General features: G+C 39.2%; 3 protein-coding genes across 3 annotated transcripts; 1 reads left to right on the top strand and 2 right to left on the bottom strand.

Annotated features, from left to right (window-relative positions):
- The first annotated feature begins 639 nt into the window (after positions 1–639).
- Positions 640–15614, top strand: LOC139142508 (uncharacterized). Its single transcript, XM_070712462.1, has 7 exons — positions 640–1100; positions 6315–6422; positions 6891–7058; positions 7468–7581; positions 11914–12084; positions 13002–13300; positions 14629–15614. Exons 1-7 carry the CDS (start codon positions 725–727, stop codon positions 14845–14847), a joined length of 1455 nt encoding a protein of 484 aa, XP_070568563.1. The 5' UTR covers positions 640–724; the 3' UTR covers positions 14848–15614.
- Positions 15615–16078: 464 nt separating this feature from the next.
- LOC139142509 (lambda-crystallin-like) lies at positions 16079–27747 on the bottom strand. The gene is made up of 6 exons (XM_070712463.1): positions 27680–27747; positions 26055–26289; positions 23716–23877; positions 20412–20606; positions 17939–18044; positions 16079–16545 (listed from the first exon to the last, which is right to left on the bottom strand). The coding sequence occupies exons 1-6, from the start codon at positions 27736–27738 to the stop codon at positions 16319–16321; spliced, it is 984 nt and encodes a 327-aa protein (XP_070568564.1). The 5' UTR covers positions 27739–27747; the 3' UTR covers positions 16079–16318.
- An 11860-nt stretch (positions 27748–39607) lies between these two features.
- On the bottom strand, positions 39608–59849 carry LOC139141609 (lambda-crystallin-like). Its single transcript, XM_070711203.1, is given in 8 exon segments — positions 39608–40570; positions 41052–41157; positions 44148–44342; positions 45131–45292; positions 46995–47077; positions 47080–47196; positions 47199–47227; positions 59728–59849. Coding segments are annotated over 8 exon segments (1041 nt in total). The 3' UTR covers positions 39608–40343.
- Positions 59850–60114: the final 265 nt, after the last annotated feature.

Below are 60114 nucleotides of genomic sequence, written 5' to 3'. Positions count from 1 at the left end.
AATATTATAGTTTAAAGTTCGCTCAAGGAAAGTTCGAGCAAAAGTCAAGTCCGTCGTTTTCGTGGCTAGAACGATCTTAAAATATAAAGCATTGCCGTTGAAAACGCAACGCTTTGTGTACAATATAGCGCCTACAGGTGTATTGTTATCGACTGAATTAAAGTCCTGACCTAAATTCAGTTGTTGACAATAACTTTTTCAATGATAACTATACAGGCTGATTTTTTGATAGGCTGAACAATAGATATTTGTCACGTTTTGGTATCAGTACAAGATTTGATGAAAGAAAATAAAAACGACGAAAAACACAGCAAAAATTACAGCTGATATAGCTTAGCGAAGCATGGCTTTACGCTATCACTAACTAGATCAAAATCTTTTAATTTTTTTCTTGGGGAAGTTGCTTGCTAATATCCTTACATATTTCTAAGCCTCTTTTCCACGGGCATACAAAAGTTGGCATTAATTACATCGATCTTCTAATTGGACTCCGTGTTTAGACCTATCTATCCCTTTCTACAAAGAGATTGTCAAAATCTTATCAGCGTAATCGTCTATGATGGCATGGGCAAAATCGGTGATAGCAATGTTATTACACCGTAGAGGGCGCTGCACTCCTCAAAGCTTTGAAATAAGCTTGATAAGTTTTGTGGCGGAAGTATGTTTGAGGAAATTCCCGTGTCGTACAGTTACCGCGACCGCAAGTTGTTACTTCGCTGGAATCATGAACGGAGACCTTAAGTTTGGTATCTGGTTTTCTCTCTCACTGTTACATTTCACCGTTCAACAGCCGACCGTCGACAAAACCACTCAGTGCCTCGACAGTAGTTCAAGGTGCGTCGATGATGAGCGACAATGTTCCTACATTTTCGTTTTACCGAAGCCGGACGGAGATACCTGCCCAAGTTTACAAAACACCGTCAGGGATATGTCGCACCTGCAGACCGAAAACGAGGGCTTGAAAGCAGAGACAAACGACTTACAAGACCAGGTATCGGAGCTGCAACGTGAAAACAGTGATATACGGAAGGAACTGGAAGAAATTAGAGGCCAGGCTGGAAATGGTCAAAATGTCGACAACATCGTTGTGTACAGTAGAGGTAGTCATAGACCATGGATGATTAATCGTGTACACCATTTTTGCTGTTCATTTGTCTGTTTCCACTCACCTATTTTCATACCCCTTTTAAATGTTTACCAGTTACAGTGCTGCTGTCATGCGACGGTAAAGAGCATGCCAAAAAACAGTTAGGTCCGACAACTTTCTTTTCAATTTTACAAGGAAGATTTCTCAACCATTCGATATGTTAGCGCCGACAATGTTTTTGTAAAACCCAACTTGGTAACTTTATATGCTTCAGACAATAGGCTATAGAGTTATGCAAAGCAAGCCATTTCTGCAAGAATAAGTGCATGACTCTGGAAACTGAGTATTTTCTATTGTGTTGTTCAACATTCTCTAACAGAAGCTCTGGCACACAAAAAAATAATTTATATATTAAAGTGGCACTCACACTTGGTAACATTTTTAAAGCACATTTTTTAATGCCAACGGTCGATATTTGACGAGGCGACTGCGCGCGGATCGCGAGATATCGATAAAAACATGTCTTCAAAAAAAGTAAAAGTTTGAATTCCGGTGGCCCACCTAAATTCAGCTTCCGAACATCGAACGTTCGGCACTGGGGCCATTGTCAACTAAGCTATGGAGTACGAGTCTACGCTGACGCTGCTGTACGCCACAGTACCACTGGCGTCGGTGATCGGTCATGGCCTGTGGGAGAAAGCTGAGTCTTACTGACTTGGCGTGTAAACGAAAACAATTTTTGCTGATTCCACCAGAATTAGCAAAGGCGACTAGCACAGTTACGTGCGGTTGATACATAGCGGCCGCCGCATGATATGCATAGACTGCAATCTATGGCGCGTAATGCATGCCAAAATTAACATCCGTTTTCTTACACCACTGACCGAATTTTTCCACTAGTCATCCACATTCGGCTTGCCGATTTCTGAACCCACTCACTGAATTATTCAAGTGGTTAGCGATTTCTGAACCCACTTACTGCATCCTTCACGTGGTCAGCGTTTTCTGAACCCACTCACTTACATTCAAGTGGTTAGCGATTTCTGAACCCACTCGCTGAATTCTTCATGTGGTCAGCGATTTCTGAACCCACTCACTGAACCTTCAACAAGACTCCTACGTCACACAGCGTCATGCCTACGTCAAATGTCGTCACAAAAATTGTGGTGTCAATTTTTACTAGAATGCTAAGGGGTCGAAATTAGCTTTGACCTCTGAGTTTTACGTCGACAACAAGTGCGTTTACGCCAACTAACACGCTCCGTCAGTGGATTATTTCTATTTTATTTTTTCTTCCTGGCCTTAGAGCCCCATTATTTTTTAACTTTTAACCTTTTTTGTTCGAAATTACATGTTATTCCCTTTCATCCATCTTGAAATGTTGTTCAGTGAAGAAATAAGCCAAATTTGTGCTTCTGTAGTGACATAAACGCTAAATATTGTCCGATCGAGTTGGATTGCCGCGCGCGTTTGTTGACAACGCACATGTATACGTCTTGCAGCATGCCTCGCACGAGTGATAGCTCGCATAGAAGTACAGCTCTCGTCATCGTACGATTTCAGAAAAACGACAATATGGTAATTGAATATCGTAATTTAACTAAGTTAAAACAAGAAACGGTCCTAGGAAACGATAAAAGGAAATGTTCTTAACGTATTTTAAGACCTTAGAATAGTTCAATGTCGTATAATAAGAGGCTCTCATCAGCCACCCGGATCAGCCAACAGTCCCAAAAATTCCTGGGGCCATGCCACGCCCTGCCCGGGCAAACGTCCACGGTCGCTGGCTGAATGACCTGCGAATGATTTTATTTTGTTCTCTGTTCAAAAACGTACTGTTACTGTGTTTCAGAGGATGCAGAACTTTGGGAAGGAGGCTGACATTCTATTCTGGTACAATGTGTGCGTTATATACGGGTTATTCAAACTGAAGTTGGCAGAGCCCGATGCGCACCCTGCACAAGGTCACACAGGAACTCCCGGTACCGATGTAAAATCAAGACGACACTATATGCACTTGGCTCACTTCTGTAGGCAAATAACTATCAAAATTGAGTAACTTGAAGTAATAAAATTCAGCTGATTGCCGCATTAGCGGCAAGGTGATTGCGAAATCGAAGCAACATATTTTGGCAATGACGGTTTTGATGCTGAAATTTCACAAAACTGTCACTTCTATATCAAAAGATTGTGTAATCACTTTGATTTGAAAGTAATATAAAACACTATGTCAGTTAAGCTTGGTTGCGTTTCGCTGTCTTTTATCTCTGTAAATGGTTGTCGATCTATAAATGTATTATTCTTAGTTTACTCGTTAGAAGGCATGCCGTTCATAAGGATCATGAGAATATTGTTTTTCTGTTTTTCTTTACTCAAGTTACAATTTCTTTGGATGTGTTAGCCGATTTGAAAGTGATAGAAAGTGTTAAAATGTACATGAAAATTAAAATTAAGCGTTCGTGACACATAACATGGGCTTTCTCGAGTTGAAGCCCCCAGTCTTACTGCTTTTGTGTTGCTGAACCGGGCTTATACTCGGACGAGTACAGCATCCCTCAACTAAAATATTCATGGACTACCAGCCATTGTCACTGGACTACCAACTTCAGAAAATGGTAGCCCAAGTAGACTACCAGCGTAAAAAGTTAATTTCGAGCCCTGTATGTGTCATGAATTCTTTAAAAAATAAGTAAACAACAGAATCAAACCAAGAGGTTAGTTTGCTGTTGGGCCGGGTGTGCACGGGGACGACTTTGCAGTGAGGCCGGCCGGGATCTCCCTTGTGTTCGAACTTCTACCATGCCTGGAGCGCCATTAATGTTGTGCTCGCATCTAGCCGGTAATTGTACTACGGTAGTCCTTATGAGGATTAGATACCCGTTACGTTTGATATTATTTGGAAATACTTTTAAATTTACTAAGTAAGACTTTTATACTGTATTCAAGATATAATTTGTTCCTTTCTGAGCATTTTCAATTACGGCAACGATATGCGAAGTTGATGGGCTGTACATGTATTGCCTATCCTGTACATACAGCGTAGCCCGGCCGTACACCAAACTTCGTTTGAGTAGACGGAGCAGAAGCAGTCCCGTCATTTATTTTCAACGAAATTTTCATAATAGCCTACTGCATAATGGAAGAAACGACTAGTTCAATGATTACGTTGGTGAAATATTGAATTTTTATTGATATATGTTTTTCTCTCTCAATTCATTCAGCAAACTTGATCTCCGTACCGTCGGTCACAACGTGCAATGCCTAGCATGAAGCTTACAATCGACTGCCTCCATCGTTAGTTTAGCTGTTCAAGACGTTTGTTTGCACGGCTCATTATAGTCGGAACAATCTGTAAACACTTACATATTTATATCTTTCCAGTATTTCGCCGAACTTTTGCGCGTCTTTGGCTGAGTCTCCAGTTTCGATTGACCAGACCTTTTCGAAGAGCATAGGTTTCTATGGACGCCACAGTAAAACAAAACTTGCGTCACAGTCCCTCTATCCATAGAGCGACTGTGCTTGCGTAGATTGACGGTGGTGTCATTACGTTTCGTCTTGTGTGTCAAGAAAGCCTGACTTCTGGTCCGTAATGGTTCACGTTTTGTGAGGCGGGCTGGGAGTGCGAACCATGCGATTCAGTACCTATTAGGCTACTAACTCAGTAAAGATTCATTTCCGGGTCACATCTTACAAGCTTTGATAAAGACCCCCTAGCGTAATGGTCAGCCACCTTAAGAATCCGTGAGTGAATTTGACGGGTCTCTTTTTGAGTGACCGGATTATGATAGAAAAAAATATCAAGTCTGCTGGGGTGCCTAGCGGAATATAGGCAAGTAGTTAAAGGATTCGGTGAGTTGGTTCAGAAATCGCTGACCACTTGAAGGATTCGGTCAGTGGGTTCAGAAATCGCTAACTAGTTAAAGGATTCAGCGAGTGGGTTCAGAAATCGCTAACCACTTGAATGTAAGTGAGTTGATTCAGAAATCGCTAACCAGTTGAAGGATTCAGCGAGTGGGTTCAGAAATCGCTGACCACATGAAGAATTCAGTGAGTGGGTTCAGAAATCGCTGACCACATGAAGAATTCAGCGAGTGGGTTCAGAAATCGCTAACCGCTTGAATGTAAGTGAGTGGGTTCAGAAAACGCTGACCACGTGAAGGATGCAGATAAAGTGGGTTCAGAAATCGCTAACCACTTGAATAATTCAGTGAGTGGGTTCAGAAATCGGCAAGCCGAATGTGGATGACTAGTGGAAAAATTCGGTCAGTGGTGTAAGAAAACGGATGTTAATTTTGGCATGCATTACGCGCCATACGCATTCCACGCGCGCATACCACGTGCGCGGCGTACTGTGTGGCAGACGACAAAATGTAGTCATCGGAGGCGGCTAATATTTGACATGTAAAGACTGATGTTTATGTGGTATTGGTTAAAAATATAATACAACCGATTTAGAATAATGAAAACGACAAAAACTAAGGAGAAGGTTTTTAAAAACTTACCTGAGGTAAAGGCATAATGCTGTATATAAAGTCTTTGCAGTGGGAAGTAAATTAATTGCGTCGTTCGAACTTATTGTAGACTCCCTAGAATATCGTCAATCAGCACAACAACAAACCTTCGGGGGATTTCGAGTCAAAATTAGAACGATCGTAAAACTTCGGGATGTGAAAAATACGCTCGGGAAATGACATGTTTTTATGATATCTCGCGATCCGCGCGCAGTCGCCAAGTCATATCGACCGTTGGCATTAAAAAAATGTGTTTTAAAAATGTTACAAAGTGGGATTTACATATTAAGCAGGCAATAGACATGCGCAAGCAAATATTCAGAGTTTGAGGGAGATACAGACTGTCAGACAGAGGGGAGGAGAGACGAAGCTTCATACATACATACATACATACATACATACATACATACATACATACATACATACATACATACATACATAAGTTGAGCGGGGATATAAAACCAAGATCAAGAGAGTGTCGACCCTTTTCTCTAAATTGTGTATGACGTATCGTTGCATGGTTGACATTTAAACGCGACTACAAGCATTGGCAATTATAAAGCACACTACTCATGAAACTTGTATGTACGTATTACGTATATGTAACTCGGCTCGATGGTTACCGACATTAGATAATGTGAAACTACAATCTCTCTGTTGATAGAGAGACTGTGGCGAAACGTAAATGATTTGTGTGTTTTTCACACCCACAGACGGTTGTCTGTCTTCACCTTGTCGCTATGGTGGTACCTGTGTGGAAGTAGGGAACGGCTATCGTTGTCTCTGTCGCAATGGACGGAAGGGAAATGACTGTACAACACGTAAGTCATGAGTCATATTACGGTCCTCACCATCGAATATTTTCCCAATCCCGCACTGCTCCCTCTCCCGATATTCAGTGTGCCTGCCAGTCGCGTCCGCATGTCACGTGAAACTGTCATGATTCGCTCGACGAGCTGCATAGCTAATTATACTCTGGTGCAGATATTCCGTCATTTTCATTATTTCGAATTCAGAATTCATCGCTGAAAATGCGTGAGCACAGTCCACAACACATTTCAATTCACTCATTTATAGCTCAACTGAACATAAATACACCGAACACAGAACTCACCATGATTGATCAACAATTTTCGATTTCATGTATCGGTCGTACACTCGTGCCTTTGGCGCTAATTGGTCTATATGGCCGTTTGGGCCGGACAATCAATCTTTGATTTTCAGTACAACAGCATCGGTGAAGGCTAACCACTCTAAATTACAATCGAAACATTTTATTTTGAATTTAGCACCTGGCAAGGTCGCTTGCTGGAGAGGATCTATGTGTCTGCAATGTAGTGGTAACGTAATTGCCTTCATGAATGGATACACCGTCTGCTGCCCTCATTGTCGGTATTGGAATCAAGCTGGGAACTTTTTTCTTGGTGGCCATCGGCCCTGCTTTTGTGATGAAGAAGGTTTGTTGGAAAGTTGTTGAAGATGTTTTAGAAATATTTCTAATACGAGCCGAATCTGTACTTGGCGACACCCATTCAGTGGAGTAGTCGACGTCCGAATTTATAGGGAGAGAGAGAGAGAGAGAGAGAGAGAGAGAGAGAGAGAGAGAGAGAGAGAGAGAAGAGAGAGAGAGAGAGAGCGCAAAAAGGGCGTTCGCATCAAGGAGTCAAACGTCTATGAATAAAACGGTTAGTAATTCTCTGAACAGAAGCGAACTAGTCCCTTCTAGACTTCCATCGATGCACCAACAAGTCCTGTGGAATCGCTGTAGCTCTTTAAAACTGCAATGTTTATGTTAGACACTGCCTTCAACACCTTGAATCCTAAACAAGGGGGATGCTTAAGATAAATGCACATTGTTTCTTTCAGATACTGACGAGTGCCTGTCTTCCCCGTGTCAAAATGGCGGAACATGCCGAGACTTGATATCCAGTTACAAGTGCAATTGCCCTTTTGGATTCAATGGCACCAATTGTGAAACAAGTGCGTGCTCTCGGTTAATCGTTATGTCACATATTATATATATATTAATTATCTGATGTGGACGTAAAAGTATATCAGGGAGTATTCATGATTGCGACAGATGGTTTGGAGAAAACCGAATTGAGTCTGTCAAAGACAAGATATTATGTACAGCTATTCGCGTGTTCAGAAAAAAAAGAACACGGAGCTTATCGACCTCATTTGGCTGTGCTCAAATGATGATGAAATTGCATGTATGTAAATTTCAAGTTCAGCTTTCTGATTTCGGCAAAAATGCCATCTGCCTCGTGCGAAAGCGCTTGTCCAATACAATTTGCCTTCGATTCGTATGTTCCTTATATAGCCTCATTCAGTTTAGTGAACGAAGTCAGCTGATGGGAATCTTTTTCGAAGCGTGACTTTCTTCTAACTGTACAAAATCTGAAATGTTACTTTCCCTACACTTCGGATCACGAATGTGGATAATAAACCAATTTAAAAAACGGACTTTGACTGAAATATAGATGTTTTATTGTACTTGGGCCTCAGCCCAAGTACATTTGTTTTCATTCCGTGGGAAAAAACTCTGTAAGGTATAACCATTTCTGGCTGACACCAGGGAGGGCAAAATGTCTGGGCTTCATCTTTCTTGGCATAATAAATGGCGTAATGATGTTAACTGAATGGAAGTGCTGCTCTCAGCCAGTCTTGAATAAGTGAGATGTGAATATTAATGCTTCTCTATCTGAGTTTTTGCCACAAAATCTTCTGAATATAATCAAAATGTGGATCGAAATGCAACAATTAATGCACCCTCCGTTTCCTAGGCGATGGCACGACCCTTGCTACACCCACTGGACGAGCCAAAGTGGGAGGGGTAATTTCAGTTTGGTTGAACAGGAGGGCTCGAGACCAGAATTTAACATTTAAACTTGAAACATGTTTAATCGCTGACAAGATGTGGACTAGTCTTAATCAAAGTGAAAGAGTGAAGAGGAAAGGTTTTATATCCCGGACACAATGAAAAACATTACGACAGGAAACTGTACCCCCAGTTGAGAATAGTAATGCCCACAGCGATGGAGAACACTTATCCTTGAGCTGAGAAAACCAGACCATCATTTCGAAATAGAGCTGCAGATTCGAGAAGCTCGTTCAAAATAGCTAGGTACACCCCATAAAGGGGTGGTTTCGAGTTTTGAGGGCAAATTTCGCCTCCTTCATATAGAAATCGTACGTTTGTTTTTCCAGGAGAACACACCATTTGACACAAAATTTGCATGTAAAGGGGTCGCCAGTAAGCAGGTGGTCAAATCTGGCATACGAAACAATATGAAATGTTGGGTAAAGCCAGTCCAAAATAAACTGATTTGAACTTTTGTGTTTTGTAATTTATACCACTGCAGTAACATTACCTTTTTTTGACAACATCACACAATGTAATACGTTTTGAAACTGAATACTCCGACGTATTCTGTGTCTCCTTTGCTAAAAAATACGGTATGCCGATTACCATGTAAGGAGATGATGACGTCAAGACAGATTTGCAGTGCGTTTGGTCCTGGATGGTGCACGAAGTTTAGTCAAGGTGGCTTGTGTATTTATTTCCTAAATGGGAGAGATTAGGGTCGATCTAAACGAAGGCCGAAGAATGTTATGATACTCTAAGCGAGCTGAACTCTAACGCAAATGGTTGGATAATTTGGAAGATGTCTAGAATGATCTCGTCTCATTAAGATTATTTGGCGGTCAGTATTGAATTTCAACTGCGTCACAAGTTTGCGAAATGAGTATTCCGTCGAACGGTCAACGAACGATATTTTAGAAATCTGGAGACATGGCACATCGCATTTTTATTTTAGTATTTTATATTTTACAAAAGATTTAAGAAGCAATGATTTTGTCGAAAATTCTGAAAAAAATATATGAAAATTTGATCGCGAACACATTTTCACGTTGGGGTGAACTAGCCCTGCGTACGATGCTGTGTGTTCCGCTACAGCTAATCGCCCGCTCACCACAGCCCTGCAAAGACCCGTACGTAGGGTCGGTGACTTCAAATCCATTTTGGGACTTGACGTAAAAAGCCAAATTACTGCCGAAATTCAGCGTTCTTGGGTCCAAGTCGTATCCCACCCACCTCAGCTACTCGATCGCTTCCAAAAATGACAGTCTTTTATTCACTTCTCGTAAATAATCGTCGATGTCGGCAACTCTCTCGCTAGCCCGCTGCGTACGATGCTGTGTGTTAGCTGTAGCACACAGCATCGTACGCAGGGCTAGGGGTCAACATGGGTCGCAGCCATGTTGCCTCAAAACTTATTTCTGTCTGCACTCAAAACTCAAAAATGTCGGATATGAACCTGAAAAATCGATGCAATTTTGTCAAACTTCGGCGAAATTCATTTAGGTAAGGTAAATTTACTGAAATTTGATCGACAAATAATCCTGAGCTTGAACGTGACAGCTCGCCTTCTCCGGGAAGTCAAGCATCCAGCTAGCTGCACATACACAGTTGCCCATATGGCCAGGTTTATGACATTGTTTTCAAGCGACGGCGGCAGACCGTACGGGGCTCTGGCTATGAACCTACCGCCAGTGTAGCTGTAATAACTGTTGCGTTGTTTTTAGTGCCCACGGACGAAGTCCTGGGGGAGTTATAGGTTTGGTCATGTCAGTCCGTCGGCCGTCCGTCCGTCCGTTCACGCAGATATCTCAGACATGCCCTGGTCAATTTCTTTCAAACTTTGCACAAGAATAGTACCCAACCCCATACAGATGCACGTCGATTTGTTTCACAATGCGATCGAATTTGGCCGTGTTAGAGGACTTTTTAGTTTACACCTCCATAGACTCCCATGTATAAGGCCAAGAAAAATAAAAATTTAGTTTCTCATCGTATTCATATTGCCTAAAGGATGCAGTGACACAGTTTTTTGTCCCCACGGATAAAGTCCAGGGGGCTTATAGATTGGGTCATATCCGTCCGTGAGTCCATCAGTGAGTCCATCGGTTCACACAGATATCTCAGACATTTTGACAAAATATCATGTGACCTTGGTGACCTTTGACCTCAAATATACATTATTGTCCATAACTCAGTAACCACAAGTGCTAAACCTTTCATATTTGGTATGATGGGACACCTTTTGACGCCACATATTGTACCCCATTAATTATGCGCATATCTTATTTTGAGCGAGCCAATAGAGCTAGAGGTCTGATTTTTGGTATATAGGGATAACTTAGCAATATAATTTGTTTGACAAAACGTCACGTGACCTCAATGACCTTTGACCTCAAATATACATATTTGTCCACAACTCAGTAACCACAAGTGCTACACCCTTCATATTTGGTATGATAGGACACCTTATGACACCATATATTGTACCTCATTAATTATGCGCATATCTTATTTTGAGCGAGCCAATAGAGCTAGAGGTCTGATTTTTGGTATATAGGAATAACTTAGCAATGCAATTATTATGACAAAATGTGACGTGACCTCAATGACCTTTGACCTCAAATATATATATATTTGTCCACAACTCAGTAACCACAAGTGCTACACCCTTCATATTTGGTATGATAAGACATCTTATGACACCACATATTGTACCTCATCAATTATGCGCATATCTAATTTTGAGCGAGCCAATAGAGCTAGAGGTCTGATTTTTGGTATATAGGAATAACTTAGCAATACAATTATTATGACAAAATGTCACGTGACCTCAATGACCTTTGACCTCAAATATATATATTTGTCCACAACTCAGTAACCACAAGTGCTACACCCTTCATATTTGGTATGATGGGACACCTTATGACACCACATATTGTACCTCATTAATTATGCGCATATCTAATTCTGAGCAAGCCAATAGAGCTGGATGTCCGATTTTGGTAAATAGGGATAACTATAGGGTAGAAATCTAAATATGCCCATCTAAATATTAGACATCTACCATTGAGAACAAAAGAAATTTGCTGTAATTTGAATATTTAAGGAGTTTAAGCAATTTCACTATAAATAAAGAACCCCTGCCTCAAACTCCACAAAAGTTGCTAGACATATTTTGCCGTTGTCATGCCATTGCTTCGTTTAATAACCAGTTAATCAAATGCCTAATTGACAGGAGGAAATTCAAGACCATATTTGAATAGTAGTATATATTGTCCTCAAAATTACTCTATCACGGCCCAAGTACTCATTGCCTTCAGCAATACTGCCTTGTTTATCATTGAGTTTACTGTTTTTTTGCTCTGAATATTATGCAAATTTGCTGTAATATAACCAATTACCCGTATCTCGTTGGAAATTGTTAAGGAATGCGTTTCTTCCCGTAGACATTCAAAACCCCGGTCACACGCCAGAAGAATCGCTCTGTAACAGAACGGACAGTATGACGGACACCTGTGAAAATGGCGTTTGTGCCGCTGAGGAAAGTATAGGCCAAGAATGTGTCAATGGCGTCTGCTTGTGTCCTCATCCGGACTACTCTACCTGCACGTGTCTACGTAAGCATATGGATTTTATCAGTCTGGTTTCATGTACCAATGCGTGCGTATACGCACTGTATAAACGCACGTACAAATCAGTCAATACCACTTTCCCGCCTTTAATTTTCTACATTATGTATAATAATACTACAGGCCTCTCATTCATTTATTAGATATAATAATCGCACATTTAATATTTAGGCCTACAGTTTTTTGATGCACGAAAGTGTGAAGTTTTTGCCAATATATGTGTAATTCCTTGTAATTCCTGCAGAAAGTTACAAAGAAGTGTAAAGCCCACTATAAACATCCAGTTAGCTTACACCATACACTTGACACCAGCTGAAGCACAAAGAGGCGAAAGGTCGAAAAGTTGCCCTTCCAGAAAGGGAGTCAGAAATTCCCTCTGGCTTACAGTTCACATCCAAGTGCCATCAAGTTGAAGTCTAGAATGATTTATGGTGTAAAATTCTAGCATTACAACTACACAATGATAATTTTCTATCAAAATTTAATTGTATATCTGAAAAGATCTTATTTCGACATTTAAATTGCGGTGCTAAAACGAAATTACTCGCAATGTCACTATGTTTTTCGTCCCCACGGACAAAGTCCGGGGGGACTTGTAGGTTTGGTAGTGTCCTTTTGTGTGTGCGTGTGTCCGTTCATGTGTCTGTTCACGCAAATTTCTCGGGGAGGCCTGGAGCGAGTTTTTTTAAACTTGGTATTAGGATTACTCCTAAGCAAGTCGATTTGTTCTATGATACAATCAAATATGACTATCATTTCCGTCAATGATTTCCAAATTCATTACCCAAGTGGGCACTATGTCATTCACAATGACTTATTATCTGGAAGTTCTTTCTTGACTCGCCATCGTGCGACAAAGACCTCATCATCACATATGACTGATAATGTTCACTTTTTCACTCCAGCAAACGTAACCACGTGTACCATTGAACTGTCCCAGAGCAAAGCAGACAATGTAGCTTTACCCCGATATCAAAACCAGCCGGTGGAAGACATTTACAGCTGCTATGCCAAGAATGACTTTTATAACCTCATCGTCATCGCCGTTGGTACATGCGGAAGCTGCCCATCTGTAACAGTCACAATTGACGGGATCGGCCCCGGAGACGGCAAGGACATTATTCTCGTTTTCTGCAGTGTTGAAGCCATCATTTGGAATGTAACTTTCTCGGTCACTGGGATGGTTGTTGAGAAAGCTATTCTGGTAAGACAGTTCTATTTCAATAATGATCATATTTAGGTGGGGGATATAAAGCACAACGAATTAGATTTGCAGCTCGGCACCCATATACACTCACACGTGCAAATACTCTTTCACACACTGATACATAAACACTATAATAAGTTCGCTAATATAAAACAGTGCAGTACATCCTGACCAATCAAAAGGCAGCAGACTACACCTGAGCATATAAGAAAAGCAAGAATATCTCCCTGTAATTCTGTCACTTTCTCGAAACTGTGACAAAGCACTTACTTTAAACACCTTTTAGAACATATCAAAATATAATGTCACTCTTCTTGACCTTAAGATGGAATTTAGTTCTGCATTTTAAAGCTCATCACAAAATTGCAGATTGGGTTGATTTCAAAGATATTCTTTAAATGCAAGTTTGACCTGCTTGAACTTTTCATTGTAAACTAACTGCCGTAATAGAAAACCAACTATGAGCTGATTAAGAGAATGATGATATTTCGGTATTCATAGTCGACTACTTGCTAATTCTCTCGAAGATTGTATAAAAATACCGTCAAGGACAGTGTGCTCACATTTGGTTTGAATTGGTTCATTCAAGAAATATTTAAACCAGAAAAACAAGAATGACAAAAGTAAATAAGGTCTGAAACTTTAGGTACTGGAGGTCAACTTTAGGAATGTTTCAACACAGTCCCTCTTAGCTTGAGTAGGTCTGCCGATATGCATCAGTTCATGAACAATGGCAGGAAATGACTCAGTCAGGCGTGCAGGTTGTTTAAGTTACTACCACCGCTCCCACACATAGAAGGTACACTGCATATAAATAAGGTCATGCCAGATAGAACCTCTCACTTCGATGTGTAGGCTGTTTCAGTTAATACCACCACTCCTACACATTTGCCGGATTCCTTTTTTCTTACCTCATTTGCATATTTTTGACAATGACGTGTTCATTTGAACCAATCACATCTCAACCCCTGGGTCTACCTGTACACCAAATATAAGATGGTAGGTGCGGCAATTTAGGAGTTTTTGAGTCCCACGGACGTACATCCGCACATACTAACAGACATACATACATACATGCATACATACAAACAGACGCCACTGACTCACCATATAAGCTCTTTTTGCAGTTGGTATTTATACATATACCAAATATGAGCTAAAAACAAAGGTGAAGTATACTTGCATGCCATGTCTTTAAGGCAGCTGGTAACACCAACATTTCATATTTCTTGTCCACTGCATTTAATATAAAAGCACTTACAGTTATAGAGGGATATAACAATACCTTTTATTTTGAAATCGTTGTAATCCTTGTTGACTTTCAGGTATCGGGAGACATGGCAAACAGCAATATCAAGTACTGGAATGGTGGAATAGTCTCACTGGAGGGGCTGAATCACAAAGTGTATGGCTTCGGTAATGACAGGGGCGGTTACAACACTGTGGGCCTGCTGAAGTATCTGCACCAACGCTTTGGACCAATCATGTCGTTCATCTCAACACGCTCGGCAGATGAATGGGTCCTCAATTTGGATAGGATCTGAGCGGTATTGCCATGGTAACGAAGAAGTCGGGCGAATATGATGAAATTGCTAGTCCAAGAGATGATCCTCAATAGAGTGACCTCTCCAACTCAAAATAGAGGGCAGTATTGCTTACAGAAACACCACTAATTGAAAAGTAGATTCGCTGGTATACTGTTATAAATCAATCTATATCTTAAACGGATTGCAGTTGTAACATTTTGAATTTTCATCATTTACTTTTTCAGAGAAAAGATATGAAACACACGTTGCCCTACCTGCGAATTTTACAGTAATTTTCACAATTGCACATCAAATTTGAAAGCTGACAGACCAGAGCTATTACATCCATTTCACCGAAAAATAAGAAAATCAGATCAGCCTCCCAAACCTTTTGAATATACAAATTTCGTCTTCAGTTTAACAATCTCAATGTGGTCATCCTGAGTGACTTGTCGTCCACAGATGCAAGATTTCTAAGCAGCTGTTTCAGAGAAGAAATGCAAAGCTAAGGAGCATGGTATACCCGGAACGACAGACGTAGACTAACAATCAACCTACGTATACAGCTGCATGTCCCTGACAACAGAGCTGAAAATATCAAATATTACAGCTACTTTTCATCAGCAATTGTTTTTGTATCATGCGAAAGTGAATCAATTATTTGAAAACGATAATTATTGTTCACCTCTGGTGACCTATATTTACTCAGCATTCATGGTAACAAAATTATTGGGTATAATTCATTAAAATTTTGCTGGCTGCCGGCTAAAATCTGGAGAACAATATATTTCTGTCTTATTCAAATATGCAGAACAAAATTTGAATATTGACTATATATAGGGTACACATAGATGCATGATAGTTATGGTGCATCCTCAATATAGTAGGATTTGGCACTCAGTAGTCAAAAATATGTAGAGCTAAACAACCTCAATACAGTAACTTGTGTATCACGGGTTTGTTTTTATCATCTGTGACCCAGAGGGCCTTCAGTATGCTAACACCTCAAAATCCACACATATTCTCTCCATTTTACATGTGTTGCGTTGTGTACTGATTAGCTATCTACCGATGTACAGAAATCGCACGCTTTAAATCTGCACAAAATATATAATCTGAGCTTTCGCCAAGCACTCGCTCACACTCCACTGATGCAACACAGAGATATTAATGATCGGATATGTATCTTATGAGCGACTTCAAAATTTGGGACAAAATAATTAAAGAAGAAACTGGAAACTTTAATGAGTACTACTAAACAAACCCTTTTATTGATGACCATTTAGTTCTAATATCATAAAAATATGCAAGAAATTCCCTGCAATTAATTTCTTCAATGTACTTTTATTTCATAAACGGCAAACTCTTCAAGTATTTCAGATATGATGACATGAAAAGTAATTGAAACCACCGCAACCTGTAGCTGTATATATCCAGCAGTATCATAAACCCTGTTCACTAATTGTTCTCTATAAACGTCACCTCAAATTCATTTTTTGGCATCTTTTTCATCAAGCTCTTTCTTCAACTTGGCCAGAGCGATCAGTCGGTCGTCCCTCCACCGACGACGCTCACCAAGTTCTTCCAGCGGGATCTTCTTGTTCATCTCGTCAGAGAGGGAATCAACCAGAGGCCCCGTGTAGCTCGGAATTGGTCCAAAGTCTTCAGTGACGTTTATCATGGCTTGTCCGTATCTTTCACAGTAACTCTTTAGCCCTAGAGATGGGATTGGATTTACAGGAACAGAAAGAACACACAATCAGATGCTTGCAATACTTCTGTCTCCTTGCCGAGGTAAAAACAATTTTGACACTTTGAAAAAAACTGGCTTCATAACATAACATGCTACAAAGCGCAATAATATATACATGTATGATTTTACAATCAATTCTGATACAAGTTCCAGCTTATATTATAGAAATACAGGGGACGCGCTGACCATTAACGTTTATTTATGGGCAAGGGCGAGAGGAAAGCCAAAAATTAACGGGCGAGGCTTGCCGAGCCCGTTAATTTGGCTTTCCTCGAGCCCGTGCCCATAAATAAACGTTAATGGTCAGAGCGGAGTCTGTTATATCCATCATATTATCAACGAACCGGAGACAACCATCAAAATTTGCAAAATTTTCGGAGCGAAAAACAACTTGGCCCCAGAACTGAGCAATACGCGACGCACTGTCATGCGTGCTGTAAAATGTTGGCAAATCCGGAGATATTTTCAGAAAAAAGTATCTCAACTTGGCCCACAAGTGCTCCATTTATTCGTGATAGATTATGATTTACGTTGAGCTGTAAAGTTACGATACTTTGAGTTGTTAATCTTATTATTCATATTCACGGGCATATGAACAGACCATTTCTGCGTATTTGTGGTCAGTCACGTGGTTCAGCTCGACAATCAAAATGCGACAGGCAGGGTATGGTAATATAATTTTACTTCTCGCTAATTGTGTGAGGTTCTTAAAGTTATTCAGAAATCCACATTTGCATATATCCATGTAAGTGTCAAAGGCCGTGATCACTATAGTGGTCACTATGCACTTTGGTAACATACACTTTTTATATGATCCCACCACTCAACTGAAAATAAGTGATCAGTGATGATACAAACTGGCCACAAGATTCTTTTTCACTTTGGGGTCTCAGACTTAAAAGTCTTGTAGATATGAACAATACTCCAATAGTAACTAAATATAGATACTGTACATGTATATTTTGCAACTGAACTGAGTAACATCATCATCTGAAAAAGACCCTCCTCTATTTCAGAATTCGAAATTATTTTTCTCGTGAGTGAGATTCATATCAGTTTTCATCCTCTGTGGTCTAAATTTCTAAGAGTTGGATATTTTCAAAATTAACAATAATGTACTTTTAACTTTTTATTTCATTTTTATTCAAGAAAATGTTATTATAATGAATTTTAAATAAACTACTTTAAGCTGCTGTTGCTATGAATCAAGCTGACATGATACTCAAGACTCCTGGGTTGTGAAATCATTAACCCTATTGCTTCATCTTACACATCATGAATTCTACAAGAAGCCTAACATATTGTCACTTGTCACAGAGATTGTCGAAGTGGTAATATAATAAATTGACTAAGTACCTTCAGCATTCAGATGTATGGTTTCAAAAGGTCCAATGAAAGCATATCTCATTCCTAGTCCCCACTTCATGACAGTGTCTATGTCATCGGTGTTTACGATACCTTCCTGTTAAGATAAGATAGACAATGTGTCACTGAAACTTGCAACTACAAAAATGTGTGAGAAATTATGCAGTTACTACTCTCACACTACACTTAGCTGTAATAACTTTGATAATATTTGCATTTTTTGTTGAAAAATTTAAAAGGTGGGTTTTCCTACTCTTCACCCCAAAGTGTCCTGAAAGACACATTACATCATACCAGTATATTGATGGCACAATATTATGATCTGACTAATCGAGATCATCAGATGTGAAAATAACAGCGCTATATGTGGGGAATATAGCATGGTCGGAACACGCATGAGCTCTCAGCTAGAGAACAATTCTCTTAAGACATTTTATGCCAGAAATTGATTTAACGTCATAATACTATAGCAATAAACCGGCTCAGCAATGGGTATACCATTCGATTTTGACCAGTTCATGACTCATATGCACTCGCTATCACTCGTGCACATGTCATGAACTAGTCAAAATCGTATAGTGGTATACTGCCACTGGGTGTGGTTTATTCATGTAATCACATATCATTATGCCAATTATTACATGCCTCGTATATCGAACGTCGCACGCTCCATAGGATTCAATGGTAACTCACTGATGACGTCTGGGCCGCATAGTCATCATTGGACTGAAAGTGAACCGGAATTATTTTCAACTTGACAACATTTTGATGTAAAAATGTTTAAATTTCATGTTTTGCATAGAAAATCCGGTTTTAAGAAAATTAAATTTGCAGAAAAAAAATTGATAAACCGCGTAACAGTAGTTGAAATATATCATTGCGCCATTCGATGATTAAAATCGTTCCATTTTTAACGGATTTTCGTCTAAGATGGAAATAAAGAATTTGATTATCATTTGTCAATAAACCTAAATATTTTGATTGAAAATTGTGTAAGAGAGGCATGTAATAAAAACATTATAGCCCAAACAAGGGACTATGTACCCTCGGGGCAGAAGACCATTTGCCCTGCTTACGTCGGGCAAATGGTCACCTACCCTCGGGCACACAGTCCCATGTTTGGGCTATAATATATAATATGAAGTGTTATTGTGGACAATTCAATTTGCTCCTTGTCGACAATTGAATTGTCAACAGTGACCTTTTACAGGCTGTTTTGAGAAGTTTAATTCTGGGCATTTTCACATGATTAGGGGAGGGAAGAATAAGCATTACAAACACACCAAAAGTTGCAGTACTTTCACTTGGCACGACTTTCAAGCTCATCAACCAAAATCATCAGCTTTTATTTGAATGATTTTCCCGCCCCTTGCTTCTAATATTCCTAAACCTCTCTTGCACAGACACATGTAGACTGAGGATCCATCGTTTGAGGGCGCTCTCTAGCTCCCCATACACAGCGCCCTCTAGTGACAGATCTTTCAGTCCATGATGGGACGCTTGCATCTAAAAAACTGTGCACTTTTTTGGGCTCTTTCTGCACTGATAATATGCAATCTTAAGTAGTTATATCAGATATAATCAGACATTACATAATGCATAGTTAACAACTTCAGATACCAATAGCTTGGCTGGTACTACTTTATACCAAGGTATTGTACAGTGAAGCGGCACAAACTCAGTCTCATGCAAACCTTGACAACAGTATTCTCATTTCAGGACATCGGAATTTGTTCCTACTTTTATTAATTTGAACTAACATATGGCTTGTAGTATATTTATAGGTCCAATTCTGTGAAAATTAGGGTACAATGTTCAAAGAAGTTCAAGGCGAACAATTATCAGTATGAGTGAAGTGTGTAAGGCAGAGATGTCTTCCCTGTACCGGTACACCCACTTAATCGCTATCTCTAATCACATATTGCAAACAGCTTACGAGATGGCAAATAACTTTAATTAGGAGCTCCATACCCCTTGAAAACCCTATTTCAAGGGGTGAATGTGCATTGAATATGCATTGTTTTTTAGATGGAAACGTCCCCTAATACTAAGATGCATGAAACTTGTTTTCTCCGTTGCAACATGAATATGCTAGATTTCTTGTTTGTCAATTGCTAAACCCATTTCGCACAAAACAACATGATTATATTTTTGAAGTTATAATCTTTCTAGATGGTCAAGTAGACTCATAGATTAACAGAACTCACTGCCTCACTTTCCGTAAGTCAACTATGCTTTTACTTTGATCTTTCATTCAGTAAGATCTGCCCTTCTTTATGTCTAAGTGAAAACAGATTCAGGAGATTTGCGAACCGAAATACATTTTTCTACTCCTGAGAAAATTCTATCTTGAGGTTCAAGGTCATCACCTGACACAATCAATGCTCAGTTGATATGACCAAGTGCAAGGCAATATGATCTTTGCAGAGTGTGTGTGTGTAGCTTTCATAGGGCAGGCACTTACCTCAACTAGTCGGAAAATTTCATTGTGTATGGCATATTGTATCCTGTTCAGGACAAAGCCAACTTTCTCTCTTGCCATCGTAATTGGTTTTAGACCGATCTCCTCCAACAAGGCTTTTGTTTTTGTGACCACGGCCTTGTCGGTCCAAGGTGCCGGTACAATTTCAACACATGGCACATAGTACGGGGGATTGACCTGATGAAGTGAAAAAAATGATGACACCAAAGTTTGATTCAAACCTACACTTTAGTCAGAGCATTACAAAAGTTTGTGGGGGTGGCCGGGTGCAGTATGATGAACAATAAAAGAGCACTGAAGAGCAGAATACTTCAAACCACTGAAGATGATCAAAATTATCAACTACCATGGAAACAACACATACCCTAAGTACTGTTCTATTGGTTTGTGTATGGAAAATATCACTTCTCATGTTATGACACAATGTTTCTTTCTTATGTGCAGATTCACAGGCCACGTGTCCTTAATATTAAAACGTACAAAAAAGTGAGAGTCTGGATTTCATCAAAGCTGACTGGTATTCTGAGTGTCAATGGTAAATGTTATTTGATTGTAGGTCCTATCATCCGGCACTTTGAAATTTTCAGATTGGATTGTTACGGCAGGGTTTTACATGACGCGCATTTCTGCGTCCTTTACGCATAAAACCGGACCCAGGACCCCTCAAAAACTAAACTACGCGTCCCTTCGGACGCACAAATATCTGTTGCTGGTGTATATCTCGCGAAGCTGCTGAACACGTAAAACACATCCCAGTAAACCTTACCGACCCCATACTTTAATAGAATGCTCCGTAGTGCATTGGCCTCCACTGTTTGATGACCAATGGTACCCGCGGAAACAAATTTTACTACCGTAAAAAGTGACTTTCAAAATGTAAACTGATTTTTAATTGGTCGATTTCTTGTTTGCGGCGATCAACACATGTTTATGCATATGGCGGGTCGTGTCAAATACCCAAAACAAGCCGATCTGCGAAAGTTTTACGACGGCTGCAGCAACCAGCACGATGTAGGTTCGGTCGAGGCCAAAACAGCAGCTACGCCATGCGATACTGATACATCAGACCCCGGCCAAGTCAGCAAAATACGAACATTCAACAGAAGTTGGCTCGATAGATTTAAATGGCTTCGATATTCTGAAGAGCGAAACGTCATGGAATGCGATGTATGTTTGAAATCGAATGTTACATGCCCGTTCACGGAAGGTTGTTCTAATTTTCAACATTCAACTCTCACTCGTCATCAGGACTCGAAAAGTCATCTCACAAGTGCTAAAATCCTAAGCTTGAGGTCACAATTTACTACTGCTCGCAAATCTGCAGAGGACCGGCAGGTACCTAGGTGCAGGGTATGAGTAACGAACTCGAGGCGTGTACTGTTACCTGATTGCTAAACGTGACCTTCCGTGCGATGTATTCACTGACATCATGCATCTACAGAATCTGAACGGCTTAGACATTGAATATTACAAACGTCCTCAGATAGTTATGGAGTTTGAAGAGTGTATTCAACGTGTGATCGAGAAGTCCCTGATTGATAGCATACATGCAACTTGCAAGTGATTTCATCGGTTTAATGTTGGATGAGACTTGTGACATAACCGTTCATAAGAAACTTGCCATATATGTTCGATATATTCAGAATTGCGAGGCGAATGTTTCTTTCCTCGATAACCAGCAAATTGCCACTGCTGCAGGGATCGAAAACGCCTTGATTGAATTTTTGACTAGGAAAGAAATCTGTGACGCGGCCGTAGACAAAATATATGGACTGGGAACAGACGGGGCGGCCGTAATGACCGGTCGTTTGAACGGGTTGGGTGCAAAATTAAAAGCCAGAAATCCCAACCTTGTTCAAGTGCATTGTGTTGCACATCGATTGAATCTTGCTGCTTCTCAAGCAGGCAGAGAATGAGATATTGAATATTGCAAAGAATATCATAATATAATCCATTCATTGTATAATACTTTAATGACTGTAGTGTGAGATATGACAAACTTAGAGAAATTCAAACTCTGTTGAATGGGAAGGCAAAACAAATAACTGAGCCTACATCTGTTCGCTGGTTGTCGGTTGAATCAGCTGTCAAGATGATTTTCATCAGTTTTGAGCCAATTGCCTTGGCACTTGCAAGTGACAAAAAGGGGGAAAGGCTGATGGGCTGTTGAATTTGTCTCCAATTCATTGTTTCTGCTATTCACTGCCTTATGATTGATGTCCTTACTGTGATTGGAATTTTGAGCCTTACATTTCAGAAAGATTCTGTCAACCTATCCCATATCAAAAAAAGTGTTCAGTCTACTAGGGACACATTGAATACAATGACTAATGATTCACACACTGTCAGAGAAGTCTTTAATGCTTTGGGTGATGTTCCTGGCAATGGTCAGAAAAACACATACAAAAACATTCAAATCACTTACAATCAGCCACTCAGACAGAGCTTCTGTAGTGTACGAGAAAATTATATCAACAAACTACTGCAGAATTTAGATTGCAGATTTCCAGATGATGAGATGAATATTCTGGAATGTTTTGATGTAATTCTAAACCCACACAGATATCCTGAAAATTTGGCCAACCTACCTGACTATGGGGTCAACCAGCTTGATCAACTGTTGAATCATCATAACAATACACCAGGTATTGATGCTGATAGAGCTAGGGCACACTTTCTTGTTCTCTCAATTATGAATAGTGTTCTTGAATTGATCAATGAGGGACCTCAGTATGAACTAGAATTTTCATGTAAGAATAATTTTAAGAAATGCGCAACCATTTGCCGTGTGTTATAACACTAATTGAACACAGTGAAGACCATGGCATGGATAAACAATAAAATATTCTTTTGAAATAAATTGGGACCCCCATATTTTGATGTAGGACTCCCATTTTCTAACACCAGGGGTCCCAGGGACTCTCAAAAGTAAAAGTGATGTAAAACCCTGTTACGGTGGAATAGAAAGTAATCAGCGCACCAGAGAGAACAATGCAATAAATTATAACATACATGAAGAAGTACATATAGGATGAATAGATGCACACACACTTGTGATAGACATACAGACAGACTGGGGGACAGACAGATGGGGATTCCTACAGACAGACTGACAAGTACATTAACGTGACAAGATTGAGACCATATAAATGAGAAGGGTACTACGGCCCAGATCAAGGAACATGTGAGAGAGAAAGACTACATGGACGGAATAACAACAACACAGCAGTGAAGATGGAACTGAAATAACATCCCAATAAACTTGATTTCAATAAAGTACACTCACTGGATGTGAAACTATGGCATTATTGCGGTGTTTGAGATGCTCTGTAAATGTTGACGGTATCAGAGTTGACGTAGAACTTGACAACACGGTGTGGTCATCCGCAACCTCGTCTATTTGACCCATCACTTTCTTCTTCAGTTCCAAGTTTTCTGGAACACACTCCTGTACATGAATTAAACGCAAAGCCATACTGAGTACAACTCAACACAGTCTATGCATCCATGTGCAGTGTCCAATTTCCTTGTCAAGAAAACTAAATCCAAGTCCAGACCAAAGGATGTTGAAATACCAGGTATCAGCCTTTCAAACACACCACAACACAACACATTGTGGCAATATGCAGTGTTATCAGTGAAATGAATTCTGGTCTGGACTTGGATTTAGTTTTGTTGACAAGGAAATTGGACACTGCATGTATGTGTAGACTATGTTGAGTTGAACATGAGGCAGTTTGAAGTGATTTGGGAGTTGAACAAGAAACCGAGCTTTAGACAGATACAGAACTCTTCGATAATGGAAAATGCATCAAATTTATGTACAGCTGATTAAACTTGTACGAGAGCTGCTTAACCCTTTCACCACCATGGTTTGTCCCAAATCCATAGTTTTCTATGGTAAAGTTGGACCTGTACACAGGGAACTGGGGGTGAAATGGTTCATGTAGAATGCACCTCAGGGACAGAATTTAGACTCTAAAACTTTTACAATATTGTTTTAGACTACCACTTGTGGGAACTTATTCATCGGCTTAGTTTAGTGAAAATCTGAAATTTTATTTCCCCATAGAGACAACACAGGGATGGCAGCCATTTTCAATTTCAAACACGTGTACCGGTAAATATTGGTTAATTTCTTTCTCTTGTACCAAAATTTGCACAATGACCCCTAATTTCTCTTCTTGATTTTAAAAGTGAATGGTTGAAAGTTTGTTTGATGAAAATTTGAGCGAAAGTCTTTCATTTTCGAGGCACATACTACCGTAAGTCTGGATTTGTTTTATACACAACAAATAAAATAGGAATAATACATTATTTTGTTTTTAGGGAGTTTCCTTTGTAGGGGAGAGGATATACGCGCTGCAATGAAGCAATGTTAGATTTAACGTATCAGTTTTTGTGATCGGTGGTCCTAATATAACAAAATGACATTGCTCTAACGGCCAACACACACAAGTACAACAGACCCTTAATTTAAATACAGCTGAGATCTCCTACCAAAACTGCATGCTGTGAGACAAAGGTGTAATTTTTACTATGTGACGAGGACTGATCGATCAGAGCCAGACTTGTCCTGTATGGTGGATTTCTTACTCTGATTCTGAAAGGTGTTATGCATATGTTAGTGTCTGAACTCCCAGAACGGGAATCTTTATATTCTTACCCTTTAACCATCGGATAAAATTAACACCCACCAATTTTTTTCAATAGGGTGAGTTGATCTGTATTCTCAATTCACCCCGCCCCCCCTATTCCATGTAGACAGCTCCACAATCAACACTGACAACAATGGGTTTGGGCCAAACCATGGTAGTAAAAAGATTGTATTTGGAAATGGAATGACAGGTCAATGGAAAAAGTACATGTATAAGTATCTGTTGTCATGGTAGTGCAACAGCCGTTTTACCATACATAACACATCACTTTTTTGATGATTTTTTTCATTATCTTTGTTTTTAAGGTAGTATGCGCCTCGAAAGTGAAAGGCTTTGCTCTAACTCCTCAAGAAATCTTGCAACCATTCTCTTTAAAATCAAGAATAAAAATTGGGGCTCACGGTGCAAATTTTGGTACTAGAGAAACAAATTACCCGAGATTTACTGATATTTGAAATTCAAAATGGCCGCTATTCCCATGTTAACTCTATACAGAAAAATAAAATTTTCTATTTTCGAAAAAACTAATCCAGTGAATAGTTTTCTTACACCACGAGCTTTAAAATGAACTCCAACAAGTAGTATCTCAGAAAAGAATTGTAAAAGTTTGAGAGTCCGAATATCTGTCCCCGAGACACATTCTACCTTAATGTCAACTGTAATTTCTTGTTCTATTCCCTAAAGTATTTTGACACATCAACTATTTACCATGTCAACACAGCATCTATACATGTAAAATGCATGTTGTTATTGTTTACATTTGAATTCTTGATACATTTGAATTCAAGACCAGAATTCAGGTGTCAATGATAACCATGCAGTCTGTACATTTATACACGCTGAGCTGACAACCTGAAAACTGTGTATCTCAGCAGGCTTTGGGAAGATGAACAAGGAAACTGTGATTGACATTAAAACAAAACCGGTAGAAAAATAATTAAAAGTCACAGCTGCTGGCTACTCTCACCTGTACATGTTTGGCACCTTTGACCGCACTGGCCAAATTATCACATCCTGAGATGAGCGCGAACTGCTCGTCGGCTGTGAGAGACCCCTTAAGTAAGCCTTCTTTTTCAAGATTGAGCAGCTGTGTCTTGATCTTGTCCATGGCATTGGCAACAAGGGATGGGTCAATGTCATAGAGGTGGACACTGTACCCGGCACTGGCAAACAGCATGGCCCAACTTTGACCTATGAGGCCACTGAAAAGAGAGAGAGAGAGAGAGAGAGAGAGAGAGAGAGATCATTATGGGTTTTCTTTTTCTGTTTCATATAGACACAATATGATGGCCCCAAACAACTCTGCTATTGTTTTTTTCATTCCAAACATATCCTCCAAATGTATCAATTGCATGAGCTTCGACTGAGGGTTTGGGACTGGTACAGTCATTTTTTGATATGCACATTTTAATATTTATGTCCTCTACACCCTGACTGAAATGACATTTTCCTGTAATTCGTCCTAAGGGACGAACCATTACATATTGGGAGGGCATAGTACGGAAAATTTTTGGGGAAAGTAATCCAGTGTGGAGCTTTAATTCTCAAACTTTTTTCAGCAGTCTTGGTGCTTCTACCGAACAAAGATTTGCATGACTGACTGTAGGGTGACTGCGTGTGAATTCTAGGGAAAGAGAATGCAAACTTTATCAACTCTGAAAAAACACTGTCCCATTATATTATGACAATTTTTCTTGGTCTTTAGGTGGCCCTATTCACTACCATTGAATTGAACTTGTGGAGTATGTATGGCAGATGTAACGAACAAATTGACGGAGGTACAAGTGAGATCTCGCTTGCAATGTACCGCCATTTTTCATTCCCCCTTCCCTCCACGGGCCCTCCCCGATATCAAATAGTCGACCCCTAGGTAGCAATATACGACTGCCGTTGCGGTCGTCACGTTTGACAGCGACTCAGTGTCTAACCCCAGAGTCTCTAAGTTAGGAATAGGTGTCGCTTGTGAGAGGGTGTGCACATGACAGGCTGGTACGACCACTGATACACGGTCGAATGCGACATTGATAAAGGCATAAACAATGGAGGGAACGCCCCTCTGCTATTGTCTCAAGCGTCAGCGAGCAAGGACGTTTTATGATAGAGTAGCAATATTTGTTTGTCGCTGTGTTGACCCACTCCCTCGAATTCACTCTCGTACTTACAGGTCCACGTTAATAACTAATTAGAACGTTCATGTCACATTCAAAAGCTATTATGGAGTAGACCAGGTGACCTCGTGAGTCGTGTACTGTGTGAACATGAGAATGTACTCGTGTGACGCCGGTGTACACAGGCGTACGGAATGTTTCCTAGATCGTCGTCGGATGGGAAGTGACGGACACTGCATGCACCGTGAGGCCGAAGGCCGACAGTACCGAGGTTCGGCCTTCGGCCTCACGGTGCATGCAGTGTCCGTCACTTCCCATCCGACGACGATCTAGGAAACATTCCGTACGCCTGTGCCGGTGTACATGTCCCACCGTGCAAATTAAAGTTTCTTGCTCTCTTACAATTACTACTTTTGCAGGATCAAAGAAAAGACTCTTGTTATTGTACACAGCTTAAGCAAAATACAGCGGGAAGGCTGCTCACCTGCCGACAATGCCAATTTTTTCGCCATTCGTCCCTTCTGTAGCACCCTTGAACGCCATTTTGTTCTGTAGGGCGCCCTCGCCAGTTTCCGAAGTATTGTACTTTGTTTTCTTTTTCCTCTGTCCGTGCGCTTTTCCTCTTACAATACACGTCTTTCCCTCATAAATCTGACCTTCGCCTCTCTCCATTGCAGATATCCAATAAAATTTACAATAAATCGTTTTACCGCTTTAAAATGGCTTCAGGCAACGGATTATTCCACTAGGATAGTGTTCGTTTTACCGGTGACAAGCGCCCATATCTCCACGAAGCCGCCTTATTTTTGTTGTATTGCAGAAGATAGTATGGCTTGGCATCACCTCGCTTGTAATACAAAAGAATACTATTTTATCAAGACGAAACTAAAACAAATATTCTACAAATATTAATTACGCATATGAGTGGAAAAAAGCTAGATTGATGACTTTAAAGAGACGAATTATTTTTGGACGGTTTCCCCAAATCATGATGAATTACCGACGTAAACTAGCTATCAACTCGAGTGACGCCAATGTTAGACTGGAAGATCAGACCCTCGAACTCGAAGGCGTCCCTTTCCCGACGAGCTCCCTCAAGCGATGGAAAGAGAAACAAACTGTAAAGGTTTGAAATTTGCACCGTAATCGAATTTTAGATCATAAGCGTAATACATTTCTGATGCATCTGAATTAACCTTATCGCTTTCTGTTTTTGTTACTGCTGTAAACTATGATGTCTGATTCGTTTCTGTCAACAACTCATTTTGCATGTTTCGAGATCATACTATAGCGGGAGTTTGCAGTGACACATTCCTAACACGTCGTGTCTCCAGTATTTGACGATATTTCCAAGTTGGAAATTCTAAATATTGCGTCAGATCACCTGAATACCTTTCTAAAGTCCGACACATTAAACAAAAATAAGTTAGAGACCCGCGAAGAGACTGCTCATCTTGTCGAGGATAATAAGTTGCTGAACGATTAAGTGATTTGACGATTGAATTGGACTCAATTGAAAAGTAAAATGAAATGAGAAGATTTACTGTTTAAAAGGATACAACAAGAAGACAACAAAGCTTGGGACCAATACGAGAGAAAGGTCAAGTAATTTAGAGAAACTCGGTATTGATGGGCAAAAGTATTGAATTTGATCGAGTACATCGCCTTACTAACGCACGCTCAAGCAAACAACCGATTATAGCTAAATTTTCCTGTTATCAACAGCGACGACAAGTTTATTAGGCCGCCAAGATTCTGAGAGATAATGAATTTATGACTGAAGACTTTACTCGTAGAGTTAGAGACACCAGACGGAAGCTTGGAATTCATCTTGAAGGGCGGCAAGAACTGCGGGGAAGAGAGCATTCTTATGTTTTGGAAATTGATGGCGAAACTTTGTCTACGACAGTGTTCACGACGATATGGCGCGCCCTGTATCAAGGTTACAACAGAAGATAGGATGAAGGCCAAGGCCGTACCAGAGATAGAAGCAATCGTGACGAGAATAACGCTACATCTACGCAGAGCGACGATCTTCCAGATTTTAATAAGGGAACAGACTTTCTGAACTACATTGTGTATTTTGGAATATTCATGGTTTATCACAAAAATTGTGGGTTGCATTTCTTGCATATAGGAATTTGACATCATTTTTCTACCAGAAACATGGATGACGTCATTGATGCATTTAAATATTTCAAAGAGCAAAGTTTAAGAACTCGAAATATGCTAGAAATCCAGATGGGATTAATGTTTTCTGCAACGACTCACTCTCTTTACGATTCAACCAAATAGTTTATACTTCAGACAACATTATCTTGGTTTCCTTCTATAATGACAATTCTGACGAAATACCTGTTTTCATTTTTGCATTTACTTATATTTCTCCATATGACGTGGAAAATAATGTTCCAGATTGTATACATGTTGTACACAGTTTTTTGTCTAGAACTTGACTTGATTAGACTTACTTAGAGTATTCTACTTCTCGAGTCTACATTTGTGGCGATTTTAACGCCCTTACTGCCCATGAACTGACTACCTAGACAATAATGTTAAAATTTGTGTTTTCTGAGAAGAGGATGTTCAATATAGAAATAACGGGCGACGCGCTGACCATTAACGTTTATTTATGGGCAAGGGCGAGAGGAAAGCCAAAAATTAATGGCGAGGCTTGCTGAGCCCGTTAATTTGGGCTTTCTTCGAGCCCGCGCCCATAAATAAACGTAATGGTCGGGCGGAGTCTGTTATTGCCATTATATTATCAACGAACCTAAGAAAACCGTCAAAATTTACGAAAATTCCCACGCGAACGACAACGGGGCCCCAGAACTTTCAGTAAAATTTTGCAAATTCGGAGATTTTTCAAAAAAGTGTCTAAACTTGGCCCACAAGCGTTACATTTTATTTTGTGTTTGATCATGATCTTTGTACTAGTTACAATTTACGTTTTAGCTGAAAAGTTACGATGTTTACGATATTATTTATATTCAAGGGCTCATAAACGAACCATTATTGCATATTTGTGGTCGGTCACATGGTTCAGGTCGACCAATTAAAATGCAACTGACAGGGCATGTTAATATAATCAGGTATGTCAACTTTCCTACCTGAATTTCAAGTGACAAAGTTTGCCGCTGCTGGTAGGAAATTCCTGTAGTTTTGCAAAAGTACAATTTCAAGCATTGTGAACGGTAGATCGTTCAGAGAAATTGGTCGAGGTGATTTCACATTTGTAAGTGATTTTGGTAACAGTGTCATTGACTATCTCTTTACTCATCAATGTAACTTTGCTGGTATTCAACGGCTTAGTGTTGATGCCAGCTGACCAACATCAGCCAATGGTGTTTGATGTAAATATCACTCCTTTCTTCAAACAAACAAAAATCACAGATATGAATATTGTGTGTGGTAATTATGGTACAGGAATCACTGCTACATTTCATATATTTGTTTAGGATGATAATTTTCAGACTGAATTTATTGCTTATTGGGATTCAACCCAATCCATTCTAGTCTTTCCTGCCTTTCTCTTTATCTTTTCTTCCATTTGTAATTTTTCTTGCCTATCTTTCTCTCTCTCTCTGTCTCTCTTCCATTTTCAATTTCCTTACTTTCAAATTTACCTGCTTTTCTAATTCTAAATTTTGGAGTTCCGTGGTGGATTCAGGCATATAATCTTTCAAGGCGGGTTCCCCAAATTTGCCTAAACTAAATGTTTTGCAATATTGTATTGAATTTCCTTTCTCTGTATATATGTTTGACTTCCATTTCAGAAAATTGGCCAATGTAATTAGGTCGTCTTTTGTGAGAGAATCAAATGTGTCCAGATCAATGTCCTCCATACATTCCTCTGGCTTGAATTCTGCCATGATTAAAAATCACCAAGTTCACAATGCTTGGCCACAGTAAACTTACATTAATTTGGGAAAGGCTGGAAAAATGTTGTCAAAGCACGCAAAATTTTTCAAAATATCACAAAACATCTTCAATCGCGGACGAGCCTCCAGTTTCTGTCACGACAGAAAAAAGGCGACGAAGTCTTTAAAATAAATTTATTACAACTAATAACTTAATCAAGGTTGTAAATTGAATAAAATTACAATGCAGGGCAAAAATTAATTATCTCAACTCGGACAGCACAAAAACTCCTAGTCTCCACAGAATTGAGTCAGGCAGACAGAGGTGAGTAAGGAAGTATTTTGCTTGCAGGCTTGAGGTTGGTCCTAAGGATATCCTATGGATAATTAAAACACGCGCACAGTAAACGCAACTTCTGTGTTTAGGGGGGGGGAGGGGGTTTGGCTGTATTTCGATTACCGTGCGCAAAAATCGCACTACAAGTTTTCCTATCGCAACATCTCGCTACACGTTTTTCTGTATCGCAAAATTTCGCACTATATTGTTTGGCGTGTAACAGGCCAGTACGGCACCGGCGCTACACCAGCATTCTTCTGACATACTTGTGATGATCAGTGCACAAGTAAATATCGTAACAACCATTTTGGATACATAGTTTCGTTTTATTCTATTGGTTGCGTCATTGTTGAGTTGCGCTGAACAGAGATTGATTTTAGAGGGGGGGGGACGGTCAGTAGAGTATGCGTGATTTCATAGCGACGTAATTACCGATTGTTGGATGCAGATACAGAATGAGGCTTGGTTGAATTTTCGCACTTCCAAACTTTCGTTTAGGGGAGGGGGAGGGGGTTGAGGACAAACGCACTTAGTTTCGTTTACCATGCGCATGTTTTAATTATCCACGGCCCCTAACCGTGCATATGTTCAGAGAGCAAGTCCAGCGAGAGTGTGAAGGTCTTAAAGTAAACACTGACGTGATCCCTAACAGTCTGACTGAAAATCTGTACCATCCCATATTTATACTCAAAGGAGCCTAATCGACCTCAATTCACAAAAGAAGACCAAAAACCCCAGCTTATGAATAAAAGTACATACATAAATAACAGCACACTAGAAAGAATGTTGTTTGTTCTTTGTTGTTGTTTTTATTGATCTCTCAGTTGTAGGCAGTCGTTAATAAACAGTGCTATTGGAATGTATAATTATTCAGATTACCCTCTATAAATAAAACGTAATAAAATAATAATAATAATAATAACAAGGCAGTATTGCTGAAGGCAATGAGTACTTGGGCCGTGATAGAGTAATTTTGAGGACAATATATACTACTATTCATATATGGTCTTGAATTTCCTCCTGTCAATTAGGCATTTGATTAACTGGTTATTTAACGAAGCAATGGCATGACAACAGCAAAATAGATCTAGCAACTTTTGTGGAGTTTGAGGCAGGGGTTCTTTATTTATAGTGGAAATTGCTTAAACTCCTTAAATATTCAAATTACAGCAAATTTCTTTTGTTCTCGATGGTAGATGTCTAATATTTAGATGGGCATATTTAGATTCTACCCTACAGTTATCCTTATATACCAAAAATCGGACATCCAGCTCTATTGGCTTGCTCAGAATTAGATATGTGCATAATTAATGAGGTACAATATGTGGTGTCATAAGGTGTCCCATCATACCAAATATGAAGGGTGTAGCACTTGTGGTTACTGAGTTGTGGACAAATATATATATTTGAGGTCAAAGGTCATTGAGGTCACGTGACATTTTGTCAAAATAATTGTATTGCTAAGTTATTCCTATATACCAAAAATCAGACCTCTAGCTCTATTGGCTCGCTCAAAATTAGATATGCGCATAATTGATGAGGTACAATATGTGGTGTCATAAGGTGTCTTATCATACCAAATATGAAGGATGTAGCACTTGTGGTTACTGAGTTGTGGACAAATATATATTTGAGGTCAAAGGTCATTGAGGTCACGTCACATTTTGTCATAATATTTGTATTGCTAAGTTATTCCTATATACCAAAAATCAGACCTCTAGCTCTATTAGCTCGCTCAAAATAAGATATGCGCATAATTAATGAGGTACAATATATTGTGTCATAAGGTGTCCTATCATACCAAATATGAAGGGTGTAGCACTTGTGGTTACTGAGTTGTGGACAAATATGTATATTTGAGGTCAAAGGTCATTGAGGTCACGTGACGTTTTGTCAAACAAATTATATTGCTAAGTTATCCCTATATACCAAAAATCAGACCTCTAGCTCTATTGGCTCGCTCTAAATAAGATATGCGCATAATTAATGGGGTACAATATGTGGCGTCATAAGGTGTCCCATCATACCAAATATGAAAGGTTTAGCACTTGTGGTTACTGAGTTATGGACAATAATGTATATTTGAGGTCAAAGGTCACCAAGGTCACATGATATTTTGTCAAAATGTCTGAGATATCTGCGTGAACCGATGGACTCACTGATGGACTCACGGACGGATATGACCCAATCTATAAGCCCCCTGGACTTTATCCGTGGGACAAAAAACTGTGTCACTGCATCCTTTAGGCAATATGAATACGATGAGAAACTAAATTTTTATTTTTCTTGGCCTTATACATGGGAGTCTATGGAGGTGTAAACTAAAAAGTCCTCTAACACGGCCAAATTCGATCGCATTGTGAAACAAATCGACGTGCATCTGTATGGGTTGGGTACTATTCTTGTGCAAAGCTTGAAAGACATTGACCAGGGCATGTCTGAGATATCTGCGTGAACGGACGGACGGCCGGCCGACGGACTGACATGACCAAACCTATAACTCCCCCAGGACTTCGTCCGTGGGCACTAAAAACAACGCAACAGTTATTACAGCTACACTGGCGGTAGGTTCATATCCAGAGCCCCGTACGGTCTGCCGCCGTCGCTTGAAAACAATCTCATAAACCTGGCCATATGGGCAACTGTGTATGTGCAGCTAGCTGGATGCTTGACTTCCCGGAGAAGGCGAGCTGTCACGTTCAAGCTCAGGATTATTTGTCGATCAAATTTCAGTAAATTTACCTTACCTGGATGAAATTTTGTCTATAGGCTGAAATTTCGCCGAAGTTTGACAAAATTGCATCGATTTTTCAGGTTCATATCCGACATTTTTGAGTTTGGAGTGCAGACAGAAATAAGTTTGAGGCAACATGGCTACGACCCCATGTTGACCCCTAGCCCTGCGTATGGTGCTATGTGCTACAGCTAACACACAGCATCGTACGCAGGGCTAGCGAGAGAGTTGCCGACATCGACGGTTATTTACGAGAAGTGAATAAAAGACTGTCATTTTTGGAAGCGATCGAGTAGCTGAGGTAGGCTGGGATACGACTTGGGCCCAAGAACGCTGAATTTCGGCAGTAATTTGGCTTTTTACGTCAAGTCCCAAAATGGATTTGAAGTCACCGACCCTACGTACGGGTTTTTGCAGGGCTGTGGTGAGCGGGGCGATTAGCTGTAGCGGAACACACAGCATCGTACGCAGGGCTAGTTGACCCCAAGTGAAAATGTGTTCGCGATCAAATTTTCATATATTTTTTTCAGAATTTTCGACAAAATCATTGCTTCTTACATCTTTTTTAAATATAAAATACTAAAATAAAAATGCGATGTGCCATGTCTCCAGATTTGTAAAATATCGTTCGTTGACCGTTCGACGGAATACTCATTTCGCAAACTTGTGACGCAGTTGAAATTCAATACTGACCGCCAAATAATCTTAATGAGACGAGATCATTCTAGACATCCTCCAAATTATCCAACCATTCGCGTTAGAGTTCAGCTCGCTTAGAGAATCATAACATTCTTCGGCCTTCGTTTAGATCGACCCTAATCTCTCCCATTAGGAAATAAATACACAAGCCACCTTGACAAAACTTCGTGCACCATCCAGGACCCAAACGCACTGCAAATCTGTCTTGACGTCATCATCTCCTTACATGGTAATCGGCATACCGTATTTTTCAGCAAAGGAGACACAGAATACGTCGGAGTATTCAGTTTCAAAACGTATTACATTGTGTGATGTTGTCAAAAAAAGGTAATGTTACTGCAGTGGTATAAATTACAAAACACAAAAGTTCAAATCAGTTTATTTTGGACTGGCTTACCCAACATTTCATATGTTTCTTTTGCCAGATTTGACCACGTGCTTACTGGCGACCCCTTTACATGCAAATTTTGTGTCAAATGGTGTGTTCTCCTGGAAAAACAAACGTACGATTTCTATATGAAGGAGGCGAAATTTGCCCTCAAAACTCGCAACCACCCCTTATGGGGTGTACCTAGCTATTTTGAACGAGCTTCTCGAATCTGCAGCTCTATTTCGAAATGATGGTCTGGTTTCTCAGCTCAAGGATAAGTGTTCTCCATCGCTGTGGGCATTACTATTCTCAACTGGGGTACAGTTTCCAGTCGTAATGTTTTTCATTGTGTCCGGGATATAAAACCTTTCCTTTTCACTCTTTCACTTTGATTAAGACTAGTCCACATCTTGTCAGCGATTAAACATGTTTCAAGTTTAAATGTTAAATTCTGGTCTCGAGCCCACCTGTTCAACCAAACTGAAATTACCCCTCCCACTTTGGCTCGTCCAGTGGGTGTAGCAAGGGTCGTGCCATCGCCTAGGAAACGGAGGGTGCATTAATTGTTGCATTTCGATGCACATTTTGATTATATTCAGAAGATTTTGTGGCAAAAACTCAGATAGAGAAGCATTAATATTCACATCTCACTTATTCAAGACTGGCTAAGAGCAGCACTTCCATTCAGTTAACATCATTAAGCCATTTATTATGCCAAGAAAGATGAAGCCAAGACATTTTGCCCTCCCTGGTCTCAGCCAGAAATGGTTATACCTTACAGAGTTTTTTCCCACGGAATGAAACAAATGTACTTGGGCTGAGGCCCCAGTACAATAATAATAATAATAACAAGGCAGTATTGCTGAGGCAATGAGTACTTGGGCCGAGATAGAGTAATTTTGAGGACAATATATACTACTATTCAAATATGGTCTTGAATTTCTCCTGTCAATTAGGCATTTGATTAACTGGTTATTAAACGATGCAATCGCATGACAACGGCAAAATATGTCTAGCAACTTTTGTGGAGTTTGAGGCAGGGGTTCTTTATTTATAGTGAAATTGCTTAAACTCCTTAAATATTCAAATTACAGCAAATTTCTTTTGTTCTCGATGGTAGATGTCTAATATTTAGATGGGCATATTTAGATTTCTACCCTATAGTTATCCCTATATACCAAAAATCGGACATCTAGCTCTATTGGCTTGCTCAGAATTAGATATGCAAATAATTAATGAGGTACAATATGTGGTGTCATAAGGTGTCCCATCATACCAAATATGAAGGGTGTAGCACTTGTGGTTACTGAGTTGTGGACAAATATATATATTTGAGGTCAAAGGTCATTGAGGTCACATGACATTTTGTCAAAATAATTGTATTGCTAAGTTATTCCTATATACCAAAAATCAGACCTCTTGTTCTATTGGCTCGCTCAAAATTAGATATGCGCATAATTAATAAGGTACAATATGTGGTGTCGTTAGGTGTCTTATCATACCAAATATGAAGGATGTAGCACTTGTGGTTACTGAGTTGTGGACAAATATATATATTTGAGGTCAAAGGTCATTGAGGTCATGTGACATTTGTCATAATAATTGTATTGCTAAGTTATTCCTATATACCAAAAATCAGACCTCTAGCTCTATTAGCTCGCTCAAAATAAGATATGCGCATAATTAATGAGGTACAATATATGGTGTCATAAGGTGTCCTATCATACCAAATATGAAGGGTGTAGCACTTGTGGTTACTGAGTTGTGGACAAATATGTATATTTGAGGTCAAAGGTCATTGAAGTCACGTGACGTTTTGTCAAACAAATTATATTGCTAAGTTATCCCTATATACCAAAAATCAGACCTCTAGCTCTATTGGCTCGCTCAAAATAAGATATGCGCATAATTAATGGGGTACAATATGTGGCGTCATAAGGTGTCCCATCATACCAAATATGAAAGGTTTAGCACTTGTGGTTACTGAGTTATGGACAATAATGTATATTTGAGGTCAAAGGTCACCAAGGTCACATGATATTTTGTCAAAATGTCTGAGATATCTGCGGTGAACCGATGGACTCACTGATGGACTCACGGACGGATATGACCCAATCTATAAGCCCCCTGGACTTTATCCGTGGGGACAAAAAACTGTGTCACTGCATCCTTTAGGCAATATGAATACGATGAGAAACTAAATTTTTATTTTTCTTGGCCTTATACATGGGAGTCTATGGAGGTGTAAACTAAAAAGTCCTCTAACACGGCCAAATTCGATCGCATTGTGAAACAAATCGACGTGCATCTGTATGGGTTGGGTACTATTCTTGTGCAAAGTTTGAAAGAAATTGACCAGGGCATGTCTGAGATATCTGCGTGAACGGACGGACGGACGGACTGACATGACCAAACCTATAACTCCCCCAGGACTTCGTCCGTGGGCACTAAAAACAACGCAACAGTTATTACAGCTGCACCGGCGGTAGGTTCATATCCAGAGCCCCGTACGGTCTGCCGTCGTCGCTTGAAAACAATCTCATAAACCTGGCCATATGGGCAACTGTGTATGAGCAGCTGGATACTTGACTTCCCGGAGAAGGCGAGCTGTCACGTTCAAGCTCAGGATTATTTGTCGATCAAATTTCAGTAAATTTACCTTACCTAGATGAAATTTTGTCTATATGCTGAAATTTCGCCGAAGTTTGACAAAATTGCATCGATCTTTCAGGTTCATGTCCGACATTTTTGAGTTTTGAGTGCAGACAGAAATAAGTTTTGAGGCAACGTGGCTGCGACCCCATGTTGACCCCTAGCCCTGCGTATGGTGCTATGTGCTACAGCTAACACACAGCATCGTACGCAGGGCTAGCGAGAGAGTTGCCCACATCGACGGTTATTTACGAGAAGTGAATAAAAGACTGTCATTTTTGGAAGCGATCGAGTAGCTGAGGTAGGCTGGGATACGACTTGGGCCCAAGAACGCGAATTTCGGCAGTAATTTGGCTTTTTACGTCAAGTCCCAAAATGGATTTGAAGTCACCGACCCTACGTACGCGTGCGGGTCTTTGCAGGGCTGTGGTGAGCGGGGCGATTAGCTGTAGCGGAACACACAGCATCGTACGCAGAGCTAGTTGACCCCAAGTGAAAATGTGTTCGCGATCAAATCTTCCTATATTTTTTTCAGAATTTTCGACAAAATCATTGCTTCTTACTCTTTTTAAAAATATAAAATATTAAAATAAAAATGCAATGTGCCATGTCTCCAGATTTCTAAAATATCGTTCGTTGAACGTTTGACGGAATACTCATTTCGCAAATTTGTGACGCAGTTGAAATTCAATACTGACCGCCAAATAATATTAATGAGACGAGATCATTCTAGACATCCTCCAATTATCCAACCATTCGCGTTAGAGTTCAGCTCGCTTAGAGAATCATAACATTCTTCAGCCTTCGTTTAGATCGACCCTAATCTCTCCCATTTAGGAAATAAATACACAAGCTACCTTGACAAAACTTCGTGCACCATCCAGGACCAAACACACTACAAATCTGTCTTGACGTCATCATCTCCTTACATGGTAATCGGCATACCGTATTTTTAGCAAAGGAGACACAGAATACGTCGGAGTATTCAGTTTCAAAACGTATTACATTGTGTGATGTTGTCAAAAAAAGGTAATGTTACTGCAGTGGTATAAATTACAAAACACAAAAGTTCAAATCAGTTTATTTTGGATTGGCTTTACCCAACATTTCATATTGTTTCTTATGCCAGATTTGACCACGTGCTTACTGGCGACCCCTTTACATGCAAATTTTGTGTCAAATGGTGGTTCTCCTGGAAAAACAAACGTACGATTTCTATATGAAGGAGGCGAAATTTGCCCTCAAAACTCGCAACCACCCCTTTATGGGGTGTACCTAGCTATTTGAACGAGCTTCTCGAATCTGCAGCTCTATTTCGAAATGATGGTCTGGTTTTCTCAGCTCAAGGATAAGTGTTCTCCATCGCTGTGGGCATTACTATTCTCAACTGGGGGTACAGTTTCCTGTCGTAATGTTTTTCATTGTGTCCGGGATATAAAACCTTTCCTTTTCACAATTTTACTTCGATTAACACTAGTCCACATCTTGTCAGCGATTAAACATGTTTCAGTTTAAATGTTAAATTCTGGTCTCGAGCCCTCCTGTTCAACCAAACTGAAATTACCCCTCCACTTTGGCTCGTCCAGTGGGTGTAGCAAGGGTCGTGCCATCGCCTAGGAAACGGAGGGTGCATTAATTGTTGCATTTCGATGCACATTTTGATTATATTCAGAAGATTTTTGGCAAAAACTCAGATAGAGAAGCATTAATATTCACATCTCACTTATTCAAGACTGGCTGAGAGCAGCACTTCCATTCAGTTAACATCATTACGCCATTTATTATGCCAAGAAAGATGAAGCCAAGACATTTTGCCCTCCCTGGTCTCAGCCAGAAATGGTTATACCTTACAGAGTTTTTTCCCACGGAATGAAAACAAATGTACTTGGGCTGAGGCCCAAGTACAATAATATTTTTTGCTTTCTTGACGAGGGCTCTGATGTAAAATACAATTCATTTGTAATTCAGATTACCCTCTATAAATAAAGAGTAGTTAAGTGTGTTATATGATAATGATTGACATGCTGGGTGTTCTGATTGAATAGCATTGTAGAATGTATTTCATTCTGATTTATAGTATCCACAATCAAATAAGAAACTTGTAGTAATCATGACCTTCTAGAATGTTCTAAACCTGACTAATTAATCTCAAGGTCATTGATGAGAATGACCTACATAACAGTATGATATTCACTTAGCCCTCGCTAACACACTAATTATTTAACACATAGATGTTAATGGTTAGATATTATCTTGTGAGCAACTTAAAAGTTTGGGGAAAAATAAAGAAGAAAGTGGAAACTTTAATAAGTTCTACGAAACAAACACTCCATTGATGACCCTTTAATTTGAACATCATGAAAATATTCAATAAATTTCCTGCAATTAATTTCTTTTGTAGTTTCATGAACAGCAAACTCCTCAAGTATTTTAGATATGATGTTGACACACAAAAAGTAAGCCCCCGCAACCTGTAGCTGAAGTGTCACCTCCAATTCATTTTTTGGCGTCTTTTTCATCAAGCTCTTTCTTCAACTTGGCCAGAGCGATAAGCCGGTCGTCCCTCCAACGACAACGCTCGTTAAGTTCTTCCAGTGGAATCTTCTTGTTCATCTCATCCGAGAGCGAATCAACCAGGGGGCCAGTGTAGCTCGGAATAGGGCCAAAGTCTTCGCTGACATCTTTAATGGCTTGTCCGTATCTTTCACAGAAACTCTTAAATCCTAGAGATGGGATTGGATTTACACGAAAAGAAAGAACACACAATCAGATCGCTTGCAACACGTCCGTTTTTCTTGCTCAGTTATAGGCAAAGTCTTATAGATAGGAACAATAGTAACTATAGAAATGTACAGAGAAACCAAACATAATCAATGTTATTTTGCAATCAAATTGGATGACATCATCGGCTGAAAAGGACTTTCTACTATTTCATAATTATAATTTGTTTTGTTTTAGTGGGTTCATATTGGTTCTCATCCACTGTGGTCTAAATTTTTATGTGTGCGATATTTCAAAATTCACTATATTTGACATTTAACTTTTTATTTAACTTTTACTCAAGAAAATATTCTTACAATGTATTGTAAAAGTATTTTGAGCCGCTGTTGCTATGAATTGTGGTGCCATGATTTTCAAGACTGCAGGGTCATGCAGGCCTATTTCTTCACCTTGAAATGGTTAGACAATAAATTGACTCAGTACCTTCAGCATTTAGATGCATGGTTTCAAATGGTCCAATGAAAGCGTATCTCATTCCTAGTCCCCACTTCATCGCAGTATCTATGTCATCGGTGTTTACGAGTCCTTCCTGTCAAGATAAGATAGAGAATGTGTCACAGACACTTGAAACTACACAAATATGTGAGAATTATGCAGTTACTACCCTTACGTTATAGTTAAGTCTAACTTTGATGATCTTTTCATCATTTCGTTGAAGGAAACAAGCGACCTAGCGGCCGATAGAGCTCCGCTGTGTTTATGTAGAGAATAACTATTTTTACACATGTTGATTAGGAAGGTGGAAATCTTTGATAGCTTAATGCAGAGGCAGAAAAAAGTGGCTAAAATAAGCTGCAAAAATACACAATTGAAGATTTCATCATACTTTGAATATATCACATCGGATCATCCCTAAGAACATGTCAACCAAAGCTATCTGATGAGTAGTTTTTTGAGAATAAAATTTTCTGACCAAAGATGGCAACAATTGCCCCGAAAAATGAAATTGCAGATTTCATCATAATTTCAAGAGATCAAATTTAGTTCATAACTTCACATATAGAAACCTGTATACCAAATTTCAAAGCTGTTAGACCAGTACTTTTTTTGAGAAACACATTTTTTGACCAAAAATGGGAAAAATTGCCCCAAAAATTCAAAATTGCAGATTTCATCATTATTTTTTAATAAATATCATTTAGTTCATCTATAGAGACCTGTATACCAAATTTCAAAGCTATCAAATGACTAGTTTTGGAAATACACGTTTTGACCAAAAATGGCAAAAATTGCCCCAAAATACAAAATTACAGATTTCATCAGAAATTCATTATATATTACTGAACTCATCTGTAGAAACCTGTATACCAAATTTCAAAGCTATCAGACCACTAATTTTTGAGAAATACATTTTTGACCAAAAATGGCAAAAATTGCCCCAAAATTACAAATTGTAGATTTCATCATAATGTCAACAAATGTCATTAAGGTGATCTGTAAAAACCTGTATACCAAATTGCAAAGCTATCAGATGAGTAGTTTTGGAAATACACATTTTTGGACCAAAAATGGCAAAAATTGCCCCAAAAATACAAAATTGCAGATTTCATCACAATTTCAATAAATATCATGTAGTTTATCTGTAGGAACCTGTATACCAAATTTCAAAGCTATCAGATAAATAGTTTTGGAAATACACATTTTGACCAAAAATGGCGAAAATTGCCCCAAAAATACAAAATTTCAGATTTCATCAGAAATTCAATATATATTACTCAGTTCATCTATAGAAACCTGTATACCGAATTTCAAAACTATCAGACCAGTACTTTTTGAGAAATACATTTTTTGACCAAAAATGGCAAAAATTGCCTTAAAAATGCAAATTTGCATATTTCTGCACAATTTGAACAAATCTGAAATAGATCATCCCTAGGGACATATGTACCAAATATCAAAGCTATCTGACTGGAAGTTTTGAAGAAGAAGATTTTTAAAGATTTTTTTACCAAAAATGACAAAAATTGCCTTAAAAATACAAATATGCAAATTTCACCACGATTTGAACAAATCTGACTGAAGTCACCCTAAGTAAACTGCATATCAAATTTCAAAGCAATCGGACAAGCGGTTTCAGAGAAGAAGATTTTTTTACCAAAAACACCAAAAATTGCCCCAAAAATACAAATATGCAAATTTCACCATGACTTGAACAAACTTAAGTGTGGTCACCCCAAGTGAACTGCATATAAAATTTCAAAGCAATTGGACTTGCAGTTTCAGAGGAGAAGGCAATTGTTGACGGACGACGGACGACGGACGACGGACGACGACGGAAAATCAACTTATTTGATAAGCTCCGCGTCGCTGACAGCGGAGCTAAAAAGGTGAGTTTACCAATTCTTCGCCGTAGAGTGTGTCTGAAATACAAATTTGTATCATACCAGTATACTGATCGTGCAAATACTACGATCAAATTGGTTGAGACGCGAAAAAACAGTGCTATATTCGGGATATAGCTTGGTTGGAACAGCCATGTACTATCAGCTAGAGAAAAATTCTCTTTTTGACGTATCACGCCTGCAGTTTCGATTTAACATTATGATGTAATCGCAATACACCACCTCAGCATTGGGTGCTTATACACACTCGCTATTGCTTGTGCACATATGTTTTAACTGGTCAAAATATCGTCGTACACCGTTGCTGGGTGTCGTTATTCTTAAGTATCAGCAATGTAATCACACATATCATCATGAGCAATATGAAGCATTATCTTTTACAGTTCAGTTGTTCCTGTTGACAATTGAATTGTCAACAGTGACCTTTGGTATGGTACACCTACAGGCTGTTTTGAGAAGTTGAATACTGAGTATTTCTACATAAAAGGGGAAGAGCCTAAGCTTCACAAAAACACCAAAAGTTACAGCTAATGGTACTTTCACTTGGCAAGGCTTTCAAGCCCCTCAACCAAAATCATCTAATATTTCTTTGAGCGATTTTTCCTGCCCCTTGCCTTTGATATTCATAAATCTCTCTTGCACAGACACATGTAGATGAAACTTGAAAGATCTCTCATTTGACAGCGCCCTCTACACTCTCTGGGGAGCAGAGAAAGCGCCTCAAATGGCAGATCTTTCAGTCAAAGATATATGAAATCCTTATTCCTAAGCATCTGCAACACAAATATGCTAGATTTCGTGTTTTTCCACTGTTTAACCTATTTTACACAAAGCAACTTGATCATATATTTGAAGTTGTGATCTTTCTTGATAGTCAAGTTGACTCATAGATTAACATAACTCACTGCCTCACTTTCGTACATCAATTTTGCTAGCTTCACAACAAATTTTTCTTTGATCTTTTATTCAGTAAGATCTGTCTGCCTGTTTTATGTCTAAATGAAAACAGATTCAGGAGATTTGCAAACCTACATATATTTTCCTACTCCTGAGAAAATTCTATCTTGAGGTTCATGGTCACCTGTCACAAGGGACAAGGGTCTGTTGATATAAACACAAGCCAGGCAAAATGATCTTTGCAGATATTGTGTGTAGATTTCATAGTGCGAACTTTTACCTCAACCAGTCGCAATACTTCATTGTTTATGGCAAACTGTATCCTGTTAAGAACAAAGCCGGCTTTCTCTCTTGCCATCGTGATTGGCTTGAGACCAATCTCCTCCAACAAGGCTTTCGTTTTTGTGACCACGTCCTTGTCGGTCCAAGGTGCCGGTACAATTTCAACATATGGCACATAGTACGGGGGATTGACCTGACGAAATGAAAAAAAAATGATCATCATAATGCTACACTGAAATATGATTCAAATCTGCAGGGTAGTAGTTTCATTGTATGGACAGACCAGTACAAAAGGTTGTAGGGGTGGCTGGGTATGAAGGATGGCGAACAATAAAAAAACGCTTAAGAGGAGAATAATTCCAACGAAGATGATCATACAACTATCAACTTCCATGGAATAACGAAACCTTATATAATGTTCTTTTAGTCTGTGAGCGGAAAATGACACTTCTCCTATTATGACATTATGTATATATTTAAAGTGCAAACACCGGACCGCAAACTCTATTAATATTAAATAAATTCATCGAAGATGGTAGACATTCTGAATGTCAATGGTGATTTATTACCCTATTGTGGATACTATTATCAAGCATTTTGAAATTTTCAGATATGATTCTTATGAGGAAATAAAATGTAATCAGAGCACCAAAGAACACAATGCAATCAATCAAAGCACAAATGCAAAACGTGTAGGATGAACAGACCAAAAGCAAGACACAAAATTAAAGGAAATACACACTGTGATAGACATACAGACCGACAGTGGGACAGACAGCAGAGGATTCACAGAGACAGACTGACAAGCACACCGATGCGACAAGATTGAAACCAAGAAAACGTTAAGGCGGGCAGTACTAAAGCAAAAATCACGGAACATGCGAGAGAGTAAGACCAAAAGGCCTGATTAATAACAAGGCAGCAGTGAGGATGGCATTAAAATAATATTGCATTAAACTCATTCCAATAAACTGCACTCACTGGATGTGAAACTATGGCATTATTGCGGTGTTTGAGATGCTCTGTAAATGTTGACGGCATCAGAGTTGACGTAGAACTTGACAAGACGGTGTGGTCATCCGCAACCTCGTCTATTTGACCCATCACTTTCTTCTTCAGTTCCAAGTTTTCTGGAACACACTCCTGTACATGAATGAATAAAAAGCAAAGCAATACTGAATCATTCAGACAAGACTACGTCTGTTGGAGATCAATCTTCTATCTACGAAAGAAAGGTGAACATTTCTCTGAAAATATTATTGCACTAGTAAATAGTATGTTCAATGAAATATATGTTAAGTGTCATAATTCTGAAACTGTTTCAAGGTTTAAAGAGACAGATGAAACTTTTATAAATTTGTTCTGGTACATTTGTTTTTATTTTTAAGTGGCTGCCTGTGCCTGCGAGCTGCTTTCATTTTGTGTTATTGACAAGGATTTCTTCCTCATCTCCCAAAGGATGTTGAAATACCAGGTATCAGCCTTTCAAACACAACACAGCACAACACGACAAATTGTGACAATATGCAATGTTATTTAAAAGATTCGTTTTAGTCTGGACTTTTCATTTGGTTTGGTAGACAATAATATAGATAATGGAAAATGCGTCCAATCTATGTACAGCTGATTAAACTTCCAGGAGAGCTGGTTAAGATTGAATGCGCCCCAGGGACAGATATTCGGACTCTCAAACGTTTACAACGTCTACCACTTGTGGAGGCTCATTTTGAAGCTTAAGGAGTAAGTAAAGTTTTCAGTTTTTGAAATTAAGGAATTTTATTCCCCCCCCTACAGTAAAACATAGGGATGGTGGTCATTTTGAATTTCAGATATTGGTAAATGTTGGGTAAATTATTTTTCTTGTTTTATTTTTCTTGTTTTATTTTTAAAGTGCAAACTACCTTAAATCTGGATTTGTTCTGTACGCACCAAATCAAATTAATAATAGTAATTTCCTTTGTTGGGGAGATGATATAAGCGCAGCAATGAAGCAATGTTTGATTTCACCTTTCAGTTTTTGTAATCGATGGTCACAACATAACAGAATGGCATTGCTCTAACCACCAACAGACACAGAATACAATTTCATACAGACCTATAATAAGCTATGATCTCCTGCCAAAACTGCAGGCTGTGAGAAAGAGGAGTTATGTTATTAACCATGTGACGGTACTGATCAGAGCCTGCACCAGACTTGTCAAGTATGGTGGATTTCTTACTGTGATTCTGAAGGTGTTTTGCATGTGTTAGTGTCTGAACTCCCAGAATGGGTATCATTGACAGCCATCATTCTGTCCATGAGGTGTATGGATCGACCCACATATTCTTTGCAATCCCCTCCCCCCCATTCCATGTAGACAGGTCCAGCATCAACATTCATAACAATGAGTTCGGGCCAAACCATGACAGTGAAAAGGTTGTATATGGGAAGGAATTGACAGGTATATGGAAAAAGTACATGTATTAGTATCGGTTGTCGTGTTAGTTCCATATACATACCACTTTACCTTGTTAATGATTTGTTCATTATCTTTGTCTTTAAAGTCAAATAAAGTTTTTGTTTTACTCATCAAAGCATTTGACACACCAGCTATTTAGCTTGTAAACACAGCGTCTATACATGTAAAATGCACTGATATTGTTCGCATTTGAATTATAGACAAGAATCTACAGTAGGTTTCGACGATAACTATGCAGTCTTCTCATTTATACAGGCTGAGCTGACAACCTGAAGACTGTGTATCTCAGCAGGCTTTGGGAAGTAGAACAAGAACTGTAGTTGACATTAAAAACAAAAGCAGTGGAAAAAATCAAATGTTTGCAGCTGCTGGCCTTTTACTCTCACCTGTACATGTTTGGCACCTTTGACCGCACTTGCCAAATTATCACACCCTGAGATGAGCGCAAACTGCTCCTCGGCTGAGAGAGACCCTTAAGTAAGCCTTCTTTTTCAAGATTGAGCAGCTGTGTCTTGATCTTGTCCATGGCATTGGCGACAAGGGACGGGTCAATGTCATAGAGGTACACGCTGTACCCAGCACTGGCAACAGCATGGCCCAACCTTTACCTATAATGCCACTGGGGGAGAGAGAGAGAGAGAGAGAGAGAGAGAGAGAGAGACAGAGAGAGACAGAGAGAATTATGTGTTTTCTATTTTTGTTTCGTATAAACACAATTTGATGGCTACGAATAACTATGTTCGTTTCTTTTCATTCCAAACATATCCTCTAAATATATCAATTGCATGAGCTTCGACAGTGTTGGAAACTAGTACAGTCATTACTTGATATACATATTTTGTTTTAGTGTTTCCTACACCCTGAATGCGATGACATTTTCCTGTACTTCGTCTTTAGAGATGGACCATTACATATTGGGGGGGGGGGCATGGTAAAAAAAGATGGGTAAAGTATGCAGCCAGTGTGGAACATACATTCTGAAACTTTTTTTGTAGTCTTGCTGCTTCCACCAAGTACATGTACAGATTTGCATGACTCCCTGTAGGGTGACCACAGCTGTGTGAATTATCGGGGAAAGAGAATGTAAACTTTGCCAACTCTGAAAAAGGTGTTTGTCGTAGCATAGACAGAAGCTGGAACTGACGACGAGTGATGATGTAGAACTTGAACTTGTTTATCGAATACGGAACCAATATAATGGGCTAGGCCGGCCTCGCGGCCCAGCCACTGATACACCAGTCTGTGAGTCTGCCTGTGAGTGTGTGAATGCGTGAGTCGGTGTCTCTGCATGAGTTAGTCCTGTCTTCTCCAAATTATTATGATCATGGATTTACAGTAACTATAGAAGGAAGCAAACTAAAAATCGTATGGGTCATGATAATGGTACGAGGCAATGTCTCTTTTATGACTAAAGGATGTAGCTGTAAAGGTGGCTGCAAAAAAACCGAAAAAAAAAAGAAAAAGAAAGTAACTGTGGACCAGGATGTAGATGTACAAACTGTGAAAACACTAGAAGTATTGAAAACACTAGTTCAAGTAATAGAGAAGAATAAGTGATTATTCTATTCTAGACATGATTATGAATGAAGAAATAGTGGACAGTTTTGAAACCTCTGACATAGAGATAGAAGAGGTAGAACAGGAATCAGTTACTTGAAAGACTTACAGGAAAGTGGAACAGATGCACATGAAAATGATGCAGATAATTACAATGATGATTCAGACATGGAGGAAGACAAGTAGATACAGGATTACTGAAAGGCAGTGTGTTGAGAATACTTCTCATTTGTGAAAAAATTATAAATTAGCAATAATAAAAAAAGAACACGAAAGAACGAACTATATTTTTGAAAATTGCCATATTACCCAGTCAGTTAATCACTGTCAGATCACATTTGGACTTGTGTAGTCAATTGCAGATGCATTACACACAATGATTTTATGTCGAACATTGTCAAATTGACCTAAGAGTACTGCAGTCAATATTATGTATACTGTACTGCGTACATACTGTCTATGAAGTCCGCCACGCATCCGGGTTGATCTATAAAATACATAATAATCCATGTCAAAAACTAGACTGTTATCGAGACTTGATTGTCTCCTAACTCGTCTGCAAAGTAATATTCAGTGTAAAGTCTGGAGGGACTGTGATTTAACTCTGATCCGCCAAGTTTTCGTGTCACTGCGGTCAGAATACCCTTACGGATACGTATAGTAAGTAGCTGGGGGGGGGGGGGAGGGTACATTCAACAATGCCCCGTGACAATGTGCTTCACCGTGGGCAAACCAAATATGGAACAGCTGTAGCTAATACATAGAGCCCATGAAAAACTCTATTTTTAGCCTCTGCTCAAGACCCTCTAACTTCTGTACCGTTTGTTAAATACAAGCACAGGCAAACATACCAGTGTACGATCGAGTCACAGCCACGTTGGCAGTGTGCAGGGTTTCAAAATAATTTATTACAGATTAAACGAGCGTCCTTGTCCGTAAGATGATACCCTTGTAGTCAACAATTCATGGAAAACAAATCCTGGTGTCAATGCAGGTTTTATATTGGATGGAAATGAAAACGAGGCTCTCTGTTGTAAGGTTTCTAGGAATTTGCATGGGCAGAGATCAAAGTGCAACGTTCAGCTTGTGAACACAACAAGTATACAAGGTACATTGATATTGAGTAAAATGGATCTCAGTCCAGAATGAAATTTAATTGTGCACAATATTAATGCAGTGCATACATGGAATGCCTAATTCTTATTATGTCAAAATGGAGAGTAAAACAACAAACTATTAATATTGTGACTCTGAACAAAAATACTGACAAAGATCCAGCAAACGTCTTTAACAAATAATTACTTTATTATGTTAAATATGTATATTTTGCGCATCACTGAATTTATTTCAAAGTTACACAACCTTCACAGATGAATCAGAGATACATCTAGTTAAGTCAATGTCCTTGCTTGATGAACTGCACATGGCTTAAAATGCATGAAGTATGACTCGTCTTTACAACGCTGCAAGCTAGTCACTGCCTCGTATAGTATTTTCCACCTATCCATCATGGCATATACTATGGTATAGCGGTGCTAAATTTGGAAATGGCCAGGGTTGTTGTTCACTGTGTTAGTGTATCACGCGGCCCTTCAAAAAAGAGATCCTAACACTCCTTGATTATATTTAACTCAACAAGCCATTAAAATATCACCTCTACCTATCTGTAATTTCCTATAACTTTTCGTCTTTAAAGTTTATCGGTAGTGTTGCCGGCTGTTTTAACGGTTGATAACTTCAGCTAGGGAATTAACTCGCTGAGAGGTAACACAGGATGCTACTACACAGAGACGTCGTAAGTTGAAGTGGACGATGTTTATTGCAAACGCTGTCAGCTTGACCGACCAGAAAGTCATGTTCTTACATCCCAAAACTTTTCATTAAATAGACAACTTTCAGGGCGTGACTTGAACATGTTAAGTAGTTTACAGGAAGTAACTGTACATTGGTTAAAAAGTATTAAAGATACTTGATTGGATAAAAGATAAAAATCCAAGTACTTGATTGGAAGGAAGTTTCTAAAATATTCAGAATTATTCTGCTGAGTTGGCATCCCAACCAACGCTTTTAATATTTATAATATTCTTTTGACAAATGCCGACTTCTAAAAATAATAGTTACTACCGTTGCATGGTCAAGATTTGTGGAGCCAGAATTTGATTATGTATGTATGAGCCATTGTTTCATGCCAAAGTCAATTAAATGATGACCACTGTGAAGTAGCCATATCGGTGTCACACTTCATTGTTTTAGCTTAATTGTCCATTCGAGTACCAGTATCAATGTCAATGTCAGTAAACATCTTTTGTTCGTATTTGTCTGACCGGTTGTGGCATTAAATTGTATGTTAATTAACACATCGGCAACGATACTTGAGTTAATAAAAGAACTACCGGTAATGATACTTCAGTAAACAAAAGAAAAGACCCTCCACGTTGTACCGTGTGGAAATGTTTATCCCAGTGAACGTTCGTTATGAGTTCAACAAAATTGTACATATTTCCTGTAATACTTTTACTTTAAAAATTACAATCGTAACAGTAGTCATAAAATCTTCCCAAAAAGTTTATGTATATGACTTTGCTGGTTCCGACAGAGGTTCACATTTAGACACTATAACTTGTCCGTTGGGACAAAATTAGCTGTGTTGATAAATGGTTGCATGAAGGCACATAAAATGGCATTATTTTTTATTTATTTATTTAGCCGTGTACACATACGTGACATTGGCATATAAAGAAATACAAAACAAAAGAATTACAAGATCGAAAACACTTCACAAGGGGGAGATGGAAAAGTCAACTCAAAATTTAATGTTATACGCTTCATCAGCTCATTAAAGAACTTTGCAAAAAATATGCACAAAGGAATCATCTGAACAAGACATTATGTAATTGAAGAAGGACATCTTGTCAAAATGTTCCAGCTGAGCCTGAATATCAAAAATAGAATTACAGTAAGTATCTCTTAAACCTTGTGCAGGTGCACTTTGAAAAGTCATAGTACAATGAAATTCATCTCCAACATCTCTTTTGCATAAAGTACAAAGTCTAAGGTGTAAGAATATTCTTATAACGACCGACTTCAACTGGGAAAATATGATTGAGATTCTTGTTTTTGTTAATGCTATTCTATCAAAAGGATTTGTACAAAAGACAGATACTTCTCATATTTGAAAACAGTTTTAATTTTACAATAAATATTTAGCTTCTCGTTATTTTCTATGGCTTTTTTCAGACGTCTACAAACTTTGCTTTCAAGGAATTTTTAACTGGGATCTCTCAGTTTGTGTTTATAAGTTGAGAGGTCACCGCTACGTCACTGTAGTGACGTTCTGCAGAGATTACGGCCGGCATCCGCGCCCCATGAACACTCACAGATCTCAGGACTGAACTATTTTTTCCCAAAGTTAAAGTTTGATTTCAGTTATGTGAAACTGGCAATGTCCATAGGACGAACGATGGTCATGGATATCGCACGATGAATTACTCAGTTTTGTTTTTTATAAGTCGAGAGGTCACCGCTACGTCACTGTAGTGACGTTCTGCAGAGAGCCTCGAACAACAGTTTTACGCCAGCAAAATAGCGGTCTCCGGGTAGTCAAGTCGGTTGAAGCTAGAAAAAGGCGATATTTCAGTGAATTTTAAGCGGATTTCTGGTCGTGGTGAGTCCCTAATAATCAAGTTGTCGATAAGTGTTGGTAGTTTGTAATTTGCATGGTTGCAAAGTTGCGACAAGGGTGCTGTCGGGCGTAACGTGGACGCTATTTTATGCATTTTCCCATAGTGGCGGGGTTAAAATCATAAAAGTAAAAACCAGCCCGTAAAAGGCAGGAATCCCGTCTGAAAACACCACAGCTATGGACCTACAGCTATTTATTTTCAAGTTCAAATGCTACGGCAAGGAGACTTTTATTCTTAAGGCTTACTAAGCGACTCCAATATTTAATCACATTAACAATAATACATAGCAGAGACGCCCAAGTTCTCCCAAACAGGCATGGATGCATGCTTTTTTATTAACACCAAGAATGTGCTTGCATGCCTTCATCTGAACAATTTCAAAGTCACAGTCAGGTTTCAGAAAGTAATAATTAAATCTTTCTGAACTTACTTTTTAAATAAGTAACTCCTCTAAACCTCTGATCCATACAATAACACTGGTTTAACTAGAGAGTCTAAAAGATAAGTTGAACCACCACTGGCGTCCCATTTTGAGAGTTAAAGGTTTTCATAAAAGCAAATAGAGAACGCAGTGCTTTGTTTTTAAAGAAAGCCTTGCTTTTTTAAAATTTCCAGATGGAATAAAAGTTACACCGAGGTAAGTATAAGAGGAAACAATATCTAATCTCTTACCATAAATGTAGATTCATGCGGATTAAAGTTTGCATTGAATATCATGATCTTTGTTTTCTTGAGGCTTATTGACAACCGACACTTATAACAAAAGGATTCAAGCAACGATAACCTGAGTGATTGCTGCAAACCATGCTGTGAGGTTGATAGTAACACAATATCATCTGCAAACATAAGAATTGGCAGTTTTCTATCAAGCAAAACAGGAGCATCAATACATTTGTTATGAAGTAAAGTTGGCAAATCATTTAAAATAAATTAAATAAAGTGGGACTGAGATTACAACCTTGTTTGGTACCAACATGTGAACGAAATGAATTGGTATAACCAGATGATAACTTGATACATTACTTTACATTATCATACATGCACTTTACAATATTCAAAAACTTACTACTAAAGCCTTGTTTTGATAATTTATAAAATAACCCTTAACGCCAAACACTATCAAAAGCTTTCTGTAAGTCTACAAAGCATGTAAACAAATGCTTCGAACTGCCTTGACGCTTGTAATAATTAATCAAAGACTTTAAAACGAAAATGTGATCTTATGTACGACATCCTTTTTGAAAACCAATTTGCTCGCAAACAGAGCAGATTTTTACTTTGAATAAAACTGTTAGCTCTATAATAGTATAAATAGTTTCCCTACACAACTGCTGATAGTAATACCTCTGTAATTTGAAGGGTCATCTTCTGGCCCAGATTTGTGGATAGGCACTATATACCCTTTGGCCGACACAGTTGGAAATAACTCACAACTCAAAATCGCATGGAAGATCTTGAGTAGAGCTCTTTATATAGAGCTCTATATCATGTCTATTGTCTTGGACAACAGGGAGTAGGGAACGCCCCTCCGCCATTTTCACAAGCATAGGCACTCGACTCAATGCAAGCGAAACCATCACTGGGGCAAATTACTGGTTGCATCAGTGACGGTTTTGCTTTAATTGAGTCGATTGCCTGTGGTCACAAGCTTCAGCAACCAAGGGCACATCGTGATATAATCATAATGACAACATTTATATGTCACTGCATTGATCCACTCTTGTGACTTCTCTCTCGTACTTAAGCTCCACGTTATTAGCCAATGTAGAACTTTCACATAATATTCAAAAGCTATTTTAGAGTACGACCTGGTCAAATGCCGACGAGTGACCTTGTGTACTCATTGACGCAAGACCTGCAGTAGCCAGTACTCACGCATACCAATGCCATAGCTCGAGATTGTGTCCCATCGGGCAAATTGAGTTTCTTATCCTCTTTTAATTACAAATGTTTGCCTAATCAAAGAAAAGCATATAACAGCGGGGGAGAGGCGACTGCTCACCTGCCGACATTACCAATGTTTTCGCCATTCGTCCTTCCTGCTGCACCCTCGGCCGCCATTTTGATCTGTAAGACGCCCTCACCACTTTCCGAAGTATTGTACTTGTTTTATTTTTTCTTCTAACTCTCTCCTTGCACTATTCCTCTTACAAAAATACATCTTTTCTCGCGTGAGTCTGACGTTTGCGTCTCTCCGTCGAAGACGGCAATAAAATTTACAACAAAGAATGTTCCCGCTTTCAATTACATTTAACAACGGATTCTTCCCCAAGGATGGGTTTCCTTTTAACAGTGACAAACGTCTTTATCATATACCTATGCCCTATATTGTGTCTGTACTGAGTTCAGTGACATGATTTATCATGTTGATTTGCATGTCAATAAGTGATACGCCTTGTTGATTTGCATATGAAAGGAATGATCAGCGCGTCTTTCTTTCATTCAATTGAATATTTACATATGAAGAAGTGATACGACCTGTTGATTTACATAACAAAGCCTGATACGGCCTGTTGATTTGCATACCAGACTACTTACATGGTGGCGCCCTAATCAAAACAAACTATGGTGCCCGTCTATGATTTTGACTCTGACTACGATATAATGTCCGATCTCCAAAAGTAGCAGGGTTTTGAAGCATAGGGAAATGCGGGGTAACTAAATAAAACACATGTGTCGATATCGGATTAACCTGCTAGTAGTGCTACCAATTTGAACAAATTAAAGAGCAGAGCATCATCACCGTACGGGCACTGACAGATCGATGACAGACCAGCTGTTCCGTCCGTGCTTATGCGCAGACGACAAGCAAATCGGACATGTCGGAGGACCGGCAAATTCAAAAGCACAACTTTCAAAAGTATCGTGTATTCATGGTAAATGCGTTCTGGAAAATAATACCAAACACAACACTGCATGTACCGTACCGATTCGGTAGATATCTACATGTTTGATGACAGAGTTCAAGCATTTCTCTGCTCAACCGTAAACTAATTGGCAATGAGCCAGCTGATAGATTACGTCAGACGCTAGTATATCAATCCGCCTTAGCAAGATGACGCAAACAAATGCAGTCCATCAAGAAAAACCACAGTGAAACGTATCATATTTTAATATACGAGATTTATTCATTCAATAACGTGGGCATTGGTATATGATAAAGAGGTTATCCCTCGATATCACCTCTTGGTGGGGTCGTATTGCTGCGAGTGCGGTTTTGGGCCGCATCACACCAGTCGAAGACGAGTGTGATGCGGCCCACAACCGCACGTAGTATCTCCACGTCACATCACATCACATCAGCAAAATTACCTTATCCCATGCTACCATATCGAATACGAAAGTTGAAGCCTTGATATGTTTGTCTTGTAGAAGAATATAGTATTGATTGGCATCACCTTGCTTGTAATGCGAATAGTTTTGGACTGTTCATCAAATAATGATGATATGCCGACGTAAAATTAGCAATGAACTAGAATGATGCCAATATTAGACAGTGAGATCAGGCCCTCTGGTTTTGAAAAAGATAAATTCGCTTCAATATACCCATACTTATACGAACCTTCGTGAATTTTTGAAGATAACTACTGAATGCTCATTTTTATGCTCCCCTGTAATATGGCAGGGATTATATTTGTATAGTTAAGAAACTGGCTAGACTTTTGTTTATTTGTCCATCCGTCAACAGGATAGGCTTGAGAACGGTGTAATGCTTCACAGCAACACTCGGCAGGAAAATGTGGTGACAGGAAATGAAGTGAAAGATAGTCGACATTATGTCTTGCAACACAGTCATCTAAAAACATCAATGCTGGCAAATACTGTGTGTTTGATTCACATAGCCTCGATTTTACTTTATTGTTATTTGAATCATAGCATAATCTAATCCATTATCTGTATTCATTATTTCACAATTTTAAGTTTGAATAAAGTGACAGCTTATGAATTGTCCTAACAATGTGAAATATGTAGAGAATATCAGGCCTAATAAAGTGATGTCAGCTCTGGTTTGGCTCATACAACATAGTGTTCTCTATCAAGACTCGGGCATCCAATTGACCAATCATGGCTAGAGAAAATCTGTGAAATCAACTACGCTACCATAACTAATGTGTTCAATGACTCTAAGGGTTATACCGCTCCTTCATAAGATAATAATTGTGACCATAATTTTGGCAATGACAGCGGTATATTCAGTGATACTAGTGATAGAGTTGTCAAGGATATTAACACATAGTTTATAATGCTGATTATCATCATCATATTTTAAAATTTGCGCCAGGCCAAGGCCAAAGATCTGTTAGTGTACTTATGAACACAGATGCAGGATATCCAGCTTTCCCCACAATATATATTTTGTAGACAACGTAGGTCTATCGATGGTGATGCATCCAAGGTACATTACAGTGATATCTGTAAATGGGACTTGAGAAATGCTGATCGACGTGCTGGTAACTGTGTACCAAATATTTTTTTCTGAGTTATAAAACCTCAGGTCAAACAAATCAGTGATAAAGTGCACCTTGACTTAAGTTGTAAAAGTGAAGGCACAACGTTCAAAGCTGCAGATATTTTAAATCCCTGCTAATTTGATGATAGCTTTTACATATTCAGAGATTTGCAAAATTCTTCTCTATATCTCGAAAAAAGAAAGAAAGATCTATTTGACATGATCAAGCATTTAGAGTTACCGACGTGGTTTACCTATATCACTCTCGGTAGCTCAGACACTGAAAGGCTTTCTGGCAAGACTTACGCTGACGGAGGGATCTCAGCAATGGACTTGACTACAAAGACAATGTTACTGCAATCTGACCCTGTCACTTGTGCGCAGTATTTTGTTTGTAGAGTACACGAATTCACTGTCCTCAGAAGTCCAAACATTCTTCCTAGCCCTGCTCAGTTATATGTATCCCTTTATCTAGATGTATTCCTCTCCCTCGCACCATAACTCAATACTGATTGGTACAGCATTGGTTGCATCAGTGACGGTTTCGCTTGCATCTTTGTGTCGATTGCCAGTGGTCACAAGCTTCAGCAAGCAAGGGCGCATGGTGATAGAATGGCAATATTTATATGTCACTGTGTTGACCTACTTCCGTGACTTCACTCGTACTTAAGCTCCACGTTATAAAAACTTTCAAAAGCTATTATACTAGAGTACGACCAGGTCAAACGTTGACGAGTGGCCTCGTGTACTCATGTACGAGCTGTGAAAAACCCAGCTGTCCAGTCTGTAGCGGGGTCGGCTGCATCTATGCGGGTTATCAAAAAGTGAACCACACCATTGGCCGGGATGACCTTTCGATGACCCGCAGAGACGCAGCGCAGCCGACCCTTGCCAAAGACAGCTGCGTCTCCACAGCTATCATGGACGTACTGCATTGTAAGCCAATGCCAGTAAACATAGCTCGAGACTGGGTCCCACCGTGCTCTCTTTCAATTACCACTGTAAGCATGATCAAAGAAGAGTGATTGTACATAGGTCAAGCAAATAACAGCGGGAAGGCTGCTCACCTGCCTACAATGCCAATTTTTTCGCCATTCGTCCTTCCTGCTGCATCGCTCTGTCGTCATTTTCCTCTGTAAGGCGCCATCACCAGTTTCCGAAGTATTGTACTTTGTTTTGTTTTTTGCTCCAGCTCTCTCCTAGCGCTATTCCTCGTACAAAACACTCTTTTTTTCGCATGAGGCCGGCGACACCAAGAGTCTTACGTTTGCGTCTCTCCGTCGCAGATGGCAATAAGATTTACAACAAAGAATGTTCCCGCTTTAAACTGACATCTAACAACGGATTCTTCCCCAAGGATCGGTTTCCTTTCAACAGTGACAAATGTCCGTATCTCCACGTCACATCACATCACATCAGCAATATTACCGTATCCCATGTTACTGTAACGCCCCTCCCTGTAGAGATTTTATCTCGAAGCGTCCCTCACGTGGCCAAGACGTGTGAAGGTCATTGACTCAGATCGTACGAGAAGCAGATAAGAGATAGTGTGATAGTTTAATTAATTATTGGTTAAGATTTCATTGAGAACAATCGAGAATGGGATATTCCATGGTGTGATCTTATTTAATCTTAAGAAACAATCAAAGACTGGCGGGAAAATTACCACGTGATAACTTTTGTAATTATGTAAGTTTGAAGATTTATTAACTTTGTAGAGAGCTTAGACGAGAGACTTGAGATCAGACCGTTGACAGTGAACGACACGGTCGCCATCTTGCAATAAAGTACAAGGTTGTGTTAAATCTACATCTTGGTGTGTCGGCTTCAGTTACTGAAAGCATTACGATCCAGGCTGGTACCTCTCAACTCGTAATTCCCCTAACTACGAGCGCAACAATTTGGTGTGAGAATCCGGAGTATACTGAAGCAGCACGGCTGTAGGTTTCTGAGATCTGGTGGTGGAGTCAACGAGGGTCGTGTACGAGAGATGGCAGACCCCGACGAAGGACCACTGAACCAGCAGCACGAGCGAATGTATGGTGATATGTAGCGGCTCATCGAAGATGCACCCCAGCGGATGGAGGTGAACTATGACCGGAGAGACGAAGGCGGCTTGCAGACATGGACGCGTGCTGGACGTCCGAGGTAGGCAATGTGACATTATTAATGTTGGTGCTAACGTCATGCCTCGAAGATACACCGGACGAGAGAGTGGTTGTCTACAGAAATGGCTCAAGAAGTTGGTAATGTGTGTGAGTTTAGAACAGATACGACCAGCCAACGTCAGCGATGCTTGTGGTTCACCTTCCAGTCGGCTTTGTAAACACGGATGATTAGGGGAGAACCATTTGATTTCTGGGGGGGGGGGGGTATGGAGGAAATGGGTATGGTAGCAAATTTTTTTTTCCAGTCAGAGTGACAGCAATTTTTTTTTTCTACTGTCAGACCTGCATCAATTTTTTTTTTCCAAATAGAGTAGCAGTGCAAATTTTTTTTTTATTGGTTATCAAGTTTGTAATGCGTTGTTCATAACTATACCATGTCACTGGTTTCCTATACATATTTTATTCTGTGTAAGTAAAAAGAACTACCACTATACACTTCTGCTACCTAATTTTTTATGTACAGGAGGAAACTGATACAATATCCCTGCGGGGCTAAATGGTCTTGGGAGTGCTGTACTCCAGACCCTTGTCCATTCCTTTCCTTTAGGCCATCATAGAGGTACCAGGACCCAGAAGAAAATATCTTGCATGTGTAATGTGATCCATTCCAAAAAGTAACAGCATGCAGAACAAACCTGTGTATTCAAAAACAAAAATTAATTAGGAAGCATAGGAGTGACAATAAAAATGGTGAGATAACAAAACAGCTAGCAAACACTATGCAATATTGGCATACTCATAATGTATTGAAATATTCAAACAGGTAAATTTGTTCATGTGTATTTGTTTTATTGCTTGAACTAAATTCCGAATATCAGAAATATGTGTTATTCAGCAATGCATAAGAGTAACAGTGGTATGACAAGTTTTCACAGAATCCATGACAAGGATGGAACACAAATAGTAAATATCAGTACAAATGAGAAATAAAAAACTTACTTGTGGCCAAATATTTTCAGGGATAAAGGAATGTCACTCATCATATTATTCCTTGAGAAATAGTCCACACTGAGAGGCAACAGAAGTGGAATTCCATGCACAAATGTTCTTTCATTCCAGGATCGGGTACCTGCACAATACCATTTCTCTCTGGCGTAACAGAAAGATGCAGTGTTTTATTTTACACACTTACAATATATAATTGTGTTATACAGATAGATGACATACTTTGCACTGACATTTTTTCTTGAAACAGTAGCACTATATGTATTAGCTTGTGATTTTGTTGAAATGTTTATATCATACTGACTCATGTACTCACACTTCCTGGCCATCTTCATCATATGCAGTGTCTCTGACTGCAGCAGAAGTATCAACTGGAATTTCTCTGAAAGCTGCATTGCATGAGGACTGGTTTGGATGAGCCCAGTCTTTCAGGGCCATTTCTAAGAAGTTGTCACTTGTTGATGGCTTGCTATAACAGTAAAAATGAATACAAATTGAATAAGGATTAAATAATTACATGCAATTCAGACTTTTCTTGATTTTCTAACATTTTTACAAACTACAAGCAAATGCATGTAAAACTATAATATGAAAATTTGTAAATATATTTACATGAGCAAATTTGATATATTTTTCAGTTGAAATATTCAGGGACAGGATTAGACATCTTTGATACATTTACAAATGATTTAGATTGAACATC

Source organism: Ptychodera flava, chromosome 10 (genome assembly GCF_041260155.1).
Source record: "Ptychodera flava strain L36383 chromosome 10, AS_Pfla_20210202, whole genome shotgun sequence".
NCBI classification, from domain to species: Eukaryota; Metazoa; Hemichordata; class Enteropneusta; family Ptychoderidae; genus Ptychodera; species Ptychodera flava.
The sequence above is the reverse complement of the archived record's forward strand: the minus strand, read 5'-3'. Positions and strand labels throughout refer to the sequence as shown.

Coding starts and splice junctions, on each gene's coding strand:
- LOC139142508 (XM_070712462.1), top strand. CDS start 725: ATGAACGGAGACCTTAAGTTTGGTATCTGGTTTTCTCTCTCACTGTTA. Junction 1,101..6,314: donor CATCGTTGTGTACAGTAGAG/GTAGTCATAGAC, acceptor TCACACCCACAG/ACGGTTGTCTGTCTTCACCT. Junction 13,301..14,628: donor TTGTTGAGAAAGCTATTCTG/GTAAGACAGTTC, acceptor GTTGACTTTCAG/GTATCGGGAGACATGGCAAA.
- LOC139142509 (XM_070712463.1), bottom strand. CDS start 27,738: ATGGCGTTCAAGGGTGCTACAGAAGGGACGAATGGCGAAAAAATTGGC. Junction 26,290..27,679: donor AAAATTGGCATTGTCGGCAG/GTGAGCAGCCTT, acceptor CTCTCTTTTCAG/TGGCCTCATAGGTCAAAGTT. Junction 16,546..17,938: donor CATACATCTGAATGCTGAAG/GTACTTAGTCAA, acceptor TCCCATCTCTAG/GGCTAAAGAGTTACTGTGAA.